Here is a 72,089-nt window from a genome sequence, read left to right as displayed (position 1 = left end):
GGGAAGAGTCCTATGCACCGATCACTAGACGCGCCAGACCAGCATGCATGCCGAGGCGCTGGCGAAAATGGCGCTCAGCCGCAAGGCCGTGATAGAGCTCCTTCTAACATAGTTAGAAGTCAGAGCGTGTCACGGTCCACGCAGCTTTCACCGCCACCCACGCCAGCAGAAGCTTTACCGCGCGCGCAGTTGCTCCTCGACTTCCCTCCTGCTACGGAAAAGCTCGACGAGTGGAGAGCCACTATCCGGAGCCTCGTCGGCGTCGCCAACAAGGATGAGCCATGGCCAGCGGGGTCCTCAGGCCAACGCTCTGTCGAGCCGCCGCATCCCAGTGGTGGAAGGACCGGGGGTGCTACAGCCACGGTGCACTCTCCTCCTCCACGCCAACTACCGCGGGCGCCGGTCCGTCGGGACGACGCTTGTGATAAAGTTTCCATAGCATCATCCGACCCACGGACCTGCCACGATCAACGCCAAGTTCTTTGGGAGCGAGCCCATGAAGATGCTCGAACCACCATCGAGCGACGGTGCGAAGCGCGCCACCAGTCAGATAGGTGGGCGGGACCCGCTATGGACCACCCAGCACCGAGAGGCTTTGGGCTTTTACCCGTGAGCTGCGGTGGTTCCAGTGGCCCACTCACTACACGTTCAAGCCTGATGTCAGCGAGAAGTACAACGGCAAGACCCACCCGTCGGAGTTCCTCAGCATCTACACCATCGCGATGCAGGCAGCCGGATCTCGCGATGACAAGGTGCTTGCCAATTACTTCCCATTGGCACTCAAACCCAACATCATGTCGTGGTTGATGCACTTGCCAGCGGATTCCATTTCTTCTTGGTCGGATCTGCGCCATGAGTTTGTTGGTGCCTTTACGGGAGGCCACCAAGCTCATGGCCAGGCAAGCGAATTGCATGTCATCCCCTAGAAAGAAGGTGAAAATCTGCGCAAGTACATACAGAGATTCATCCGAGTGCAATACAACATCCCGGATGTTCATCCCTCTGCTGTCATCAGCGCATTCCATCAGAATGTGCGTAACCGTAAGATGTGTGAAGAGCTGGCAATGAACAAGGTCAAGGATGTGGCCGAACTTTACTTTCTGGCTGATAGATGTGCTCGAGCTGAAGAGGGGAGGAAGTACCCCGGCGAAGATGCCGGTGCGGAAACCGACTCCACAGACGAAGATGCCGCCGCCCCAACGAAGAAGGGCCGACGCCGCAACAGGAAGCGCAAGGGCAACGCCGTGCTTGCTGTTGAGGGATCCAACGATGCCGGCGCTGCCAAGAAGACCAAGGCTGACGACCCCGGCAAGGAGGTTGCCGGGTGCACCGCCTGCCGGGCCTTGGCGGCCGCCGACAAGCCAGGAGGCTCCGACAAGAAGTACTGCAAGATCCATCGCACCAAGGGCCATGACCTCCAGAGCTGCCGACAAGTCGAGCAACTCGCAGAGAAGCAGAAAGCCGAATATGAAAGGCGGGACAAGGAGAAGGGCCAGGATGGTGCTGAAGGATCCGGCAAGAAGCGTGGCGGCCAAGTTGGTCGCCACGGTAAAGTTAATCAAGAAGAAAGGCCCGCTCGGGGCCATGACAAGAAGCAGGAAGACGACGACCATGACAAGGACGACGAGTCCGGCGAGCATGAGTTCCAGAAAGCTACAGAGGCTATGTGCGTTGACGGTGGCGCCTCGCTGCACACCTCTCACCGCCAGCTCAAGCAGTGGGCGCGTGAGATCACGGCGGCGGAACCATCGTTCGATGCTCAAAAGCCACGGAAGTGGTCCAGCACGCCTATCATTTTTTACACCGAGGATCACCCTGATCGCACAACTGCGGTCGGGTGTTTGCCGTTGTTGGTTTCACCAACAATACGCAACCTCAAGGTGACAAAAATGCTAGTAGACGGCGGGGCCGGTCTGAACTTGATCTCCCCTGCTGTGATCGAAAGGCTGCAGATTCCTGACCGAGACCTCGAAGAGACGGGCACTTTCAAGGGGTCAATCAAGGAAGAAGTCAGCCAAAAGGTAAAGTCACGCTGCCCATTACATTTGGAGGCAAGCTGAACTATAGGACAGATAGGATTGTTTTTTACGCTGCCGAGATCCCCTTGCCCTACAACGGGTCCTCGGCCGCCCAGCACTAGCCAAGTTTATGGCGGCCTCACATTACGCCTACAACACGATGAAGATGCCTGGGCCGATGACCATCATCACCGTCCCCTCCGACAAGAAAGACGCGTTGATATGCGCCGACCAACTCTACTGGGAAGCAGTTGCAGCAACTGCCGCCAAGGCACTTGCTCCTGCCGCCGAAGCCCTGGGAGGGAAGAAGACCGGCAAGACCTCTCGCACCTGCTCCGGCAAGCGCACCTCTTCGAAGTGTTGTGCTCCCGTCGAGGACATGCCAGAGAGCTCCACCGGTAAGAGCAAGAAATCCAGGGCTGCACCGCCAGAGACCAAGAAGGTATCCGTCAAGGAGGATGGCACGGGAGGGGCTTTCCCCATAAGCTCCACCCTTGACAGCAAATAGGAAAGCGCGCTCATCACCTTCCTGCGGGCGAATGTCGATGTGTTTGCATGGCAAGCATCTGACATCCTCGGTGTTCCCAGGGAGGTGATTGAGCACCATCTTGTTGTATGCCCTCATGCGCGACCCGTCAAGCAGAAGGTCAGGAAGCAAGCTTTGGAACGACAAGAGTTCATCACAGAGGAAATCAGGAATTGGAGGCTGTAGGCTTGGTCAGAGGAGTGCTCCACCCAACATGTTTGGCCAATCCGGTAGTGGTGCGCAAGGCAAATGGGAAGTGGAGGCTATGTATTGATTACACAAACATCAATAAAGCTTGTCCAAAGGATCCCTTCCCTTTACCGCGTATCGACCAGATTGTGGACTCCACGGCCGGGTGTGACTTGCTGTCATTCCTTGACGCTTATTCAGGGTACCACCAGATCTTCATGACAAGAGAAGATGAAGAGAAGACCGCATTTATCACCCCATGTGGTACGTATTGTTTTATACGAATGCCTTTCGGGTTGAAGAGCGCCGGTTCAACATTCGCAAGAGCAGTCCAAATTGGTTTTGAGCCTCAGCTACATAGAAATATGGAAGCCTATATGGATGACATAGTGGTCAAAACCAAGGACAGGGCAACACTCATACAAGACTTAGAAGAAACATTTGCCAATCTGCGCAAGATCAACCTCAAGTTGAACCCTAAGAAGTGCGTCTTTGGTGTTCCATCCGGCAAGCTTCTCGGATTCTTTGTGTCACAGCGCGGGATCAAGGCGAACCCCGACAAGATCAAAGCGATTGAGCAGATTGAGGTGCCAAGGCGAGTCAAGGATGTGCATCGCCTTGCTGGCTGTGTCGCTGCCTTGAGCAGGTTCATCTCCAAATCCGCTGAGCGCGCCCTTCCCTTTTTCAAAATCTTGAAAAAGGCGGGCTCAATGGAGTGGACCCCAGAGGCCGAAGCAGTGCTGCAAGATTTGAAGAAATACCTCTCCTCTATGCCAATACTGGTTGCACCTAAACCACAAGAGCGGTTGCTACTATATCTAGCGGCAACAAATCAAGTGGTCAGTGCTGCGCTAGTGGTGCAGAGGGAGGTCGATGCGGAAGTGGTAGCAACGGCAGAGCCGACAGAATCTAACGCCACTAGGCAGAGGCGGCGCAACCAAATGAATTTGTGCAGAAGAAGAAGATGATGCAGCAACCAGTTTACTTTGTCAGCTCCCTCTTGCGGAGGTCTAGGTGTGATTGATCTCAGAATTCAAGGAGATGCCCTACTGCTCAAATACTTACACAAATTTTATAATGCTTGGGATGTACCCTGGGTTCAGCTCATTTGGGAAACATATTACGCAAACCAAATACCACATGCTTCGGATACGTGTGGTTCATTTTGGTGGAGTGATGTCGCAAAGTTAATGCCCATATATAGGGGAATCTCCAAGGTCCAAGTGGCAAACGGCAGGAATGTACTTTTCTGGAAAGATTTATGGGCCGATAACATTATTGCGGACAAAAATCCAAGAGCGTTCTCTTACACCATCAATGAAGACATCTCAGTCAGGGATTTCTTGTCCATCACGTCACTCCGAGAGGCACTCCACCTCCCACTCTCGGAGCAAGCACACGCTGAGGTTCGCCAACTTCAGTCTGACATGGCCACGATAACTTTATCTGATGAGCAAAACATTTGGTCATATGCATGGGGATCAGCGCAATTCACTGCGCACAAATACTACACGTTCTACTTCCGAGATATTTGGGCACATGAAGCTTTTCGATGGATATGGAAATCAAGATCCACAATGAAAATTAAAGTCTTTGGTTGGTTGCTGCTCTCCGACCGCCTCAACACCAGGAATATGCTCAAACGAAGACATTACAATATTGGAGAGGATCACAACTGTATTCTACAAATTGAGGAAACCTTGGAGCACTTGTTCTTTGAATGCCACTTCAGTGCTGATTGCTGGACTAGTCTTGGTCTTTCTTGGGCGCAAGGAGCTTCAAGGCTACAACAGTCACTATGGCCAAAAACAGTTGGGACCGACCTCTCTTTATGGAGATGTTCTTACTTGCGGCGTGGAGCATATGGAAGGAACACAATAATAAACACTTCAGGGGGATTGCACCAACAAAAACATCTTGGTTGGACAGACTTAAAAAAGATTTCTCTCTCCTTACCTATAGGGTCAAGGAAAAGCATAAACATCTCATCCCTCTCATACTTTCTTCAATAGCTTAGTACTCTCTCCACCCCCCAAAAATGGGGGGTTGACACAAGTAAAGATACCATGTAAAAAAAATCTTAATACAAATATAACAGTAGGAGGTTCTCCTACTATTCACGGTTCAAAAAAAGGTACTCCGGCGTGCAAAAATTGCTCTTCGGCCTCCTTATGGCCTCGAGCAAGCTGCGTCATTACTTCCAAGCACACGAGATTACCGTCGTCACCCGCCTCCTGTTGCAACGGATCTTGCATAATTCAGATGCAACCGGGAGGATTGTGGAATGGGCCTTGGAACTGTCGAGCTTTGGTTTGAAGTTTGAAAGTACTTCGACAATCCAGAGTAGAGTCTTGGCAGAGTTCATTGCAGAATGGACCTCAACACCCGACGAAGAGATTCAAGAGACTACTCTCCCCGGCAAGGAAACAAGTCGCAACTGGATTATGTACTTTGATGGGGCCTTCTCGCTGCAAGGCGCCAGTGCCGGTGTGCTACTTGTCCCACCCACTGGAGAGCACCTCAAGTATGTAGTCCAGATGCGGTTTCCCTGGGAGAGATCAACAAATAACACTGCAAAGTACGAGGGATTGCTTGCCGGTCTCAGGATTGCGGCAGACCTCGGAATCAAGAAGCTCATCGTCAGGGGTGATTCACAGCTTGTCACCAAGCAAGTCAACAAGGATTACCAAAGCCCGTTGATGGAGGCATACGTAGATGAAGTGAGGAAGTTGGAGGAGCGTTTTGACGGTATACAAACAGAGTATGTTCCCCGTGCGGAGAACGGCATCACCGACTACTTGTCAAAACGCACTGCCCTCAAACTGCCTATGGAACCAGGTACCTTTGTGCTTCGATTAACTCAACCATCCATTGAACCATCGACAGAGCAGAACAAGCAGAGGAAATCAGGCCCCGGCAAGTACTTTCCCGCCGAGCTCCCAGGAGCCGCCGACAAAGATGTTGTCGAGGACACTGAGCCTGCCATGGGGCAACAGACTCCGGTAGGGCGTCAAGCCCTGGCAGTGGAGACAGCCGCTCCCATGGCAGAAGAGGTGCCTTTAGTCCTTGTCGTCAAGCCTCAGGCTCCGGCATGGGCACAACATACCGTTCAATTTCTCCAAACAGGGGAGCTCCCTGAGGAGCAGGAAGAAGCGGAGAAAGTAGCCGGTCGGTCTGCCATATATCAGTTTGTCGACGAAGTTATGTACAGAAAAGACCAAATGGTGCAAAATTGAAGTGCATTCCCCGGGAGGAAGGACTGGAGCGGTTGGCAGAGATACACGGAGGCATATGTGGCTCCCACATAGGGTCGAGGGCCCTTGCCGGCAAGGCATTCCGGCAAGGTTTCTTCTGGCCCACTACCCTCCAGGATGCAACGGCACTAGTAACCAAGTGTGAAGCGTGTCAGTTCCATTCAAAGAAGCTTCATCAACCAGCTCAAGCTCTCCAAACAATCCCTCTTTCCTGGCCATTCTCGGTATGGGGGCTCGACATACTGGGCCCCTTCCCCCGTGCTGTCAGGGGCTTTGAGTACTTGTACATTGCAATCGACAAGTTCACAATGTGGCTAGAGGTGGAAGCAATGAGATAGGTGACAGCACAATCAACCGTCAAGTTCTTCAAGGGGCTAGTCTGCCGTTTTGGTGTACCAAACAGAGTCATCACCAACAACGGCACGCAGCTCACAAGCCGCACCTTTATGCAATACATTCAAGACCTCGGCAGCAAGGTCTGTTTTGCTTCTGCTGCACATCCACGGAGCAACGGCCAGGCAGAGAGGGCAAATGCGGAAGTACTGCGAGGCCTCCGGACAAAGACTTTTGACAGGCTACACAAGTGCGGAAGACGCTGGATTGATGAATTGCCGGCGGTTCTTTGGTCAATCAGAATGACACCAAATCGAGCCACCGGCCAGACACCCTTCTCCCTCGTTTACGGGGCAGAAGCAGTTCTCCCCACAGAACTCACATACGGGTCACCCCGAGTGCTTGCTTATGATGAGCTTGATCAATAGCAATTGCGGCAAGATGACGCAATGCTCCTCGAGGAAGATCGTCTTCGGGCAGCTGTGCGAGCAGCAGCGCTACCAGCAAGCCTTGCGCCACTACCATAGCCACAAGGTTCATGCCCGAAGCTTTGAGGAAGGCGACCTTGTTCTTTGGCACGTTTAGTCGGCCAAGAATTCCAACGAGTCACCAGGCCTGGTGCAGTCCGCCTGTAGACTGAAGATGGTATTCCAGTGAGCAACTCCTGGAACATCGAACATCTTCACAAGTTTTACCCATAAGGCGCGGTTGCCGGGCTCCACGGCAGACCACTTTTTGTACAAGCTTTGCCGGCAAGGCATGTAACCCTTTGTACAAAGCCAGGCGCAGACCCTGAGCATAAATAAATGAAGCGCTGGCGCCCTAAGTTTTAGCATGCATGCTAGGTTGAGTGTCTCTCTCGGTTAGGGTTGATAGTGCTTAGCGGCGACTAACCCCTAGCATAGAGGTTGAGTGTGCGTCTCTCTATTCCTTCCCGTCCTTTTTGGTTCACAGGGTGCATGGACATTTCTGCTGAGCTGTTTGGAGGAAAGAGAACAGGCCGGCGCCCCGACCTCGGCAAGCCAAGGTTGCCGGGGGCTGCAGATCCAAAGACCCGACCACGGCAAGCCAAGATTGCCGGGAGCTGCAAAATCAGATAAGTCTTTCATCCCCCACTCCTTACTTCCGTATGAAACTTGAACGAACGAGACTTCACTCACTCTTATACCATCATGTTCCCTCTTTCCCGTGTCCAAAAACCTTACTTTGGGCCGGAACTTGGTCATAGCGCGGTGGGAAGGGAACGGGCGAAGGGCCCAATCCTACTTTGCCCCTACCTCCGCCAAGGGCGTGAGTGTAGTCGAGCTATAGAGCAGGAGGACGGCAAGGTCTGTTGCCGGGTTACAATGTTTATCTTAAGATAACGAGGACTCGTTCCTTGGTACGGGCCTGGCCCACGCGCAAAAGAAACCCGGCAAACACCCTTCTCTTCATTAATACGTAGTTAACAAGTACAATTCATACGGAATGCATACGTGAGTAAGGGGGTTACAAGGTTTAAATCTTACAAAGGCCCGTAGGCTTAAAAACTGAAAAGAGATAAGGTGCCCGTAATCCCTTTCTTGTCCCTTCCCTCAGGAAATAGAACAAGAAGGCAAAAGGGCAAAAGGAGTGCCTAGGCGAGGTACGAGCGGCAGAAGACACCAAGAGAACATCCCGGCGGCCGTCCCGAAGAGGGCTGGTGATGATGGTGCCGGAAGAAGAGCCGAAAGATGAGGCAGCGGACCGGCAATACGCGATGAAGGTGTCGTTGCCCGCGTACTTCGACTTGACGGCCCGCCACCCGCCTTCTTCGTCTTCTCCGGCCTTCCCACGCCAGCCGCCCAAGGAGGCAACCCCAAGAAGTTCAAGGAGCTGGTGATGCAGATGATGGTGCTGTCGGCGTCGCCCAGGGACGGTGTGTCTGATGCCTAGGACCCGTCATCCTCCCGCCCGCTACCCTTGTCGCCGCTGTCGCTGTCCTCCCCATCACTTTCGCTCGAGGAGGAGCTTTCGTCATCGGTCGAGCTCTCCGTGCAGCACCCTAGCCTATGTCCCGAGCGCCCGAAGACTTCAACGGAGAGCAGGTCGCTCTCCGCTAACTTGAAGCAGAGGACGTGCCCCTCCATCAAGCAGTGGGCACGTGCGAAGGTTTTCCAGCCCCGACGGAGGAGCATTACATGAGGGGCGGGGAACCTTGTGTTCGCCCACATGGCGCCATGGCAACACCCCTTCATGCGAAGCCTCAACCTCGGTGGCTGTTCGACCTCCAGCACCCTCGCAAACGCTTCAGGAAGACGGAGGCGGCTGCGTGGCGGTTCGCGCAGTTGCAGAATGAACTCCAATGCCGTATCCCTGACGTGGCCGCTTGATGAAGCAGGAGGGGACAGCGGAGGAGATGGAGACGGAGATGATGACGACGCGGGTGTCCCCCGTCCACGCCCGCCTCTGCCTCGACCACCTCACCGACCGCGGCCCCGGCCGGCGCCTCTGCCTCCAGCGTGGCCTTCATCTTGGGCGTCTGGCTCTTCTCTGACCACCGCCGCCCTTTGGCGGGAGGAAGACCTGGTCGCCTCCGCAGGGGCACGGCCCGGACCACGCCCTCTCGCCATGACGAAGGGAAAAAAAGGGATCAGACTGAGAGAAGATGGTTGCGAGAAGTCGCTGTCCCTCTCCCCTTATATAGAGGGACGAGGCTGAACGAGCCTCAACGCGACCGCCCCAATCGACTAATCCAACCGCCGGAGGCACAAGGGGACGGGGCCGACCCGCTGCCCCAATCAGCAGCGCCCGCCCCCCGCCCCGGTATCAAAGCCCACGCCTTCTGTGTCCACCGCCTGCCCTTCCCAACGCAAGGAGGACACGTGGCGGGCGAGCCAGGACCCAGATGGTAAGAGGAACGGCCGTTTCATGCCCCGTGATCGTGGGGCGCTGGTGCCATAATGGCCACGACCTGAGTCCACTTAGTAAATGAGTCGCGCCCCTGCGGCTTCCTCTATTCTTCCATGGGGAAGGCGCGAACCACCTCCTCACCATTTACTATGATGTGACGCATGTCGGTGTTCTGGGAACGGGGGTCCCCAGACATTCCTGCCTGCGGCCCACGGCGTGGCTGACCTAGCAGGCCTGTGCGGCCCATCTTCGTCAACAAGGCATTCAAGACCCTCGCGAGGGGCCAAGCCTCGCGAGGCGTGTGACGCAAGACCTCCTCAGGAGCGGCCTCGCCAGGCAGGCTCACGAGGGGCGGAGAGATCAAGGCAAGGCAAACCTCGCGAGGTCCTCGTGACGTAAGCCATGACGACCGAGACCAAACGAGCACTAGCGCGCGCAACGTCCTTGTTTCCTCTTTCGTGCCAAGGGGGCAAGCACAGGCGCGGAGTACCAAGGCATCAAGCAAAGGTTTCCATATCGGTGCAACGAGACCAAGACCAGCGGGATGGCAAGATGGAGGTCACCATGGAGCCCAAGACGGCGTCACCACCAGAGCCTTTTGCAGGCGAAGACCGCTTTTGTCAGGATAAGCTGTACTAGCTGTCCCCTTTCAAATTGGCCATTGTTGGCTCCCTTCCCGCTCAATATGTGGGGAGAGGACCAGGGCCTATATAAGTAGAACTAGCCACCACAGTAGGGGGACGGGTCAAGAACTCATTAAGAGGCATCTCCCCCACACAAGTTTGTCAAGCACAAGAACACCTCAACCTCAGGAGGCTGTTCTTCCCCTTGTACTGTTCATCATCAGCCCAAGTGGCAATCCACCACCACCACACTGGAGTAGGGTATTACACCACAACGGTGGCCCGAACCAGTATAAATCTTGTGTCTTTGTCTTGTGAGTTCGTCGAGTTCGTCCGCGAGATCTTAGAGAGTTAGGGCGTGGATCGGTAGGGAGGAGATCTTTGCGTGCACCCCAGTGTTCGAACCTTGAGGGTTTTGCCGGAACCCGTGATCCGACATTTGGCGCGCCAGGCAGGGGTGCGCCGTAGCTTCTCTTCCGTCGATCTGCGCTCCGCCCACATGGCAGGCGCCCTGCCACCGACTTCGACGGCCGGTGTTGACGACGGGGCCAGGGGGCTCTGAGCCCTGGCCCCCGCCCTGCGGCGGGTGCGGTGGCCACCCAAGTTCAAGCCGGAGATGCCGCCGCGCTACGACGGCGCGGCAGACCCGTCGGCTTTCCTGCTGGCGTACGAGGAGGCCGTCCTCGAGGCCGGGGTGATGACAAGGTCATGGCCAACTGGCTTCCCATGGCCCTCACCGATGAGCCGCGCGCCTGGCTGCTCAACCTTCCCGGATCCACGGTGGCGTCTTGGGAGGAGTTGCGCGACCTCTTCATTGCGCGCTACGCGGCACCGGTGCACCACGCGGTCGCGGCCCTGCTAGGTCGCTCTCAGGCGCCGCCTTCAGATCGCCACATCAAGCCGTTCCTCCGCCAGATTGGTGCCGCTTCCAAGCGCTCGGGGGCTCCGCCCGGCTGGGCCGCGCCTGAGGCCGACCTCACCTTCAGCTCAGAAGACCACCCCGTCACCACCGCCGGCTCAGGCATGCTTCCGATGCTCTGCACGCCCACCATCTGCAACGTGGCCGTCACCAAGACCCTCATCGATGGCGGCGCTGGCCTCAACTTGCTCTTCGTGGAAGCCTTCAGCCTTCTTCACGTGCCGCTCGAGCGGCTCAGCCTCAGCAAGCCTTTCTCAAGAGTTGGTGGCGGCGCTGCCCGCTCCCTGGGGCAGATCCGCCTTCCCGTCACCTTCGGCACGCGCGAAAACTACCGAACCGAGCTGGTCGACTTCGACATCGCCCGCATCGGCCTCCCGTACAACGCCATCCTCAGGTACCCAGCTATGGCCCAGTTCATGGCGGCAACTCATCCAGCCTACAACCTCATGAAGATGCCTGGAAGCAAAGGTGTCCTCACCGTCAAGGGGGACACCAAGGAGGCCGTGACGGCGCTCAAACTTTCCTTCAAGACCGATGCGGCGGCGCAACCCGTCGGCACCGGTGCCCCTGAGGCCAAGGAGGCCGCGCCAACCAAGAAGCAGCTGTTCACCCAAGACAAGGCAGAAACCAAGCAGGTGCCGGTCGACGAGGACGGGTCCTCAGGAGCCACCTTCACCATAGGTGCCGGCCTCAAGCCAGCCAAGAGGAAGCATTGGTGAAGTTCTTGCGCACGAACAAGGATATATTCGCATGGGAGCCCAATCAGCTGGTGGGGGTCCCGAGAGAGGTGATTCAGCACCACTTAAGGGTATGCCCCAATGTGCACCCTGTGAAGCAGCGAGCAAGGCGGCAGTCCATGGAGAAGCAAGCCTTCATCGTCCAAGAGACCCGCAAGTTGGAGGCGGCAGGCGCCATTCGTGAGGTCAGGTACCCCGAATGGCTGGCGAACCCCATCGTGGTGCCGAAGAAAGGCGGGAAGGAGTGAATGTGCGTCGAATTCACCAACCTCAACAAGGCGTGCCCTCAAGATCCGTTCCCTCTCCCGCGCATCGACCAGATCGTCGACTCCACCGTCGAGTGCGACCTGCTGTGCTTCCTGGATGCGTTCTCAGGGTATCACCAAATCAAGATGGCGGTGGAAGACATAGAGAAGACAGCCTTCCTGACCCCGTGTGGGGTGTACTGCTACACCTGCATGCCCTTCGGACTGCGCAAGACGGGTTCGACCTTTCAGCGGCTGATGCACATCGCCTTAGGGCAGCAGCTCGGGAGAAACACGGAGGCCTACATCGACGATATTGTGGTGAAGTCTCGGGAGGCGAGAACCTTGATCCATGACATGGAGGAGACCTTCGAGAGCCTGGGCCAGGTGAACTTGCGGCTTAACCCGGAAAAGTGTGTGTTCGGTGTCCCTTCCGGCAAGCTGCTGGGATTCCTCGTGTCCCACAGAGGGATCGAGGCGAACCCGGAGAAGATCAAGGCCATTGAGGACATGAGCCCACCGCAGACCCTCAAGGAAATGCAGAAGCTGGCTGGTCGGGTGACTGCGTTGGGGCGCTTCATCTCCAAGCTGGGAGAGCGCGCCTTACCCTTCTTCAAGCTGATGAAGAAGAAGGGCCCGTTCGAGTGGACCCCGAAGGCTGACCGAGCCTTCCAAAACCTCAAGAGATACCTGACCAGCCCTCCGGTGATGGTGGCGCCACGGCCTCTCGAGCCTCTAGTACTTTATCTTGCCACCACCCATACTCTGCCAGCACCGTGCTAGTGGCGGTCCGAGAGGAGCACCAAGCCAAGAGCGTGCCGCACCAAGCTACGCCGCCAGCCGAGATGACGCAAGATCAGGAAGGCGCAGCAAGAGCCGAAGCGGCAACAACAGAAGACCAAGCTTAGCAGGACAACGCCGTAGAGATTCCCGCGAGCGATCAGGCACCAGGGGTCCCACCACCTCAGGAGGCACCCCAACCTTCACAAGACGCGAGCCTCACCAGCACACGTGTCCTTGTCGAGCACCCGGTGTACTTCGTCAGCACGGTGTTATGGGACGCGAGGGCACGATATCCCATGCCTCAAAAGCTCCTGCTCGTGCTCCTGGTGGCCTCGCGCAAGTTGCGGCACTACTTCCAGGGCCACCCCATCAAAGCCGTCTTGGCCTACCCGTTGGAGAGGGTGCTCAGGAGCCCCAACTCTGCCGGAAGGGTCGCCGAGTGGAACATCGAGCTGCAGGCGTTCCAGTTGGAGTTCAGCACCACCAGGGTCATCAAGGGAGCCGCGCTCGCTGATTTCGTGGCAGAATGGACGGATGCCCCGACGCTGGAAGTAGGCGAGGACCGGTCCACCTCGCCAGGAAGTGAGGCGCCCGATGGATGGGTCATGTATTTTGATGGTGCCTTCGCGCACCAGGGCGCGGGGGCTGGAGCAGTGCTCATCTCGCCCACGCAGGACAAGTTGTACTACGCTGTGCAGCTCTGCCTTCAGCAGGGAGAGAAGGTCTCCAACAACATCACATAATACGAAGGCCTCATAGCTGGCCTGAAGGCTGCGGAAGCTCTAGGGGTGAAGCGCCTCACCATTAGGGGCGACTCACAGCTCCTCGTCAACTTCTGCAACAAAGTGTACGAGCCAAAGGACAAGCACATGGAGGCGTACCTCGCAGAAGTACGTAAGATGGAAAAGCAGTTCCTAGGCCTGGAGGTGCAGCATGTTCCCCGTGGCACCAACAAGGAAGCTGACGACATCGCCAGGAGGGCATCCAAGCGGCAGCCCCAAGAGCCTGGCGTCTTTGAGGAGCGGCTCTTCAAGCCGTCAGCGACGCCACCACTTTCAAGCACAGCGCGGCCTCGAGAAGAGCTCCCACAACCGCCTGCCACGGGAGCCCCAGCTTGTGGCCCGACCTCAGGAGCTCGCCTGCTCTTGGCGCTCGAGCCCCAAGAGGGATGTTGGACCAAGGAATTCAAGGAATATCTGATGCAAGGGGCGCTACCGGAGAAGGAAGAGGATGCAGAGCACGTGGCCCGGCAAGCCACGGCATACTGCATCCAGGACGGTGAGTTGTACGGGAAGCGACCAGATGATGTTTCGCTGCGTTGCATTTCCAGGGACCAGGGGAAGGAGTTTCTGATTGACATACACGGCGGGGACTGCGGACACCACTCGTCGTCATGGACTCTCGTCGGCAAGGTATTATGCAGTGGATTCTACTGGCCCACGGCGCTCAACGACGCAGCTGAGCTGGTGAAGTCCTGCGAAGCTTGCCAGTTCCACGCCAAGCAGATCCATCAGCCAGCTCAGGGCCTCCAGACTATACCGCTCACATGCCCGTTCGTGGTCTGGGGGCTGGATATCTTGGGCCCATTCCCTCGAGCGCCAGGGGGCTACCGCTACCTCTACGTCGCCATTGACAAGTTCACCAAGTGGGCGGAAGTGGAAGCCGTCCGCACCATCCCAGCCGGTTCCGCGGTCAAGTTCATCAAGGGCCTCGTGAGCCGTTTGGGGGTCCCCATCCGCATCATCACCGACAACGGCTCGCAGTTCACCAGTAACCTCTTCAAAACATACTGTGCTAACCTTGGAACGCAGATCTGCTATGCTTCGGTGGTGCACCCCAGGAGCAATGGCCAGGCTGAACGTGCCAACGCGGAGGTCCTGAGAGGCCTCAAGACCAGGACCTTCAAGAAGAAGCTCGAGGCCTGCGGCAGGGGCTGGCACGACAAGCTCCAGTCCGTGCTGTGGTCCATCCGCACTACAGCCACTAAGCCGACGGGCGAGACCCCATTCTTCCTTGTCTACGGAGCCGAAGCGGTCCTCCTCACGAGGTCAAGCATCGTTCCGCACGGGTCCTGGCGTTCGATGAAACGCAACAGGACGCCACACGGGGGATGGACCTCGTACTGGGGGAGGAGCATCGCCGCGAAGCTGCACTGAGGGCGACAAGGTACCAGTAGGCGCTGCGGCGATACCACTACCGCAACATCCGCTCCAGGACGCTTGAGGCGGGCGACCTCGTCCTGAGACGGGTCCTCTCCAGGGAAGGGTTGCACAAGCTCTCACCCATGTGGGAGGGCCCGTTCATGGTCGTCCATGTCTCCAGGCCTGGCGCCACACGCCTGGAGACGCAGGACGGGGTACCCATCCAGAACGCCTGGAACATCCAGCACCTCCGAAAGTTCTACCCATGAAGCAAGGCCCAGTGCCTGTGAAGAAAGGCCCAGTGCCTATGAAGAAGGCCCGGTGCCTATGAAGAATCGCCGCCCGTGACACTCTCACATAATAATGAGTGGGGCTGTACACGCCCGGAGTCTCAGGAGTGCCGCCCTCGGGCCTCGGGGGCTCCCTCCCATGCCTAGTGGCAATACTTATCTCCGCGCTGGTGAGAAGACTTGAAGACTAGACTAGGTGCCAGACGCGGCTTTTCATTTGCTTTCCGTACTTGGCTCACCTTCTCTTAATCGAAATTTGCTTTTGGTGTTCCTTGCTGGTTTGGTTCCGTCGCCCTTGCCGCCTTTCCCGACTCTAGTTCACTTGTGTTCTCTCTCTCTCTCGCATACCTCGCGAGGGGGCTAGGCAGGTGCCCTCGCGAGGGTTTCTTCCTCTTCTCTCTGCCTTCGGTCTGCTTTCTCGCGAGGCACCCTCGTTCGGGCCCACAAGCCGGCACATCTCTCCTAATCCGTGCCCCTTGGGTACCGTGATATGAAGCGCTGGGTCAAGGCTCGGGTGAATGATAAGTATCGTAGCGAGGCTCCTAACGAATTTTTTGCAGTTCCTGAGCAACCACTAAGCCAAGACGGGCACGAGGAAACAAGTGCCTCCTGAAGAAGAGGCCGCCCCGAACGCGCCAGGCTAAGTTATCTCCACACAAAGTAACGACACAGCACGGAAATAGCAAACATAGAATAATGATTGAGGAACCACAGTTCGATACACGCCCCTTCGGGCCCATACTGGTTTCATTTTGATGCAGGAAAGAAAAGAGGAACAAGACCAAAGCGGCGTTGTAGCAATCCACGGGGGCAGGTCTCTGGCGACGTCCCGAGCTTAGACGGATCCCTCCTCGCGCTTCACAGAGGCACGGCGACGAGACGACCCGCTACCACCTTCGAAGCGGGCGTGGCGGCGTGGCAGCTGGTCGTAGCCGCCGCTGCTAGAGCTTTCGCCAAGAGAAGAGGCACCGTAGCTGGACGAGGCACAGCCGGCGGGCTCGCCCTCGCCCATGTCGCGGCCATCGCCGAGACCAAGCACCTCCTCGCCATCGTTCGTCTCGGGGCAGCACCCGGCGCGGCGACCATCTTCCCCAAACACCCTCACGTAGAGGGTCGCATCACCATCATACTTGAAATGGAGGGTGCACCGCCTGCCCAGGCCGCGCGCGTGGGCGAACGTCTGCCAACCGCGGGCCAGAGCTATGTTGCCCGCAGGGGACACCTCAACCGCGACCCAGGAGGCCCTGCTGTAGCAGTCGTCTGCCTGCATCCAGAGCCCGCCGGGACCATAGGCCGGCAGCTCGTCGACGAAGAAGCGCGGAAGCTGAAGCCAGTTGCCGGCCGGATCCTCCGACCAGACAACAAACTCTGGTAGCACCTCTGCCGAGTGGAAGCGTGGCTGGGGAGGCCGCGCAACCACGGCACGTCTCACCTCATCGACGGGGCTGCCGCAACCGGAGCGGCCCCCCGCCATGCGGAGCGGCGCCACCCCAGGAGCGGGGGGCCACGGCGGGAGTCGTGGTGTGCTTACGGGGACGACCGCGTCCCCGCTTGGGCGCCGGGCCCCTCGCGGGGGGCCTTTCCCTTCTCCGTGGCGGAGAACCTCTTTGACGGCGCCATTGGAGTTGGTGGTGGAGCAGAGGAGGAAGAAGCAGGCGGAAGGGGAAGAAGTGGGGGACGGGGGCTCCACCCCTCCCTCATTTATAGCAGAAGAAGGCCAACCAGCGCCCACCACGATCACAGGTAATGATGGTTTTCCTTGCATGTCGCAGGGACTTGTCAAATCGGGCAGTTGTCGAGGCAGCGTGGGGAAGCGGAGACGCCCACGTCCAATCAACCGCCACGCGTCAACCGAGGCCGCAGGCTTTTGGGGCCCGCGGCGCTCCGCGCTTGACCTTTGGCTTCGCCTTGAAGCCAAGCCCGAGTGCACCTTGGGCCTGGGGGCTACTGTCAGTGTTCTGGAAACGGGGTCCCCAGACTTGCCTGCCTGCGGCCCATGGCATGGCTGAGCTAGCGGGCCCGTGCGGCCCATCTTCATCAACAAGGCATTCAAGACCCTCGCGAGGGGCCAAGCCTCACGAGGCAGGCGACGCAAGACCTCCTCAGGAGCGGCCTCGCCAGGCAGGCTCACGAGGGGCGGAGATATCAAGGCAAGGCAAACCTCGCGAGGTCCTCGTGACGTGAGCCATGACGACCGAGACCAGGCGGGCGCCAGCGCGCGCAGCGTCCTTGTTTCCTCTTTTGTGCCAAGGGGGCAAGCGCAGGCGCGGAGTACCGAGGAATCAAGCAAAGGATTCCATATCGGTGCAACGAGACCAAGACCAGCGGGACGGCAAGATGAAGGTCGCCATGGAGCCCAAGGCGGCGTCACCACCAGAGCCTTTTGCAGGCGAAGACCGCTTTTGTCAGGATAAGCTGTACTAGCTGTCCCCTTTCAAATTGGCCATTGTTGGCTCCCTTCCCGCTCAATATTTGGGGAGAGGACCAGGGCCTATATAAGTAGAACTAGCCACCACAGTAGGGGGACAGGTCAATAACTCATTCAGAGGCATCTCCCCCACACAAGTTCGTCAAGCACAAGAACACCTCAACCTCAGGAGGCTGTTCTTCCCCTTGTACTGTTCATCATCAGCCCAAGAGGCAATCCACCACCACCACACTGGAGTAGGGTATTACACCACAATGGTGGCCCGAACTAGTATAAATCTTGTGTCCTTGTCTTGTGAGTTCGTCGAGTTCGTCCGCGAGATCTTAGAGAGTTAGGGCGTGGATCGGTAGGGAGGAGATCTTCGCGCGCATCCCAGTGTTCGAACCTTTAGGGTTTTGCCGGAACCCGTGATCCGACAACGCATGAGGGCAGCAACCGCCCCATGCATGACCCCCACATCACGCACGACCCCCACATCACGCATTCAACAGAGGTCGTGGGGAAGCACAACTCGCAAGGGAGTTACTGCGGTAAAAACTCAGCCCCGCGTGCCCGCGCACCATTCTGGGCCTAGCCCAACAACCCGTCGCGCTTATGTGTGGCCCAGGCCCGGGGGCTCCTGTCGATGTACGAAAGTAGGGGCTCTCCTTTGTACCCCTTTACTTGTGCACGGGCAATCAGAGCCACGCCTGCGACCACACTTAGTAGGGCAGAGGAGGGAAGCAGAGGTGCAAGGCTACCAGAGCAGCGCTCCAACCAAGGGCGTAGAAGACAGAGCGATTAGATGGGCTTTCCCCCAGCAAGACCCTTGCCGGGGTGGCCTACACAGCCCCGGCAAGAGCCTTGCTGGGGCAGCTCACCCAACGCCAACATCGCAGCCACCCTTGAGCCTGAGAGTTCCGACACCATCGACAGCGTTAGAACCAAGGCTCGGGAAGTGCCTGCATGGTGGCATGCAGATCTTTGTGAAGACAGAGAGCCTACAAAGCCTAGATGAGAACCAGAAGGCAAGACAACCGCGAGGCTTCTCGCCGAGGATGCCCACGAGGCCCCGGCAAGGCTCCTTGCCGAAGACACCCACAAGGCCTCGGCAAGACCCTTGCCGGGGATATACGCAAGACCGCGGCAAGACCTTGCCTCCCCATCGCCGCCCCAGCTCAGCGGCCGACCCATCAACTAAAGCAAGTACCCACGTGGCAATACGTGGCTGCTAATCCAACTACTCAAGCACCTGCGTGGTGGCATGCAGATCTTCGTGAAGACCCTACCACCATGCCAGCTCAGCAGCCTGCCAGCCTACATGGCGCTGCATGCCTCGTCGGTCTGGACGCGTGTCGGAGCAAGGCGGAGCGGCGACGGACGGGACGGGCCTCGTTACCGCCCCCGATAAAGCAAGTGGACACCTAAGTAGCGCATTTAATGCGCTTTGTCCTGTAATGACAGGCGATAAGCTTCAGAGTGACACTTCCGTAGGATTTGTTCCTGTTCATGCTCAGGTACACAACGTCTAATAATACCATCTACTCTTTCTTCATAAAGATGTGGGTCATCCCAAAAGTAATGTCTTAAATCATAGAAGAATTTTTCCTTTTGTTGGTATGTGAAACTGGGTGGTATAAATTTAGCAACAATGTAATTAGTATAGTCAGCATACCAAGGAGTATTATGAGAAGCATTTATTTATAGCTAGTTGTTCATAAGGGAAGCTATCATCAATAGGTAGTGGGTCATCAAGAATATTTTCTAACCTAGACAAGTTATCAGCTACGGGGTTCTTAGCTCCTTTCCTATCAGTGATATGTAAGTCAAATTCTTGTGTAATAGAACCCACCTAATGAGTCTAGGTTTAGCATCTTTATTTTCCATAAATAGAAGCATGATTAGTGTGAACAATTACTTTGGAATCAACAATGTAAGATCTGAATTTATCACAAGCAAACACAACTGCTAAAAAATCTCTCTCAGTAGTAGCATAATTTCTTTGGGCACTGTCTAGAGTTTTGCTAAAAAATGGATAACATTTAATTTCTAACCAACTCTTTGTCCTAGAACAGCACCAATAGCATAATCACTAGCATCACACATAATTTCAAAAGGAAAGTTCCAATTAGGTGGTTGAACAATCGGTCCAGAAGTTAAGGCTTTCTTAAGTGTTTCAAAGTCTTCTACACAATCATCATCAAAAACAAATGGAACATCCTTTTGTAAAAGATTAGTAAGAGGCCTAGAAATTTTAGAAAAGTCTTTAATAAACCTCCTATAGAAACCAACATCACCAATGAAACTACGAATAGCTTTGATATCCTTAGGACATGGCATTTTCCCAATTGCATCCGCTTTAGCTTTATCCACCTCCATACCTCGTTCAGAAATTTTATGGCCCAAGACAATGCCTTCATTAACCATAAAGTGGCACTTCTCCCAATTCAAGACAAGATTATTTTGTTCACATCTCTGCAGAACTCGGTCAAGGTTGCTTAAGTAATCATCAAAAGAAGTTCCGTAAACGAAACAATCATCCATGAAAACCACAACAATCTTTTCACAAAAATCAAAGAATATAGCAGTTATACATCTTTGAAAGGTAGCAGGTGCATTGCATAAACCTTAGCATGTTCCTTTATCCTAACAGGGGAAGGTGGTTTTTTAATATAAGTGGTAGGCACAACTGGATCAACACTATAAATAATAGTTTCATCTTTAGCTTTTATCGGTTCTTTAATTTCTTCTTTAATAGGGGGATGATATTTAAACCACTTCTTCTTAGGGAGATCAACATGAGTAGCAAACGATTCACAAAAAGAGGCTACTATCTCAGAGTCAAGTCCATATTTAGTGCTAAACTTGTGAAAAGCATCAGTATTCATATAAAATATTTAACACAATCAAACTCAAGCTTAATACCTGACGATTTACCTTCATCGAGTTCCCAATCTTCAGAGTTGCGATTAATTCTTTCTAAAAGATCCCATCTAAATACAATAGTCTTCTTCATAAAAGTACCACCACAAGAAGTATCGAGCATGGATTGATCATTACGAGAAATCCGAGCATAAAAATTATGAATGATAATTTCCCTTGATAGCTCATTATTGGGGCATGAATATAACATTGACTTAAGCCTCCCCCAAGCTAGAGCGATACTTTCTCCTTCACGAGGCCAAAAATTATATCTATAGTTTTGATCATGATGAACTAGATGCATAGGATTACTTTTTTGGTGAAATTCCAATTTCAATCGATTCTAGTTCCAAGATCCAATATCATCACATAGCCTATACCATGTCAATGCTTTTACCTTCAAAGATAAAGGGAAAACCTTCTTATTAAATTCATCTCTGGGTAAACCTGCAAGCTTAGACAATCCACAAATTTCATCCGCATATATCAAATGCATATCAGGATGTTTAGTTCCGTCTCCTACATAAGGATTAGCTAGCAGTTGCTCCATCGTACCCGAAGGAATTTCATAACCAATATTTTCAGTTGGTGCAGTAGGTTGAGGGGCAACTCTTTGTGTTTCTGGATGAGGTGAAGATACCCCAAACAAATCCCTCAAAGGATTGTCTTCCATAGTAATAAGTGACAATAAATTTTAGAACGTAATATAAAGTTTTCCTCACTGATTTCCACTTACCAAGAGCGCTTCACCACCCGGTAACGGCGCCAGAAAAGAGTCTTGATGACCCACAACTATAGCGGATCAATCATAGTCCTTTCGATAAGTAAGAGTGTCGAACCCAACGAGGAGCAGAAGGAAATGACAAGTGATTTTCAGCAAGGTAATTTTTGCAAGCACTGAAATTGTCGGTAACAGGTAGTTTGATAGCAAGATAATTTGCAGCGGACAAGTAACAATAAAGGTAAATAAAGTGCAGCAAGGTAGCCCAATCCTTTTTGTAGCAAAGGACGGGCCAAAATGGTCTCTGCAAAGCGTTCTTGAGTGCACACGAGAATTTCATCTAGTCACTTTCATCATGTTGGTTTGATTCGCGTTCGCTACTTTGATAATCTAATATGTGGGTGGACCGGTGCTTGGGTGTTGTTCTTACTTGAACAAGCCTCCCACTTATGATTAACCCCCTCACAAGCATCCGCAACTACGAGAAAAGTACTAAGATAAAATCTAACCATAGCATTAAACATATGGATCCAAATCAGTCCCTTACGAAATAGCGCATAAACTAGGGTTTAAGCTTCTGTCACTCTAGCAACCTATCATCTAATAACTACTCCACAATGCATTCCCTTAGGCCCAAAGATGGTGAAGTGTCATGTAGTCGACGTTCACATAACACCACTAAGGGAATCACAACATACATATCATCAAAATATCGAACACATTTCAAATTCACATGATTACTTGCAACATGACTTCTCCCGTGACCTCAAGAACAAAAGTAACTACTCACAAATGATGTTCACGCTCAAGATCAGCGGAGTACTAAATAGCATAATCGATCTGAACATATAATTTTCCACCAAATAAACCATGTAGTAATCAACTATAAGATGTAATCAACACTACTAGTCACCCATAGGTACCAATCTGAGGTTCCGGTACAAAGGTTGAACACAAGAGATGAACTACGGTTTGAGATGAGATGGTGCTATTGAAGATGATGATGTAGATTGGCCTCCCAAAGATGAGAGGGTTGTTGGTGATGACGATGGCTTCGATTTCCCCCTCTGGGAGGGAAGTTCCGCCGGCGGAATCGCTCCGTCGGAGGGAAAACGTGTTCCTGCCCAAGTTCCACCTCGAGACGGCGGCGCTCCGTCCCGAAAGTCCTCTCCTCATTTTTCCAGGTCAAAAGACCTCATATACCAGAAGATGGGCACTGGGGCGCCTTGGGGGCCTGGTGCGCCCTGGTGTCTTGTGGGCACCAGGCAGCCCCTCTTTGGTAGTTATTTGCTCCAATATTTATTATATATTCAAAAATAATTCTCCGTAAATTTTCAGCTCATTTGGAGATGTGCAGAATAAGTATCTCTGACGTAGCTTTTCAGGTCCAAAATTCCAGCTGCCGGTATTCTTCCTCTTTGTGTAAACCTTGCATATTATGAGAGAAAAGACATTAGTATTACTCCATAAAGCATTATTATGCATAAAAACATTATAAATAACAGTAGGAAAACATGATGCAAAATGGACGTATCATGTGTCGAAGGGGAAATTGAACCTAGCCGCCGCGCCGTGGTAGCGGACCTGCCAGCGGTCGTACTCCATGGCCGCTAACTCGGCCGTGTGGAAGCTACAGAGCCACTGGCGGGTGTGGGTCTCCTGATCCATAATCTCGGCGACCCATGTCCCCCACCGCTGCTGTCGGACCCCGAGGTAGGACCTCGTAATCAGCCGGGCCCGAGGGAGGACGGTGAAGTCCTCGAACTGGCGTAGGGTGCGGCGGCGGGTGGATCGGGCGACCGGTGACGGCGGCTCGATAAGGAGTCTCTGGAGGACGACGAGGACACCTCGGCGGCCACCTCGTCGACGTCGGGCGAAGAGGCCGTGATAAACCTCTTTTGCGCAATTCGCTCCTTGAGCTCCCCGGCAGACATGTAGAGGTTGACGATGGAGGCAGCAGCGGTGGTGGCGGCGACCTACCAATGGTTTCGAGTGAGGGAGAGGTGGTGTGTGTCTGTGTGAGCGGAGGTTTTGGAGGTGTGTGTGTGGAGGGGGGCCAAGGTGGTGTTTGAGGAAATACCGCAACTACTGAAAATTTTACTAGGCAGGAGTAAAATGCTGGGGCTGCTCAAAGTTTGGATCAAGAGATTGAAGCAGAGCGGGAGTAACAGAAATCGCACACGGTCAAAACATGTAATAAGCGTGTGCTATCTGATACGTCTCCAACGTATATATAATTTATGAAGTATTCATGCCATGTTTACAACAATTTTGTATGGTTTTGGTATGATTTGATTAGAACTAACCGGACTGACGTTGTTTTCAGCAGAACTACCATGGTGTCATTTTTGTGTAGAAATAAAATTTCTTGGAATAAGCTGAAAATTTACGATGATTATTTGTGGACCAAAATAGACCCACGAAGCTTCAAGAAAGGACCAGAAGCCTCACAAGGAAGCCACAAGCTCGCTAGGCGCGCCCTACCCCCAGGGCGCCTGGGGCGAGCCTGTCGCTGCCTCGTGGGCCCCCTTGACGTGAGACCGACGCCAAAAATTCCTATAAATACCCAAACCCTCAGAAAGAACCCTAGATGAGAAGTTCCACCGCTGCAAGCCTCTGCATCTATGAAAACTCAGTTGGGACCCCGTTCCGGCACCCTGTCGGAGGGGTAAATCATCACTGGAGGCCAGCTTCATCATCCCGACGTCCACCATGATGAGGAGGGAGTAGTTCACCCTCGGGGCTGAGGGTATGTACTAGTAGCTATGTGTTTGATCTCTCTCTCTCTCATGTTCTTGATTTGGCATGATCTTGATGTACCGCGAGCTTTGTTAATATATATGGATCTTATGGTGTTCTTCCCTCTCTACCTTCTTGTGATGAATTGAACCTTTTCCTTTGAGGTTTTGTTATGTCTGATTGAATCTTTTGGATGTGAGAGCACTTGATGTCTTGCGGTGGGATATCTGTGGTGATAATGGAAGGTTCTATTAATTCACTTGATGTATGTTGCCATTATCAACTTGCGGATTCCCGTGCTGACATTGGGGTAATCTATGCATAGGGTTTGATACGCGTTTTCATATTCCTTTCTCCGATAGAAATCTTGGGGGTACTCTTTGAAGTTCTTTGTGTTGGATTGAATATTATGAATCTGAAATTGTGTGATGCGCATAGTATAATTAACCCATGGATAGTTGTGGTGACATTGGAGTATCCAAGTGACATTAGGTTTGATTGATGCATGTCATATGGTGTTATTTTAGTATGAACTCTAGGGCTGTTTGTGACACTTATATGAATAGATCAATAGATTTATCAGAAAGAATAACTTTGAGGTGGTTTTGTACCCTACAAACAATTTCATCTTATGTTCTCCATGATAGGAACTTTGGAGTGATTCTTTGTTGCATGTCGAGGGATTGTTATATGATCCAATTATGTTATCATTGTTGAGAGAGCACTAGTGAAAGTATGAACCCTAGGCCTTGTTTTCAAGCATTGCAATACCGTTTTTGCTCACTTTTGTTACTAGTTACCTTGTTGTTTTTATTTATTCAGATTATAAAAATATAGTTCTACCATCCATACTACACTTCTATCACCATCTCTTCAACGAACTAGTGCACCTATACAATTTACCATTGTATTGGGTGTGTTGGGGACACAAGAGACTCTTTGTTATTTGGTTGTAGGGTTGTTTGAGAGAGACCATCTTCATCCTATGCATCCCACGGATTGATAAACCTTAGGTCATCCACTTGAGGGAAATTTGCTACTGTCCTACAAAACTCTGCACTTGGAGGCCCAACACGAGTCTACAAGAACAAAGGTTGAGTAGTAGACATCAAGCTCTTTTCTGGCGCCGTTGCCGGGGACGTGAGTGCTTGAAGGTGTATCTTTAGATCTTGCAATTGAATCTTTTAGTTTATTATTTTATCACTAGTTTGTTTTATAAAAGAAAACTACAAAAAATGGAATTGAGATTGCCTCATATTTTTCATCTTTATAATGTCTTTCTTGAAAATGATGGACCGGAAAATTGTGCTCAATTGATAGAAGAAGAATTCAATAAAATGTTTGGCATAAAATCTTTGAATGATGAGCATGATTGCAATGTTGTTAGTATGAATTCTTTGAATATCCATGATGTTAATGATATGCAAAGCCATAAGCTTGGGGATGCTATGTTTGATGAAGATGATATTTTTAGTCCCCCAAGCTTTGAACACTATTTTGGAAGAAGTTTCAATTGATTATTATGAGAACAAAGTTGCTATATATGATGATTATTGTGACAATATGTATGCTATAAAGAGTAATGATATCCAAAAAACTTGTCATCATGATTTTAATGCTCTAATTGATTATGTGAATCAAGTATCGTGTGATAGTTATTTTGTTGAGTTTGCTCCTACTACTATTGATGAAAATAAATTTGCTTATGTGGAGAGTAATAAATTTTTCATGCATGTGGATCATGAAAAGAATGCTTTATGTGACAGCTATATTGTTGAATTCATTCATGATGCTACTGAAAATTATTATGAGAGGGGAACATATGCTTTTACATATCTCACTAATATCAAGTTTCCTCTCTATGTGTTGAAAGTTTTGAAGTCATGCTTGTTTTGCCCTCCTATGCTAGTTGATTCTTGCTCCCATAAATTGTTTGCTCACAAAATCCCTATGCATAGGAAGTGGGTTAGACTTAAATGTGCTTGCCATGTGATTCATGATGCTCGAGACAACTCAATACTTATATCTACTAATTTTGCATATCCACATGATTAAGCTACTGTAGTAATCATGTTTTATATCTTTTGTTTCAATAAAGTGCCAAGTAAAGCCTTTGGGATAGTGTGGATGATAGTTGACTTGATTCTGTGCAAAAACAGAAACTTTTGCGTCCAGTCCAAAAAATTCTGTAAACTACTAGAACGTGATAAAATTCTGAATTTTTTACACATGATTTATATACAAATTGTCTATGTTGTCCTAATGTTTTAGAATTTTCAGAGTTACATAAGTATGGTCATTGTTCAGATCATTACAAACAGTTCTGTTTTTGACAGATTCTGTTTTCAATGCATAGTTTGCTTGTTTTTAGTGTTTCCATAGCTTATATTAAGTGATATAAATTGTGGAAATGATAATGCATAGTAGGCATTGTGTGAGAACAATTATGAATCTTGTCTTTGACAGTATCCAAGTGAATGACTTGCTCTTTATCATACTAACGCATCTCACGAAGTTCCGTTAAGTTTTGTGTGATTGAAGTTTTCAAGTTTTGGGTGATATATCGATGTGAGGAGCATAAAGAGTCGCAAGACCCTATGCTTGGGGATGCCCAAGGCACCCAAGGTAATATTCAAGGAATACCCAAGCAACTAAGCTTGGCGATGCCCCGGATGGCATCCCCTCTTTCGTCTCCAACATTATCGGTAACCTTAGTTGGAGCTATATTTTTCTTCGTCACCTGATATGTGTTTTGCTTGGAGCGTCATTTTCTTTTGTTGAGATTTTCTTTCTGCTATTTAGAATAATGTTTTGTGTCTTTTATTTTAATAAAAATGTCAAGTATAGCCTTTACCATGCTTATTTTGCAAGTCTATATGTTGTTGTTTGAAAACACAAAGTTTTCCAATATTGTCTGAATTTCTCAGAAAATTCAGAACGCGATAAAATCTTGAAAGTTTTACAGAGTAAGGTACAACAAATTTTCTACAGTGTTGTAAATTTTCAGAATTTTTGGAGTTAAAGAAGTATGAATCCCCTTGCACCCATTATAGATTGTTCTGTTTAGACAGATTGCTGTTATGTTTGCATTGTTTGCATATGTTTGCTTGTTTAATGATTCTATTTGAGGATAGGAGTGTTAAATATGCAGAGGCATTTAGTATGCAATGTTAAATAATAATTTTAGTGATTTGCTACAGTAGAGAATGATAAGGTTATTGCATTGATTTATAATAACTTATCTCACGAGTTCTTGTTGAGTTACGTGTGGATGAAGTTTTTCAGATTTAGGGAAACCGTGATATAAAAGGAATTAAGGAGACACAAAATCTCAAGCTTGGGGATGCCCAAGGCATCCCAAGATAATATTCCAAGAAGTCTCAAGCATCTATGATTGGGGATCCCCCGGTAGACATCCCACGTTTCTTCATCAACAATGATCGGTCAGTTTTGGTTGAGCCTAAGTTTTTTGCTTCTTCACATGATATGTGCTATCCTTGGAATGTCATTTTATTTTGTTTTGCTTGCTGTTTGAATAAAATACTTAATATATAATTATTTTATGAGAGTGAGTCTTCACATAGCTACTTAATTATTTGACTACTGATTGATCTTCACTTATATCTTTTTGGAGTAGTTTGTCATTTACTCTCACTTACATCCTATGAGTAAATGGATGCATGAATTGAATATCATAAATCTGAAATTATATATGTTTCATATGCTTATCCCATGGGGAGTAATGACTTCACATATAAGAAGTATAAGTGGTAAAATTTATTGAAAGTTAGCAAACACAGCATTGGTCACTTGAACAATTCTTGAAAGAATATTGAAGGAAGAGAGATTTCACATATAAATATACTATCTTGGACATCTTATATGATTCTGAGCCCCATTAATTATTTTCGAACTTGAGCAAATTAGTTGAAGTTGGACAAGGAAGAAAACGTAATGAGTTATGTTTGGGTATATTTGTATAGAAGTTATATTGTTATGGATCCTCCAACATGTGGTGCTTGCTTAGGATCTTTTACTAGCCAAAAAATCATACTGAGTAGAGATACTACTTGTGCATCTAAAAACCCTTAAACCCAGTTTCTTGCCATAAGTGTCCACCATATCCACCTATGGATTGAATTAGATCCTTCAAGTAAGTTGTCATCGGTGCAAAAAGCAATAAAAATTGCTCCTAAATATGTATGATCTTTTATTATAAGAGAAAATAAGCGTTGTACAAACTTGTGATGGTAAATAAATAAAAGCGATGGACTACATAATAAAGGTTGCTATCACAAAGGGCAATATAACGTGACGTTCCTTTGCATTAAGGGCTTGCACATCCAAAAATGAAAAGCGCATGAAAACCTCTGCTTCCCTCTGCAAAGGGCCTATCTTTTACTTTTATGTATTTACTTTTATGCAAGAGTCAATAGTATTCCTTCCCATTTCAACCTCAATTCTTCTCTAGTTGACAAGTATCATGTGGTGGGGAAAGATCCAATAATATATGGTCATTCAAATATATTTGATAATGAATTATTATTGTTGACAATTATCTATATGATAAATAAGTTGGGAGGCAAAACATTAAGCCCCTATATTTCTCTGTGTTTGATGGATGCTATTTGTTCTAAAAATATGCTTTGAGTGTTAGCAATCATGGAAGACTATATGGTAGTTGAGTATGCGGAATTTGCTAAATCAAAGCTCTTACATAGACCCTTCCTGAAAATAAGATGAATTGCAATTGTTTGATGAATAAGAACATAGTGTGTTAGTTTTCAAGAAAGTTTGTGGTGTATACTTTAACATGTGAATAGCTTGCGACTTGATCATGAGAAGTTTTATGAGATGAGCTACTGTTTATGATATATAATGATGCTAGAAAAAGTGTTTGCAACTATCATTGATCAAACTTATGCACTATGCTAGCATTCACACTTCATAAATTATTTCTTTTATTATTACCTACTCGAGGGCAAGCAGGAATTAAGCTTGGGGATGCTGATACGTCTCCAATGTATCTATAATATATGAAGTATTCATGCCATGTTTACAACAATTTTATATGGTTTTGGTATGATTTGATTAGAACTAACCCGGACTGACGCTGTTTTTAGCAGAACTACCGTGGTGTCGTTTTTTGTGCAGAAATAAAAGTTCTCGAAATTAGCTGAAAATTCAGTGGACCAAAATAGACCCCTGATGCTTCGAGGAAGGACCAGAAGCCTCACGAGGAAGCCACAAGCTCGCTAGGCATGCCCTACCCCCTAGGGCACTTGGGGCGAGCTTGTCGCTGCCTCGTGGCCCCCCTTGATGTGAGACCGACGCCAAAAATTCCTATAAATACCCAAACCCTCAGAAAGAACCCTAGATGAGAAGTTCCACTACCGCAAGCCTCTGTATCCATGAAAAATCAATCAGCACCCCGTTCCGGCACCCTGTCGGAGGGGGAAATCATCAATGGAGGCCATCTTCATCATCCCGGCGTCCACCGTGATGAGGAGGGAGTAGTTCACCCTCAGGGCTGAGGGTATGTACCAGTAGCTATGTGTTTGATCTATCTCTTTCTCTCGTGTTCTTGATTGGGCACGATCTTGATGTACCACGAGCTTTGTTATTATATTTGGATCTTATGGTGTTCTTCCCTCTCTACCTTCTTGTGAGTGAAGGGATTGAGCAGAGCGGGAGTAATAGACATCGCACACGGTCCACACATACTAATCGTGTGCTATCAAACAGAAAAACCTTCCAGGCGGTAGATATTTTCAATATTGCCAGGTAGTAGATATTTTTGAGAGCGGGAGGGAAGCCTCGTGGAGCCCAATCTACTGTGCTGATGTGAGTGACATCGGCACGGGCATGGCACACAGGTAGTCTAAGCGAATCATGTCTGTTGGGTCCCCAATCATAGACGGTTGTTGCATTAAACTCGTCTGTTGTTTATAAATTTGGCCAAAAAATAACGTGGGAAAGGGTCGGAACACGAACACACTTGCATGTGGACAAAATATATCTATGGAAACGGTGGTTTGATGTTCAAATAACCAATGCACAACTTTGACACAAAGCGCACGGTATTGCTAGTCGGCCACCCCCTACGAACCCCACTTCGTGTCGGCGGTAAGGGAATCCTACCTATGAACGCATGCCCCCAAATAGCTAGGTATGAAATCTCACCCTACCATAACACAAAACCTATATGAGTCCACCATGGTCAGACCGCCCCCCCCCCCTTCGCTTCCAAACAAAGGTGGACCGTGTGCCGGCCCACAAATGTGTGCTTGTGGCGCGAGACGGGTGAGGCCACATACGAAACACCTACGGTTGGCCCTAGCTACTATATGTATGAAAAGGGTGTGGTGTGATATTTAAATACCCAATTCACAATTTTGATGTGGCACATATGCCTCGCAAATTAACCGGACTTCCCCGACCCAACGGAGGTCGCAGGAAGTGTGAAGTAGTCCCCCCCCCCCACACACACACACATTGAGTCGGAGGGTGAAAGTGCAACTATCCCTGGGTGGTTTTGGTAATTATTAACAACATATAGCTCATTGAGCTAATGCTATTTCAAGATAAATATTTCAGGAAAGCTCAATGTATGCATAGCATGGATTAGGAATGTGTACCCCTCAAAATGCTAAGGACAAAAGATTGGCTCAAGCTCTAAAGCTCAAGACTCTACATTTTACTTTAGTGGTCCAAGGTCACATTGAGTCCATAGGAAAAGCCAATACTATTAAAAGGGGATGAGGTTTTGCTTAATGGCTTGCTTGCTCAAAATGCTTAGTGATATGCTCCAGTACCCTCAACCACTTTCTCATATCCACATATGTCCCAAACCAAAAGTCAAACTTGGCCCCACCGAAACTTCCTATCCGGCGCCACCGAGTTCAGTTGACATAGCCACTACTACAAAACCCTAGTCACTTCGGTCTTACCGATAGGGATCTCGATCTCACCGAGATGGGATTGCAAACTCTCTGTTTCCCTTCATAACGTTTCGGTCCAACCGAGATGAGCGATCGGTCCCACCAAGTTCGCAATGCAAACTCTTTGTTTCCCTTTCGTAACATTTCAGTCTCATCGAGATGAGTGAATCGGTCCCATCGAGTTTTCCTGACCAACTCTCTATTAGCTTGTTACCAAAATTGGTCTCACCGAGTTTGTGTAATCGGTCTCACCGAGATTACGTTATGCCCTAACCCTAATGAAATCGGTCTCACAGAGTTGACATGTCAGTCTCACCGAAAAGCCTAATGTTCACATTTTGAACTAAATCGGTCTAACCGAGTTTCATTATTCGGTCCCACCGAGTTTGGTGATTTGTGTGTAACGGTTAGATTTTGTGTGGAGGCTATATATACCCCTCCACCCACTCTTCACTCGTGGAGAGAGCCATCAGAACATGCCTACACTTCCATCATACATTTTCTGAGAGGGAACCACCTACTCATGTGTTGAGGTCAAGATATTCCATTCCAACCATATGAATCTTCATCTCTAGCCTTCTCCAAGTGGCTTTCCACTCAAATCATCTTTCCACCAAATCCAAATATGTGAGAGAGAGTTGAGTGTTGGGGAGACTATCATTTGAAGTACAAGAGCAAGGAGTTCATCATCAACACACCATCTATTACCTTTTGGAGAGTGGTGTCTCCTAGATTGGTTAGGTGTCACTTGGGAGCCTCCGTCAAGATTGTGGAATTAAACCAAGGAGTTTGTACGGGCAAGGAGATTGCCTACTTCGTGAAGATCTACCCTAGTGAGGCAAGTCCTTCGTGGGCGATGGCCATGGTGGGATAGACAAGGTTGCTTCTTCGTGGACCCTTCGTGGGTGGAGCCCTCCGTGGACTCGCGCAACCGTTACCTTTCGTGGGTTGAAGTCTCCATCAACGTGGATGTACGATAGCACCACCTATCGGAACCACGCCAAAAATCTCCGTGTCTACATTGCGTTTGCTCCCTCCAAACTCCTCCCTTTACCTTCATGTGCAATGTTTTACATTCCGCTGCTATACTCTAAGACTTGCATGTGTAGGTTGTTTACTTGACTTGTGGTAAGATGCTAAAATCTACCAAGACATAAAATTGGGAAAAGGCTAGATTTTTATTTGGTCAAGTAGTCTAATCACCCCCCCTCTAGACATAGTTTTGATCCTACAAGTGGTATAAGAGCTTTGGTCTCCATTTGCCTTTATTTCCATAGCTTTTGGTGATCATAGCCTTGGTTTCACAACCTAGGAGAGTATGGCGTCTAGCGAGGGAAATTACCACCGTAGAGGTCACTTTGATGGTACTAATTTTGCTAGTTGGAAGCATAAGATGAAAATGCATATTCTTGGACATAACCCCGCCGTTTGGGCTATTGTGTGTATTGGCTTGCAAGGTGAATTATTTGATGGGAGAGAACCGAACCGTGAAGCTACCGCGGAAGAGTTGAAGATGCTGCAATACAATGCTCAAGCTTGTGATATTCTCTTCAACGGATTGTGCCCTGAAGAATTCAACAAAATCAACCGTCTTGAGAATGCAAAGGAAATTTGGGACACTTTGATTGATATGCACAAAGGTACCGACTCCGTCAAGGAATCCAAATTGGATGTGCTTCAAAGTCAACTTGACAAGTTCAAAATGAAGGATGGTGAAGGTGTCGCTGAAATGTACTCTAGGCTTGCTCTCGTCACAAATGAGATTGCCGGCTTAGGAAGTGAAGAGATGACCGATAGATTCATCATCAAGAAGATCCTAAGAGCCTTGGATGGAAAATATGATACCGTGTGCACATTGATCCAAATGATGCCCAATTACAAAGATCTCAAGCCAACGGAAGTCATTGGAAGAATTGTTGCTCATGAGATGTCACTTAAGGATAAGGAAGAGCTTCACAACAAGTCAAGTGGTGCTTACAAAGCCTCATGTGATGCTCCCACATCATCAAGTGAGAAACAAACCTTCAATGAAGAATTGAGCCTAATGGTGAAGAATTTCAAAAAGTTCTACAAGAGTAGAAGCAAGGAAAGAAGTTCCAAGTCAAGGTCCTACAATGACAAAAGACCTTCAAGTCGTGAACGAAATTGCTACAATTGTGGAAGACCCGGACACTACTCCAATGAGTGTACGGCTCCCTACAAAAGAAGAGAAGATTCTCCTAAAAGAAGAAGTAGAAGAGAAGAATCACCACCAAGAGAGAGAAGGAGTAGAGATGATCGTTACGAATGTAGAACCTCTCGGAGAAGCAAGGATTCGGAAAGGAAGGACAAATCATCAAGGAGCTACACAAAGAGAAGACATCAAGCTCATGTTGGTGAATGGGTATCCAGCTCCGACTCCGACCATCACTCCGAAAGAAGTTATCACTCCGACTCTGAATATACTCAAGATGAAGGTGTTGCCGGTCTAGCACTTGTGTCAACCAACTCCTACAACATATTTGAATCACCAAATGAAGGAATTGGAAGATGCTTCATGGCTAAAGGCCCAAAGGTATCACACCCCGAGTATGTTGATTTCAATAGTGACGAAGATGATTTGCTAGGAGATGATGATTTACTTGTTGATAACTCTGGTTATGAAAACTATGATGAAAGTGCTATTAATCATGCTAATCAAGATAAAATGAATGATGATGATAAGAAGAAGATTGAGCATCTAACTAAAGAACTAAACACTCTTAATTTAGCTCATGAAACTACCTTGGAAGATCATCGAGAACTTTTAAAGACTCATGAGAAGCTACGCTTTGAAAAGCTCAACCTTGAGCAAGAGCATGAGTTCTTAAAAGCAATCAATGATGATCTTCGCAAGAAAAGTTCTTCTTACATTGCCAAGCGTTTACTCTTGTCTACTTACATGCCTCAAGTAAGATCTAGCAACAAGAGTAAGAAAGATTCTTCACCTAGTAGTAACAATAATCATGTTAAATCCAATGTTGTTGCTTCTAGTAGTTCTCTTGATTCCACTAATGATTCTCTTAGCCAAGTCACACTTGAGCAAGAAAATAGCTTATTGGAGGGAATTATAGAGAGAGGTGTTTACAAGAGCCTTTCCAGAAGTAAGCAATTTGAGGAAATTCTACGCAAGCAAGGAATACAACGGAAGAATCAAGGTGTTGGTTTTGAACGAAAGTTCAATGCCAATGAACTTGAGTGGGAAGAAGATCAATACCCCAAGACGAAGTTTGTTCCTCAACAATAGAAGTATGATCGTACTTCTTTCCAAGGAACACAAGCTCAAGATGATCTTCCACCACAAGACCACAAGCAAAAAGGCAAGGACAAGCTTCAAGAGGAGATTGATGCATTTGAAGAAGCTCCCAAGGCCTTGGTCAAGTGGGTTCCCAAGACTACATTAAGTTCTATTTCATCAAGTACGACTGCAACTCCAAGGATTCCCATCAAGATGGTGTGGATCCCGAAGAACAAGGACTAGAGAGTTCTTGAGGGTGACTCCGCCAACATACATCACTCATATCTTTTGGCAAGGACGTGTGCAAACAACTTCCATATCTTGCACAAGTTCAAGGAGTCACAAACCCTCTTGTTGGTAAGACAAGGGACAAGGTAACCTAATGCTTTCATGGACATCATCTATGTGTACATCACTCTATGTCTATGGATATCCTTGTTTGTTCCTTGTGGGACTAACCCGTGTAGGTATTGAAAGTGCAACTCACTCCAATGGATTGCTCCAAACGATCTACATCAACATTGAGCATCCACATCTTCAACACCTACATGAAGTCATCATCGACAAAACCCAAGGTTAGTTCATCCCTCTTAGGGGGGATATCACATATAGGGGGAGCTTTACTCTAATCAATTGAGCTAAAGCAACTCTAATGATGTGAACACAACAATGCTTTATGTAAAAGTGGTAACCCCACTTGTGCTTAAACGATGAGTATGACCTATGATCAAATGTTCTCATTTGACTCCTAAGTCAATATACTCATATATAGATGACCTAGTCATCGCCAATTGCTTGATAGATGCTAGAGTGCTTGTGCATGCTTTGTCACGTATTTCATTTGCCATTTTATTGTGTGAGCATGTTGGATGCATATTTTACTCATTCGAGGACATCCATTTGTTGCTTTGAATGTTTGGCTTTTTCTCTTTTGCCAAATGGATGGACAAGAATGCCTAAGAACTCCCTCTAGCTATCTAAGCTTTTCTCGTCTCAAACTCTATTCCTGCTACATCACAAAGTTTGATCAAGTCAGATTCAAACCACTCTGTCTGAGGAGCACCCGGAGTCCCCGATTCATCATAGACTTAAACTTCCAACCTCTTTGTGCATTTCGGTATGACCGAGTCATCCACTTTGGTCACACCGAGTTCACTAAGTTGATCTAGGTTTTCAATCTCGGTGCAACCGATTTGAACCTTTTGGTCACACCGAGTTGCAGTAACCGCTTGCGATTCTGCATCTCAGTGCCACCGAGTTGTTCCACTCGGTCACACCGAAAGGGTCGGGATATATAAACCCACGGGTGAGATTTTGGAAATTTCTTCAAACTCCTCAGCCCGTGCGTGTGTCCTGCTCTGCCTCTTCGGGTCTCCGGATCATCTCCTTGTCACCAGTGACCTCCCGCCGCTGGTTTCCATCGCCGTCAACAGAAATCTACTCCGCCGTTCCCGCAGTAGCGAACCTCCGCAGAACTAGGGTATGGGTTCGACTCTATGTGCTAATTCCTTAACTCTGATTCATAGCACATTGCTTTGCCATGATCTTTACCACGTATGCAAACATTCTATCCACAGAAAACATCCTTTAGGTTAGATTTGATTTGAAAATTTAGGGTTAGGTCTCCGCCGAACTCATCTCGGACTGACCGAGTTGGAGAAATCGGTTTCACCGATTTGGCTTAGGCCATAGCACATGCATTTTCGGCCTGACCGAAAACTGCACATCGGCGTGACCGAGTTCGATTCTCTATGAAACCTTAGCAGTATTGGTGCCACCAAACTGTGACTCGGTCTGACCGAGTTCACTAGTTTAGGCTCCAAAAATTGCTTCGGTATCACCGAGTTTATCAAATCGGTAGCTCCGAAATGCTTTCTGTGGAGAACTAAAACTAAGTTTTTGAGTCATCTGTTTTGCAAAACCTCTGCACTTTGTGATGCTCATCCACTCTACCTCATCTACATGTATTCACAGGGTCTGCTGTCAGTGAGATTGCCAAGATGTCTGACCAGAGTGACAGTTAGAACAGATCTGAGGAACAAGTACAATTGAGTGAGGGTTCAGATCCCTCAAGTAGCTATGATGAGGGCAGCAGGAGCACACCTAGTAACTTGCCCAAGGCATCCACTAGAGTAAGGAAGAAGAGAACCTCGGACTCTGAGGATGAGGATTATGTGGCTGTTGAGGATGAAGCCACCTCAAGGAAGAAAGTCTTGAAGAAAGAGTATGGCACAACTGCTGCAACAAAGCCAGGCTTGAACAAGAAGGCACCTGCCAGAAGAATCCTAATGTCAAAGCCAAGGAAGGTTGCAACAGGAGAGACAATGAAATTCACCATAGAATCTGATGATGGTGAAGCAGCAGGAGATGACAAGAAAAAGATGAGGGAAAGAACCACAGCTGCAAAAGTTCTTGGAAAATCAACTATCGTAAGAGAGTCAGAAGAGGAAGAGGAAGAGGATGCTGCACCAGCACCCAAAGCTCAGAAGCTTATGGGAGATGCTATCAATCAGGGGCTGCTCCATCAAAGCCCAAGACTGCTCCCAAAGCTCAAGCTCAGAAGCCCCCAAAGCCCAAGAGGAACACCAGGAGCATTCCTGCAGAAGAGAAGAACAAGGCCCCAGTGCCTCAAGCTGAAGAAGAGGATGATGAGTCTCTTGTTTTGAAAAAGCTGAAATTCAAGATTCCAGACCACAATGATGCTCATCCAGTGGCTGAGGACATGCACATCAGAAAGGATGCTGAACTGAGATTGTGGAGACAGTCTGATCCTTATGTTGTAAGGAGGAGGACTGCAGTTGACTAAAGGTTTCATACAAAAGAACAGCAAGACTTCTATGAGACAATTTTGCTTGACAAGAAGCCAAATGTATGTGACATGAGATGGGTTGATTGGGAATACATCAAGGAGAAAGAAGACCACTTCCCAGGAGTATATAACAGCTTCAAGGCATGTGGAGTTGACAAATTTGTTGGGAAGAAGCTCACAAAATGGAATGATGAGCTGATCATGCAGTTTTACTCCACTGCTCACTTTTACCCAGATGGGAAGATCATATGGATGTCTGAAGGTACAAGGTACCAATCTACTGTTGAAGAATGGGCTGAATTGATCAATGCTCCAGAAGAACATGAGGATGACTTAGATGTGTATGCAAAGAAGAAGAAAGACCACAACTTCATGGCAAACATGTACAAAGAGGTCCCTGATAAAGCTTTGGAGACACACAAGCTTGGATCTGTACATTATTTGTTGTCTGGTCTGCCTACCATCAACACCATCCTAAGGCACACTTTGCTACCCAAGTCAGGAGATCACAAGATGATCAGAGGACATTCTATCAACCTGCTACAACTTTTTGATGTCCCTCAGCAGTTCAAGGTCATGAGTCTGATTGTAGAGACAATCAAGAGGACAGCTGCTGACCAGAAGAGAAGTTGTGGATATGCTCCACATATTCAAGAGCTCATCAATGCTAAGATGGGCACAGGAACATACTTGTTGGACAAGGAGCATCTACCTCTATATCCTGAATTTGAAGACAACAAAGTTGTGATGAATGAGGATAAACCTTCATCAGCTCAAGCACAAGAGAAGAGAGCTAAAGCTAAGGCAGAGAAAGCTGCCAAGATGCCAAGTGTTGAGGAAGCATCTCAAGTTTTCCTGAAGAGCAAGCAAGATCAGCTGGCATATCTAATCCAATCTACTTTGAGGATTGAGAAGGGCTTGGCCACCCTGGCTCAAAAACACGAGAGTCTAGAGAGGATCATAGAGACAAAAATTTATGATCTTGATCTGAAGGTAACTGAGATCCAAACAACAGTTGAGCAGCTCCAGGAGGAAGCAGAAGAGAGGAAAGGGAAAGCAACTACTGATGCTTTTCAGCGAGTGCCTAGAGGTCAGAGGTCTGCTGCAGTGCCAGTACCAGATACTAAGTCTACAGCGTCAACACTAGCAGCTACAGCTTCAGTGCCACCTCCAACAGCCACTCCACCAGCTCCAACTACATCAACGGATGCCTTTGTCCTTAGAGTTCTCTCTACACCACCTCCCGAAGACCAAGCCTGAGAGACGCATAGCACTATGCATTTTCCAACTTTTTGGTAACTTGTTGCCAAAGGGGGAGAAATGCATAGATCATAGGCTTCGAGAGAGAGTGTTTTGCCTTTTATCTCTCTTGCTTTTGGTTGAACTTTTTGTGTGCTTGGTTGATACTCTATGTCTGCGTGAGATACTTGTTTGATCATGTGTTTGATCATATGCTACTTTAATGCTTGCTTGGATGATATTATCTCTTATATCTCTTATATGATCAGTCACTTTGCTTGGTGATGAGTGCATGCTTTTAATTTTCTATCATTTTGAGCGCTCCACCAAGATGTATGTGACATGAAAGAGTGACCCATGATCCTAATCGATTGTGCATTTGCATTCAAACGCAAATCTTAAATAATGCACAAATTTAGGGGGAGCTCTTGCTTATCACATACTTCTCAAAGCGACGATGTATTTCAATCTTATTATCATTTGTCGAAGCTTTGATCTATATGTTGTCATCAATTACCAAAAAGGGGGAGATTGAAAGTGCAACTATCCCTGGGTGGTTTTGGTAATTACTAACAACATATAGCTCATTGAGCTAATACTATTTCAAGATAAATATTTCAGGAAAGCTCATTGATTGGCATGGCATGGATTAGGAATGTGGACCCCTTAAAATGCTAAGGACAAAAGATTGGCTCAAGCTCTAAAGCTCAAGACTCTACATTTTACTTTTAGTGATCCAATATCACATTGAGTCCATAGGAAAAGCCAATACTATTAAAAGGGGATGAGGTGTTGCTTAATGGCTTGCTTGCTAAAAAATGCTTAGTGATATGCTCCAGAACCCTCAACCAGTTTCTCATATCCACATATGTCCCAAACCAAAACTCAAACTCGGCCCCACCGAAACTTTCTATCCGGCGCCACCGAGTTCAGTTGACATAGCCACGCCCACAAAACCCGAGTCACTTCGGTCTTACCGATAGGGATCTCGATCTCACCGAGATGGGATTGCAAACTCTCTGTTACCCTTCGTAATGTTTCGGTCCAACCGATCGGTCCCACCGAGTTCGCAATGCAAACTCTCTGTTTCCCTTTCGTAACGTTTTGGTCTCACCGAGATGAGCTAATCGGTCCCACCGAGTTTGCCTGACCAACTCTCTGTTAGCTTGTTACCAAAATTGGTCTCACCGAGTTTGTGTAATCGGTCTCACCGAGATTACGTTATGCCCTAACCCTAATGAACTCGGTCTCACCAAGTTGACATGTCGGTCCCACCGAAAAGCCTAATGTTCACATTTTGAACTAAATCGGTCTGACCGAGTTTCATTATTCGGTCCCACCGGGTTTGGTGATTTGTGTGTAACGATTAGATTTTGTGTGGAGGCTATATATACCCCTCCACCCACTCTTCACTCATGGAGAGAGCCATCAGAACATGCCTACACTTCCATCATACATTTTCTGAGAGGGAACCACCTACTCATGTGTTGAGGTCAAGATATTCCATTCCAACCATATGAATCTTGATCTCTAGCCTTCTCCAAGTTGCTTTCCACTCAAATCATCTTTCCACCAAATCCAAATATGTGAGAGAGAGTTGAGTGTTGGGGAGAATATCATTTGAAGTACAAGAGCAAGGAGTTCATCATCAACACACCATCTATTACCTTTTGGAGAGTGGTGTCTCCTAGATTGGTTAGGTGTCACTTGGGAGCCTCCGTCAAGATTGTGGAGTTAAACCAAGGAGTTTGTACGGGCAAGGAGATTGCCTACTTCGTGAAGATCTACCCTAGTGAGGCAAGTCCTTCGTGGGCGATGGCCATGGTGGGATAGACAAGGTTGCTTCTTCGTGGACCCTTCGTGGGTGGAGCCCTCTGTGGACTCGCGCAACCGTTACCCTTCGTGGGTTGAAGTCTCCATCAACGTGGATGTACGATAGCACCACCTATCGGAACCACGCCAAAAATCTCCGTGTCTACATTGCGTTTGCTCCCTCCAAACTCCTCCCTTTACCTTCATGTGCAATGTTTTACATTCCGCTGCTATACTCTTAGACTTGCATGTGTAGGTTGTTTACTTGACTTGTGCTAAGTTGCTAAAATCTGCCAAGACTTAAAATTGGGAAAAGGCTTGATTTTTATTTGGTCAAGTAGTCTAATCACCCCCCCTCTAGACATACTTTCGATCCTACGGTGGGAGAGGGCATCTCACCAAGACGTACTGTAACACGGACCAAGCAGAATCCAACTTGGTCGTCTAACCTCTCTCACTCGTTGTTGGTCAAAGTGATGGACGTCCACATGGCCCCGTAAAATGGGCTAGCTTGTCGATGCTAACCGTGCGAGGTTGTGCGTGCATACAAGACCAGTGTGTGCATGTGGCCCAAACACATGAATATGGAAGTGGTGTGTGGTTATTGAGTACCCAATGCGCAACTTTGTTGTGGCACCATGCTTTGGAACCGTAAAATCCCCACACTGAGGGAGGATTCACGACGCGTAGCATGCACTCAAACTTAATTAGGTCTGGAATCTCACCATGATCGACCTTTATATGGTAACACAAACCAAAGAAGAAGAATCCACCGTGGTCCTTTCTCATTGTTGGTCGAAATGATGGACGTCCATGCGGGCCCACTAATATATAGGCTTGCCGCCAATAACCAAGCGAGTGAGAGTGTCAAAAAAGACAAGCATTGCATGCATGTGTCCCGAATATATTTATGGATGTGCGTGATGCATGCATACGTGTTGAATACCCAATGCACAACATTGATGTGTGGTGCATGCATTGAAAATCGCACAGTCCCCACACCGAGCAAGAGGTTCCATGACATGTCGTGTGCTCGCCCGCCCTCGCCCCCCTCCCCACTTTGATCCAGCGGGATGGATTCATGTGTACACATGTGCTATTATGTAATCTCACATCATGACCTATACCGTGAGACAAACAAAAAAATTAATCCTCTCCTAAGTCAAATTAACCTCTCTTGCTGTCGGTGAAAGTGATGGACCAAGCGGGCCCACAGATGGAAGCATCGCTGATAACTGCATGAGTGAGTGCTAGAGGACAACCACCATTGTTTGCATGTGTGCCAAACATATGTATGGAGAGGTGTGTGGTTGTGATGTTTTGAATACCCAATGCACAACTTTGATGTGGCATCTACCTCGAAATCCATAAAGTCCCACACGGAGAGACGTTCATGACGCCTAGTATATGCTGGTCCCATCCCCCTTTCGAGCGTACTGTATACTCCTACCGTAATGCAGCCCTAAAAGAATTAATCCTCCTTGTTCATCAAACTAACCTCTCTCTCGTTGGGTCAAAATGATGGACGACGACCTCGCGGGCCCACGGGAGCGAAGCGTATGTCGCACGCGAGTGAGCGTCCTATATTTGGTCAAATGCCTCTCGTAGTCATTGGAAACTGATAACCTTCGCGGGGTAACAAATGGGCAAATCGCAGATAACCACACAAGGGAGTGTCCGAGGACCACCAATGCATGCATGTAGCCCAGACATGTATGTATGAAAGGGTTGTGTAATGTTTTAAATAACCAATTCATGACTTTGATGTGGAATATATGACTCACAAAACAATCAATCCCACACGGAGGCTCACGACTCATAGTGTACTACCGGACCCCCCCCCCCCCACACACACATACACATCCCGCACCACCACCGCCACTTGAGGCATGTCAAACTTTTTCTGCAGTGAACAAGTAACCAAAGGAATGTCGTGTTAACATTTGAAAAAAAATCCAGAGATCATTCGATCGTTTTTATACACTGATTGATTTCATAGGGATATAATGTGCAAAAATCAAATTTGAGCTACATGTGCACCAAAATGGATTGGAAAATCATATGTGTGTTTGTGCGTGCATGTTTCCACGTGCAAGAAATATAAAAACATTGAGAATCTTGATTCTTAAAATTCAGTAAATAATCCAAAACTTAGTTGAAATTCATGAAACCTATCAAGGTGTCATATGGACACCAGTAGACTGTGATATTGTATTTTTTCGTCAAATTTGAGACAAGTTTTGATATAATCTTCTTACAAACGGGAAATTATTAATAATTGGCAACCAATATCGCAAACGGGTTATTTATTCGAACCGTGGGTGTTAGTCCAACAATGTATGCATGCCATGCTTCGTTTAAGCAATAAAGCGGCAGAATTAATCATCAAAAAAGAAAAACAATACATGTGCATCCACGCGCCCAGTGTGCCATGCGAGCAGGCATGAGTTGACGGTACGCATGCGAGCAGTCTCCCGCGCAGGCAGACCGAGAGGTGTGCGTGCAAGTATGTGAATTGACGGGAGGCGTTTTCACTGCGCTGTGTCACCGAGAGGCGTGCGAGTAGTTGTGTGAAATGATGGTAGGCATGCCAGAAGTGCACTGCGCAAGCTCACCGGGAGGCAAGCCAGCCTTTGACCGCCGCCTGCATCGCTCCCACTACTCCATATTAATGGCACGCCCGAGACGCTAGTCATAATAGGCGGCTGCACCCCTCGTCCACACTGGTCACCGTCGTCTGGAGTGTGTGAGGATGTCGCCGAAGTGCACCATCGGAGGGAGTGGCGACGCCGGGGCTGGTGCAGCACCCGCGCAACACGTGGAGATGGGCACAGAGGTTGCCGTCGCCGTCGACGAGGTCTCGCGCAGGCAGCAACACGACTTTGACTTCGTCGGCGCCATCGTGCCTCCCTAGCCGGAGCCGGAGGTCCACAGCAACTCCGGCAACGACTCCGACTCCGATGGAAAACCAATTAGTCATCTATACCCACCCCCTCTCATTTTTTTGAATACAAATCATATGGTTATGTGCTCTCGGTCCATGGAATCAGAGTAATATCCTTTAGATGCGTGTAGTGTATTGATTGTTTGAATTGTATCCGTATAGGGTTAGTGATTAATTGTTTGTTCTGTACAAATGATATTTTCTAATAATCGACGAGGGTTAGCGTGCGTGCTAATAATTCATAGCCAGATCTTGAGAATTTATTTTTAATTTCCTACATATATGTTTTTGCCTTTTTTCTACCAGATCTTGATAATTGATTTTGAATGCCCTACATGTATGTTTCTGCCATTTTTTCAAATTGCTATGTAAACAGATGAGGCTCCGGCCAGCGGCGCTGCCGGTTGTAGATCCTGCACCCAGTAGCGCGGGCAGAAGCGGCCACGCCCCCTGGATTTGAGGAACCCATAGAATCTCAGGCGGACCGCATCAATGATCAATCGGACACCATCCTTGGGAAGATCATCTCCCTTCTCCCCAGCAAGGATGGCTGCCGCACACAAGTCCTCGCATCTCGGTGGCGCACTCAGTGGCGCGCCTCGCCTCTTAATTTCGACTGTCGTCAGCTATCTGTCGATGATGATTCTGAACTCCCCGGAGCCATCATCTCCTCCCATCAGGGCTCCGTTCCACGTATTTGCATCCCTGCGTGCTACCTGCTGGACATACCCTGCACGGTGGCCGCCTGGCTGACATCCCCTCAATTCAAAAAACAATAGCGGCTTGAGTTCTACCATGACTATGTACGTAACATACCACGAACCGATATATCTGTGCCCTCACCACTGATGTCCATATCATGGTTTTCCTCCTCTCTCCACACCGCCACCTTTGCCCGGTGCCATCTAGCAGACAATCTGGTACAAATGCTTCGACTCCCACTGCTAAAAAAACGTGTGCTTGTGGTGGTTGATCTGTCGGAGGCCGCACTGCACAATATCATCCACTCCAGCTGCCCTGCCCTGGAGCGATGGGAAATTGTTTTTTGGACAGGAGCTCATCATCAAAGATGCCCCTTCATTTCAAAGGTTGCTCCTTGATTCTTGTATAGCACCTTCGCAAATAAATGTGGTCACTGCGCCTAAACTGGAAACCTTGGGTGCAATTCGTGATCCGTTTACATGGTTCAAGATGGTGTTTGGCTCCACACTTATTCAGGTACTGTATATTATTCACATACACTTTTGTAATCTGCATTTTTTATTTGTGCGCATAAGTTAAGTATCATCTTGGAGTACACTTTTGGTACTAATATTATGTTATATGCTCAATGAAGAGCTTGTCCATCCTATTAGTGGTGGTGGATTTGGTCAAGACCTTATATATCAGTATGTGGTTTTTTGATCTGAACATGATTATTGGTTTGCTGCAATGCTTTTCATGTCAGGAGAATTTGTATATAAAGGTGATGATTTCACGCATATTGAAAGCCCATAAATAATGTACTATAATTAATCGTTCAGCTATCGCTCTTTCAACATACTCTTTTTTAGACATTAACTGTTTCAATCTTCATTTCTATGTAGGGACTAATACATGGAGAAAAAGGTATAACCAATCGATGGCTCAAGAAGCACCGGGATTTTCTCAGATCTGATGACATTCGTTTGACAAGAGTAACGCTGGAAGCATATGCATCCAACCATGCAAACAGTAGCTTTGTCACATTCTTCATGTTGAATGCGAGGGCACTTTTGTCCGTGAGGATTATGTTTCGTAACAAAAAAATTCTCATGGCTGCGAGTGTTTCACAACGTAAAAAGAAGTTTCAGGTGGACAAAAGGGCTTCTGAACGTGCCCGGCTTCTATGTACAACAACTTGCCCTCATGTACCAGTAGAATTTCTGGCCCATGATCTTGATTTTATGGATCAGACCGATCCATTTGATTGTGACTACCCAAAACTTTGCTGTAGTTAGATGTTATTGCCCTTTTTAAACTGGGTTTTGTCTAAACCTAATGAACAATTAATCCTCGTGCTTTTGTACCGTTTGTAAGCTGGAGTTAGAAATTGTTGCCATTTTCAACTCGGCTTTGACCCGTATTTTCTTTCATTCTGGTCCAATGGCTTGCCATTTCTTTAATTAAGATGGAAATATTATAAGCAAGCACAATTAGGTCCAACAAGAATCAGGGTCATTCACGCACCAAAATTGACAGTGTTGGGCTATTCGTGTGTTGAATTCAACGAACTTGTTACTGGATCATTATCCGTTCAGGTACAACAGTCTTCTTCTTCTCCTTCTTATTATTGGACAACACGTTTTAGCTAATTTTTGTTGATCTATGTTCGCCTGTCGTCCAGAAAATGATTCCCACAAGGTTGACCCCATCTCTGCGCACTGTGAAGATCTTGGCACTACAATCTTCGGCCCCAATCTGGATGAAGTTGTTAGATTCCTTAGATGCTTTCCGTGCATGGAGAAGCTATACATCGAGGTGACGCTTGCACAATTCGTCTTATTTGCCATGTATCACTGTGCCGGCCTCGGCTCGCGTCCCTCGGTGCGCTCTGCCCGCCATTAGGCGCCGCGGCGCGCTCTGCTCGCGGCCCTCCGCGCGCTCGGCTTGTGGATGGCTTTTCCCTGCGTGTTCAACTGCTATATGCATATGCTTGCTCGTTGTTGAGGCAGCCGCGGAGCACTAAGATCGCATCCCTCCGCGCGCTCTGACAATGGTTGGGGCCGGCGCACGATCACGTTGGGGCCCACATATGCATGCGCTTGCACCACGCGCGTCGCCATGATGCAGTTACGTGCGGCACGATGGAGTTACGCGCTGGAAATTAAAACTGCCATCCAGGCATGCCGATATTCCAGACCGTCCGGCTTCCCCATTAATTCCTTCGGCCATTATAACCTTAGTCTCTTCAACCTTTCGATTGCACCCCACAACACAACAAGCACACCCACGACGACACATACAGAGAGGATATCTAGCGGCGCTCCAATGCAGTTCGGCGAGCATAAAGTGGAGACCCATGCGAGGGAGACGGATCTCTCGGTGGTGTACGCCATCAACACGGCCGTGGTGGAGGACTACATCAACACCGTGGAGCAGTTGCTTGCTCGAGACAAGTACAAGGTGGTCGGCATCGACCTCCAGTACACCGGTGGTCATCCCGACATAGATCATAAGGTTGTCGTTGCCCAATGGTGTGTGCCCATCATTTCCTCATCTACCACTACTGCATGGCCATAGAGCCTTGCGGCCGTTTCGCGAGGTTTGTCCACATCACCGACTACAAGTTCGCTACGGTCGAAACCTCAATGATGTAAAAGCGCTCAGGGTTACGGGCTTGGCCTGCTAGAACCTTGTCAAAATTCGTGACCACTACAAGGTCTGGGGCAGCACGAAGGACTCCCTGGTTGAACTCACCTCGGCTATCATCAATCCTTACTACGAAAAGATGAAGCATGATGCCAAGAGAATAAATCCCGTATCCTGGCACGGGGCTTGGATGCGGAAACTGGATGAAGCTCACCTCAAGTTCCCGGCCAAGAACGTGTACACATGCTACGAGATGCACATGCGGATTGTTGACATGAGGAAGTGCCTCCTTCCCGTAATCAACGAGACCGGATCGAGCCACTGGCAAAGCAGTGGCTGCAAGTGTCACAACAAGAAGTAGATGATGATGAGATGATCATTTATCCTAGTTAAATATGCATGTAATAGTTTAATTTGATGTGTGCAAATGTCATGTGTGTGCTAGCCACCTATGTAATTGAAAGTTTAATTTAGTTATGCAATCATGTCCTTATAATTAAGTACATATGTTGTTTTTCTGTATGCAATCACATCGCACACGGACTAACCTAGGGAACCCGTCGATGATGATTTCATCAATCCCTGACAGTTGTATACCAAACGTTTGCCCACAACACAGACGGCTTATTAGCAGCAAACGTCTATCTCATTATTGGTCTTCGCACACATTTCTGATTACGGGCCTATTTGTCGTGTCGCACACGCATCTTGTTAAGTTGAAACGTTTCTATTCTCTTGGCTCAACGCAAACAGTTCATCCGAGTGAACTGTATGCGCTCTATCTCACACACATTGATTTGGCTGACCGTTTCTGTTGTGTTGCCTAATCACAAATAGTTCATCTGGATGAACTGTATGCCGTATATTGCACACACCTTCATCTGCCTGCCGCTTCTGTTGTTATGCTCATCGCAAATAACTACCGCTGACGGATATAGGAAATGTGTCTGTTGGGAAGTCCCATGCTCCCCTCGGCCCCGTCTGCGGGCGCGGCCGCCTTGCCAGCGCCCCGTCCACCCCTGACCGCCACGCTGCCCCCTCCCTCCATTACGGCTGATCCGTCTCGCCCCTGGGGTCCCGTGGTTCTTCTCCGAGGAGCAGCGGCTGCGTCTGCGGTCTTCTGCGCTGGTCTCGGCTCCGGATCTGAGCCAGGCCCCCGGCCTGCATTCTCTGCTGCCTCTGCATCGGATCCGGTCACTGTGGCCGTGCCTGCATCCTCCTCTGCTATGCGTCTGCCGCCTGTCCGGGGATCTGGGCGAGATGGTGCCAGATTCGCTGCCCCCCTCCCCGGGCCTTGATGGCGCTCTGACCCCCTCTGCCAGCATTCAAGGCGCCGAACGCATTCAAGGTGAGGTGTCCTCGCGTCCACCGGCAACTGTGGCGACCGGTGCCTTCAATGCGGCCTCTCACCTCCGCTCAGCCATTATCATCCCGCCCGACTGCGACCAGGCCGTCTTCGTGCCTCCAGGCCGTCCACGGGTGCCGGACGACGTCCCATCCTCGCCTCGGGAGGAGCCCGGATGGACTGCTGCGCGCCGCCCGCACCGTCCTCAACGGGACGCGCCTTCAAGCCGGCCTGCTGCATCCCCTGCCCATCTCGCGTCTCTTCGCCTCGAGGAGCAGCGTCGGGCGAGCCAGCTCCGCTTCAAAAGGTGCACGGAGGGCCTCTGCTCTCATTGCCTTGCTCCGCAGCATCACAGCTCCGTCGCTTGCAGGGATCCCATCCGCTGCCTGGCCTGCAAGCTCTCCGGGCATACCGAGCTCAAGTGACCGCTGTGCTCCAAGCCAAGGCCTCCCCCACCCAGGCTCGCCCCTTCCACGGTTGCTCACCCTCATTCATCGCCAACTTCACCGGGCGCGAGTCCTGGGCTGCCGTCATTGCCACTCCTCCCGCGCCAGGCCCTTCCTCCTCCTCCACGCCAGCCCGCGATGGCCCGCGCCTCTGCTGGTATTGGGGCGCCGGATGCTCGCCCGGAGGAGGACTCCTGCAACATCCTGTCCTCCTTCGACATGGACCATGACATGCTCGACTGGGAGCAGACTGTCGCCATCGCCTGGTCCGTCAACTCGTCACGGTGCCTTGAGGCGCTTGACGTCGACCGCACCATCCGAAAGCAGTTCCGTTTGAGCCACGCGGACGTGGCCGTCACTCCGTACCACCCCATCGAGTTCCTCGTCAAGTTCAACCACAAGGCACATTGTGACGAGACCCTCGCTGCGGGGCGGGTGCGCGCTGGCGGTGGCATCGTCCACATCCGCCCCTGGCGGCCGCTGGAGTGGGCGGTTGGCGCGGCTTTCAACTACAGAGTGCTTCTCTGCCTTGAGAATGTGCCAGACTACGCCTAGACTCCGTTCGTCACCGAACGCATCATCGGCCGACGTTGCTCCCTCGACCGTCTCGAAGACCACTCCGCGCTCAGGACGAACTCGGAGACGCTCGACCTTTGGGCGTGGACGGCGGACCCAAACCTAATCCCGAATATCATTTGGCTCACTTTCACCATGAGGCCGTCCGGCGGTCTGCAAGTGTTTGCCAATGAGGCCAGGCCGTCCGGTTGCAAGAGAGGCGCCACCTTCCACGTGCTGGTCCATCTCGATGCGGTGGAAGACCATGCCAACGCCCCACTGGACTGCTACGTCACCGACAGCTACGCCGCCCCGTTCAGCCCGCCTCGGACGGACCTGGTGTGGAACCGGGGATCTGTTGATGGCATTCCCCCGCCGCTCGGGGCGACGCTGGCCGCGCCTGCTCCGATCATCACCTCACAGCCGCTGCGCCTCGCCGTCGTGGCCAGGGGACCGACAACCACCCACGCCAGCTGCCCCGGCGCCGCAACGTCGGCGACGACTGGCACGGGGCAGTGGAAGAGATGGGCGCGGGCGCGATGGCCGTGCCAGGGAGACCTGCATGGAGGTGCACAAATAGTGCACCCGTTCACCCCGTCGTCGGGACGGGGCGGATGGACGACACGGACGACACCGGGCGGGGTCTCCTGCCACTGCGGCGCCGGTCTCTCCGGCGTCGGGGTTGGGCACGGGTGCCTTCAGTCAGCTTCGCCCGGTGGCCTCTGACGGCGGGCTGCAGTTCGAAGGGCATGCTCGGGCGCTCCAGGACGAGATGGCCTTGGCGCTCGACGCGGCTCTCGCTCCGCTACGCTCCGAGTTCTCTGCCATGCGTCGTACGCTCGTCAGGCTCGTCAACAAGGCAGAGGGGCTCTTCTCCAAGTTGGGCTCGCCAGTGCGTGTCGTCAGCCTACCCCCTCCGGCGGTGTATGGAGGCTTTGGGGTAGACGTGGATGTGGTTCTTCCCCTCGCTGCCAGCCTGGCGGGACTGGCGCTCACCTCGGCTCGGGTGTCGGTGTCAAAACCAGCAGATCTTGGATAGGGGGTCTCGAACTGTGCATTTAAGGTCGATAGTAACAGGAGACTGGGGACACAATTTTTACCCAAGTTCGGGCCCTCTTGATAGAGGTAATACCTTACTTCCTGCTTGATTAATCTTGATGAATATGAGGATTGCAAGAGTTGATCTACCACGAAATCGTAATGACTAAACCCTAAATGTCTAGCCTGTATGATTATGATTGCCTCTACGGACTAAACCCTCCGGTTTATAGACACCGGAGGGGCCTAGGGTTGTACAGAGTCGGTTTACAGAGGAAGGAATCTTCATATCCGAACGTCAAGCCTGCCTTCCACGCAAAGGAGAGTCCCATCCGGACACGGGAGGAACTCTTCTATCTTGTATCTTCATGGCCCATCACTCCGACCCACGTCACATAGCCCGGACGCCCGAGGACCCCTTAATCCAGGACTCCCTCAGTAGCCCCTGAACCAGGCTTCAATAACGATGTGTTCGGCATGCAGATTGTCTTCGGCATTGCAAGGCTCCTCCTCCGAATACTTCAAAGTAGTCCTCGAACACAGAAAATGTGTCCGGCTCTGCAAAACAAGCTCCACATACAGCCACAAAGAGTATAATATTTAACAAGTCCCATCTACTAATATTTTTTGTACTGAGACGCCACGTCTCTGCACGGTCATTATTTCGAACCGTTTTTTAGCCTCCCGCTCCGTGTTTCAAGATGCGGTTTCCATTGGCACGTCTTGTCGAAGCAGAGATCGTGTCCCCTTATCACGGGATCCTCATCAATATGGCGTGGGTAATCCAACCGTGTTGTTAGCGATCCCTTGGGAATAGGCGAGCTTTAAGGCCCGTGAGGAGGCATTTGATATTCTTTCGCCCTTATAAAGGGGTACAGATCCGTCTTTCTCCCCCCACGCCTACCTCTTCCTCAACCTTCCCAATCCCAGGCTCCAACGCCTAGGATTCGATTTCTTCCATTGTTACCAGGCCCTTTAGTTATGTCCGGATCCATCTCCCAAGGTAGGTGGACAGCCTCCTCGGTCACCGAGGAGGCTATCGTGAAGCTTCGGAAGGTGAGGTACCTGACTGCGGAAATCCCCCACAGGCTCCCTACTAAAGGGCGGGTCATCCCCGCACCAAAATTCACCGAGAGGGTTGTATTCATCTCCCACTTCCTCCGCGGGCTAGGGTTCGCTCTTCACCCCTTCGTTCGCGGCCTCATGTTCTATTATGGGCTAGATTTTCATGATCTAGCTTCGGACTCTTTTCTCCACATCTCGATGTTTGTCGTCGTGTGCGAAGCCTTTCTCCGCATCCCCCCACTTCGGCCTATGGCTTAAGACTATCAATGTGAAGCCGAAGCTAGCCAACGGGGAACAAGCGGAGTGCGGCGGTGCTATGGTGAGCAAGCTTGCCAACACTATCTGGCCAAAAGGCACCTTCATGGAAACCTCCAACTCACGGCAACAGGAGTGGTTCTATATCACCAAACCCCGCGGCACCAAATGGACAGCCGCACCTGTGTTCCGATCTGGCCCTCCATTGCGGCTCGCATCATGGATAAATAAGGGGCTAGAGTGGGGATCAGCTGATGAAGTACAGACGCTGCAAAGTCGTATCCGGAGTATCCCCGAAAAGGATGTTGGCCTTATCAATGTGATCCAAGTGATGCTAGTCCGCCAGATCCTCCCGTGCCAGCGACGACCTCTCCGTATGTGGGAGTTCAATCCGGAAGGACCGCGGACCCTTCAGCAATTCTTCGGCACAACGCACGAAGGGATGTGGAAACTATTCTTCGAGACTCAAAAGCAGTGGCCTGACACATCAGAGGACATCGGTCTCGACTGCAACCATCCAGATACCTCGGTAAGCGCCTAATTTCTGACCGCAACGCGTTTGATTATCCCATAGCGATGTACTGAGAGTTCTATCTTTGACCAGGGATGGATAAAGAAGGCAGAACGAATTAGGTGTTCAGCTCCACTTCCCGAAGACTCGGCCGATCCGGTGTTGACGAGGATGCTGGTCCTGGCGCCGTATCAAGTGCCAGCGCAAGAGGGCAAGAAGAAGAGCGAAGACGCTGAAAGCGGCCTCCACTCTGCAGGTACGTCGGACACTATGTCCGGGGAGATTGAAGCTCCCTCTTCGAAAGACGAAGGGGAAGGAGAAGGTGATATCCCTTCCCCTCATGGGAGGAAAAGGACTGCATCCGAAGACTTGGAGGTGGAAGCACCCAAGAGAGGGAAGGTATCCCTTCCATATGGTTCGGGTTCCGAAGCTGATGCCGTCGCAAGGCACCTCTCTAGGGACAAGCCCCTTGCCGAATCGTAAGTGAACAAGGATGCTCTAAACATATCTCGTTCTTTTTGGGTTGCAGGGGTAACATTTAAACTACATGCTTGCAGTTCGGCCACAGTCCACCCCGATAGTCCTCCTCATCAGGGGACTTAACTCCGGGGATGATGGAAAGCGAGACGCCCTCTCATGCTTCCTCGCCTCTTAGGGTGGATGACTTCGAGGTGTCCTCAGAGAATCTCCCCTGACCATCAAGCAGCGCGGGGGACGATGAAAACAACGCCCGAGGGTGGTATTTCGATCATCAAGGGTCCAGGGGGCGCAGCCCCTACGGGGGCCAGCAATGAAGGCCCCGAACTATCCGGCTTACAGCCGAAGACAACTCTAGGGTCGAGCCAATGTACCCTTTGAAGGGAATGCGTACTCCCACAGCAGCCTCCAGGAATCTGGAGGTGCCGGATACTCTGATGAGCACATCACAAAGTGTATCCATTTCAGAGGAACATCGTACCTTAATGGGTACGGTAGTTGAAAGGGTTCTGTCCGCGAGCGGCGGATTGAATGAAGCCTTCATGGGCGTGTTGAGAGGCTTCGAGGTATGCGACGTAATAGCTTAACTATTTTTACGTGTACAATGCGCCCGTGTACAGATAGTAGCCCCTGAGGCTCTGGTCGGCTTCCACAGGGAGGCGATCAGAGGATCAAAAAGATATGCTCAGGAAGTAACCTAATTAATTCGAACACAGGCTGTTACGTCCATGGCGACCGCCCAAGCTATGGAAGTTGCAGATCTAAAGCAGAAACTTGAGTTGGCGGATGAGGACATCACTCTTCTTAATAGGCGGCTCGACGAGGTATGCATGTATACTAGTATGAGCACGAGGCTGAAAATCATATACTGTGACATGCATAACTGTAGATGGTGCTGCTGCGGTTGAGACCCTTCGGGCTGAACTTGCCCGGCCAAGGAGCAGGCCAGAGTGAGCGATGCAGCTGCCAAGAAGGCGGCTGCGGATTTAAAGGCCGAACAAGACGCTCAATGCCAGTGCCAGGAGAGAATATCTACCATGGAGCGGGAGCTGAAGGATGCCACTAGCAGGTGCAAATCTCTCGAGGAGGATAGCAAAGCCAAGGCAACCAAACTCGACAAGGCCTTACTAGAGGCGAAAGAAGCGCGATCCGAATTTAGAGCAGCTCGGGAGGAGATCCGACAAGCTGGGGAGATAGCGGCTGGTAAGCCCTTTCTTTTACAGACTAAGTTCGGCGACCCAAAGTATGCTCTGCTTAACCAAATGTGGAGTTCTCCAGACGTGTTCTTGGATCTGCCAAAGAGTGTTTCCGATGCGGCGTAGTTCTTCCAAGCACAGCAAGGATGTGCTGCGGAGAGGCTTTTCTGGTCCCAATTCAACGTGGCAAAGCGTCCAGCGCTGCTGAACGAAAAGATGCCCCAGTGGGCCGAGCTACACAAGATGTCCGAAGCTACCATGAAGGACGTCGTGGTTCGGCTATGGCCAGCCGAACCCGTTCCAAGCAGCTATTTTGGTTTGGTGCAGCGGCTTATCGATGCAGTGCCGCGTATTGACGCTGGCAAGCGGTCACTGTGCATAGAAGGTGCCCGGATGGCCTTCGCCCGCATCAAGATGTACTATGCAAAGATGAAGGCCACCGATGTTGCAACCAAGGATCCGCCTGGAGGCAAGGACCATCGCACGCCGGAGCATTATTTGGAGGACGTCCTAGAGGGTGCCCGCTTGATAGAGGACCAGTGCTCGAAGAATATTATATTTGAATAAATGTAACAAAATTGTGAAAACAATATTATGATACGTTAAAGCTGTGTTATATACCTTTGCCATTATTTCCTCCTGTGCGGTCGTTTCTTATAACCTGAAAGTTTGCCAGTCGTCGGCTTCGGCCCCCTCGCATATAATATGGGGGTGTTCGGAATAGCACATGATCACTCTTAACCCAACGTCTTGGTCCGGAACAGAGGTGCCAGTGCGGCAAACTAGGCAATCAGACTATAGGGCTTTAACACCTTCACTTAGCCATAGGAGTTTTACGGTGGGTCTATGATGTAGCCCCTGGTATGTACGCAGTTATCCGAATACGGTTGCGTTACATAGGTGACCAGAAAAAACGGTCATTCATGTAATACGGAAGAAATCGCAAAAGATTCTGATAAGTCACCGAGTGGTTGACCAGCTCTCGCCGCATCATGACAGTTAGTTTTCGGCTTTCTCTACTGAGGTGTTTGACCAGGTGAACCGGAAACACAATCGCAGTAGTTCTCCCTTTAATACCCTAGCCGATAAGACGGAACGTAGGGTAGCAAGCACAGGAGCCCGGCAACCCAACTATTGACCAAAGACATGATTCAGAGCTGTTGCATATAATGCCAAACTCGTGACGCCGAAGTATGCTATAGAGCTGTTCGGACCTTTTCGGCAATCCATATGTTGCCGTATCAAGCCCCTGGCGATTTGTGCCGAGGTGTCTGCGTGAAACAACCGAAGAAGCAAGGTATGTTTTGTGACGCCCCCGATTTGACCGTACACTAATCATGCACGCAAATGTGTGCGACCAAGTTCAGGGACTCACGGGAAGATATCACAACACAACTCTAAAACATAAATAAGTCATACAAGCATCATAATACAAGCCAGGGGCCTCGAGGGCTCGAATACAAATGCTCGATCACAGACGAGTCAGCGGAAGCAACAATATCTGAGTACAGACATAAGTTAAACAAGTTTGCCTTAAGAAGGCTAGCACCAACTGGGATACAGATCGAATGAGGCGCAGGCCTCCTGCCTGGGATCCTCCTAACTACTCCTGGTCGTCGTCAGCGGGCTGCACATAGTAGTAGGCACCTCCAGTGTCGTAGGTGTCGTCGTCGACGGTGGCGTCTGGCTCCTGGACTCCAGCATCTGGTTGTGACCACCAGATAGAAAAGAAAAAGGGGGAAAAGAGGGAGAGAAGCAACCGTGAGTACTCATCCAAAGTACTCGCAAGCAAGGAGCTACACTACATATGCATGGGTATATGTGTGAAGGGGCATATCAGTGGACTGAACTGCAGAATGCCAGAATAAAAGGGGGATAGCTAGTCCTGTCGAAGACTACGCTTCTGGCCATCTCCATCTTGCAGCATGTAGAAGAGAGTAGATTGAAGTCCTCCCAGTAGTATCGCATAGCATATCCTCCTAACTACTCCTGGTCGTCGTCAGCGGGCTGCACATAGTAGTAGGCACCTCCAGTGTCGTAGGTGTCGTCGTCGACGGTGGCGTCTGGCTCCTGGACTCCAGCATCTGGTTGTGACCACCAGATAGAAAAGAAAAAGGGGGAAAAGAGGGAGAGAAGCAACCGTGAGTACTCATCCAAAGTACTCGCAAGCAAGGAGCTACACTACATATGCATGGGTATATGTGTGAAGGGGCATATCAGTGGACTGAACTGCAGAATGCCAGAATAAAAGGGGGATAGCTAGTCCTGTCGAAGACTACGCTTCTGGCCATCTCCATCTTGCAGCATGTAGAAGAGAGTAGATTGAAGTCCTCCCAGTAGTATCGCATAGCATATCCTCCTAACTACTCCTGGTCGTCGTCAGCGGGCTGCACATAGTAGTAGGCACCTCCAGTGTCGTAGGTGTCGTCGTCGACGGTGGCGTCTGGCTCCTGGACTCCAGCATCTGGTTGTGACCACCAGATAGAAAAGAAAAAGGGGGAAAAGAGGGAGAGAAGCAACCGTGAGTACTCATCCAAAGTACTCGCAAGCAAGGAGCTACACTACATATGCATGGGTATATGTGTGAAGGGGCATATCAGTGGACTGAACTGCAGAATGCCAGAATAAAAGGGGGATAGCTAGTCCTGTCGAAGACTACGCTTCTGGCCATCTCCATCTTGCAGCATGTAGAAGAGAGTAGATTGAAGTCCTCCCAGTAGTATCGCATAGCATAATCCTACCCGGCGATCCCCTCCTCGTCGCCCTGTTAGAGAGCGATCACCGGGTTGTATCTGGCACTTGGAAGGGTGTATTTTATTCAGTATCCAGTTCTAGTTGTCATAAGGTCAAGGTACAACTCCGGGTCATCCTTTTACCGAGGGACACGGCTATTCGAATAGATAAACTTCCCTGCAGGGGTGCACCACATAACCCAACACGCTCGATCCCATTTGGCCGGACACACTTTTCTGGGTCATGCCCGGCCTCGTAAGATCAACGCGTCGCAGCCCCACCTAAGCACAACAGAGCGGTCAGCACGCCGGTCTAACCCTATGCGCGCAGGGGTCTGGGCCCATCGCCCTATGCACACCTGCACGTTGCGTACGCGGCCGGAAGCAGACCTAGCCTAGTGGCGTTCCAGTCCAATCCGGCGCGCGCCACTCAGTCGTTGACGTCAAGAAGGCTTCGGCTGATACCACGACGCCGGGATACCCATAACTACTCCCGCGTAGATGGTTAGTGCGTATAGACCAAATGGCCAGACTCAGATCAAATACCAAGATTTCGTTAAGCGTGTTAAGTATCCGCGAACGCCGACCAGGGCCAGGCCCACCTCTCTCCCGGGTGGTCTCAACCTGCCCTGTCGCTCCGCCATAAAGCAACAGTCGGGGGCCGTCAGGAACCCAGGCCCACCTCTACCGGGGTGGAGCCACCTGTCCTTTCAGCCCCCTCATCAGAATCACTTGCGGGTACTCCTTGAGCCGACCCTACTTTAATCACCACATGTGTCATGTATATAAAGTATATAGTATATACCCGTGATCACCTCCCGAAGTGATCACGGCCCAGTAGTATAGCATGGCAGACGGACAAGAGTGTAGGGCCACTGATGGAACACTAGCATCCTATACTAAACAGTAGGATTGCAGGTAAAGGTATCAACAGTAGAAGCAAGGGCAGGCTATGCATCAGTATAGGATTAACGGAAAGCAGTAACATGCTACACTACTCTAATGCAAGCAGTATAGAGAAGAATAGGCGATATCTGGTGATCAAGGGGGGGCTTGCCTGGTTGCTCTGGCAAGGAGGGGGTTGTCGTCGACGTAGTCGATCACAGGGGCAGCATCGGTCTCGGGGTCTACCGGAGAGAAGAGGGGGAAGAAACAGTAAATATAAAGCAAACATAGCATCACAAAGCATAACGTGGTAATACGACGTGTCGGGTGTGACCTAACGTATGTCTACACGAATAGGTGAAGGGGGAAATTCAACCGGGAATGTTTTCCCGGTTCCGGACTTGTGCCAGACAAATGACCGGAGGGGGAAAGTTCCATGTTCAGCATGCTAGAGGCATGTGACAAACGAACGGACCGCGTATTCGGATTCGTTGGATTTTTCTGAGCAACTTTCATATAGAAAACATTTTCATCCGAGCTACGGATTATTTTATATGATTTTTGAAAGATTTAACAATATTCTGGAATTATTTATATTAACTGAAAAGGAATATGACGTCAGCATTGCGTGGGGATGACGTCAGCAGTCAACAGACTCGTTGACCAGGGTCAAACCAGACAGGTGGGTCCAGTGGGACCCACATGTCAGCCTCTGTTAATCTAACAGTAATTTAAACTAAACTAACAGTCTAATTAGAGGGGTGGGCCCCATATGTCAGTGAGTGATTAGTTAATCTAATTATTTTTATTTATAAACCAATTGTTAGACTAATTAACAGAAGGGGGGCCCGCATGTCAGTGGCTGGGGGCCGCCCAGTCAGCGCGTTGATCGTGGTCAACAAGTCAAGTGGGGCCCTGGGGCCCGTGTTTAGTGGCTGTGAGATGGGGCCCGAAGGGCCACGTCGGCGGGCGGCGCCGGAGACACGTCGGCGACCATCTCCGCGGCGGAGCATCGCCGGACTTCGCCGGAAAAACGCTACGGGGCACGGGGAGAGGTGCGGCTAGGCGCGTTCGATCGAGCGTCCGACGCCGCATCGATCTACGTCGGTCCCGTGGGCTAACTCGACCGGAGTGGCGCACTACATCGACGGCGGTGTCGACCATGGCGGACGCCGGTGTTCTGGTGTCATCGCGAACAACGACAGATGCCGCGACATGCCCAAAAGAGGGGTCCGACGGGGTCCTAGAGGTGCCCGGAGCACGACTACGAGCTCGGTTGAGCACTTTATCGTCGGTAGCGACGACGACGAGCACCGCGGCAGAGTAAAGCTCGGGTGAAAAATGGAAGTGGCGGCTACGGGCATCTACGAGCAGCGCTGAGAGAGGGGAAAGGAGAGACTGCTCACCGGGGAGGCACACGGAGGCCACGGTGGTGGCTTAGGAGCCGCAGGGCGTCGGCAATCGGCGGAGGAGCGCCGGCGACCGTAGGCGCGGAAGAGCTCGATTCCGGGGCTGTGGTGGCGCCGAGCTCGAACCCTTGGTCAGAGATGGAGTAGAGGAAGCAGGCGGAGCTGTTGGACTCCTCGGCGAGGCGCGGGGAGCATGGTGGTCGCGTTAATGGCGAACAACGGCGATGATGGTGTTCGGGCGAGATGGAAAAGCGAGGGAGAGGAGCAGGCGGGGGAGAAAGATCTCGAGGGTTGTCGACGAGGCCTAGGGGACTCGTCCTTATCCCCTCGGCGATGTGGCGGCGTGGGGCGGCGAGCAGGTCAGGCGGGGGCGGCGAGGGGCGTGCGCCCTCGGTCGGTTGAACAGAAGAGGAGGGGGAAGACGACAAGGGGAGGGGGGAGGTGCTGGGCCGCGGGACCGATTCGGCCGGGTAGGGTGGGTCGACGGCCAGCTGGGCCGAGGCCCAGTGGGGAGGGGGGTTTCTTTTCCTTTTCTTTTCTTTTTTTTATTTGTAGTTTCTTTTATTTTCTTGTTTTACAAAAAATTACCACTAGTGCCTAAATTTGTATTTATCAACAAACTACTGTGAGATTAATCCTTAACCCATAATAAAATAGTTTTAGCATTTTATAAATTCAATAGGCATTTGTTTAATTGTTTTCACTATTGTTTTAATTGTTTTAGAGCCTTTAAACATTTTGTCAAAGCTTGGTTTCTCCACCATAATTGCTTACGATTTATTTGTCACTTTTAGAACATTTTAGTTTTGACATTTGAAAAGTTTTATTGTTTGCTATATTTTGAATTGATTTTTGAATCGGTTTTGAACTAACGAAGGATTAGAAACAGTAACGGAGGTGACGTGGCATCATTAGCAGAGTTTTACTGTAGCTTGATTATCCGGGCGTCACAATTCTCCTCCACTACAAGAAATCTCGTCCCGAGATTTAAGTGGGGAGTAAGGGGGGATGGTTTGGTAACGAATCTAGCGGGTCTTCTCATCCTGGCTTGCTCTTCTCGAAGAGGCTGGTCCAATACATTGATGTCTTCATTCTGCTGTTTCAGGTCATCATGATAAAGTTGTCGTCCTTTCTTCGGGAACTCCATCGTACTTACGACAGAGTAAGGGGGTATTCTGGAAGAACGGACTTCTGCAGGGTTTACTATCTGGTCAATATCATCGGGGAAGGTGGCGGAAAGTATCTCTCGAATTGCAACTTAAGAAATTATCGAGAGCAAAGTAAGAAGGTACAAAAATAGAAGTTTTCAAGCGCATAGGCAATCGTTCGTTGCCTGAAACAAAGTGTTGAAGGGGTTTAGAGCAATGTGAATAAGCATTGCATCTAATACGAGTATAGATCACTAGGCAGGTGGCCCGTGAATTACATACAAAGTCAAGAGCGAGGAATAACTCGTACAACACGGTGTACAGGAGAGTCAGTTTTCGATCCTGTGGAACTGTGGGTTATGGGCCCACCATGTGGGTTAAAAGTAGGAAGGGCGGTGACATCTTGCACGATCATGATAGCAAGGCATGTCAGAGGGTAGCCTGTCAGTTATATGTCAGCAACATCGTCGGTACCAAGGGTGAGGGACGAAGAGAACCATTTTCCTGCTCGTTGAAACGAGGCGGACCATTAGGCAAAGTTCTCGTCCATCTGTGGTTACCGAAATGTCACCAACAATAATAACAGGGTCTTACTGACAGAGTTGTACACCGAGGTGTTTACATAAGCAGGAGAATATTACTGCTTAGATCATATAGATCACCAGAAAGGTTAAACCAAACAATGGAAAGGAAAATATGATTATTAGATTAAACAGAAGAATGGAAAGGAAAATGTGTTTAAACACATATTTCAAGGTTATATCCTTCCCAAGGACAAGCTGAGCATGATATTCATGACAGGATATAATGTAGAAAACTCTTTAGGTAGGGGAGAGAAATTTCATGACATTACCCATACAACGGTGTTTGGATAATTGAGCAGGAACATTTAGCATTGGGCTTCAAATGTTCCTGTTTTAAAATCGGAGTACCATAGACATGCTTCGAGATAGCATTGACATGGTCAACAGGGGAAGATCAGACTTTGGAAACAAAAAGGATCCATCAGGAACAACTTATAGAATAAGTCTTACAATTTCCTCATGGAAGAACAGCTAACCTTGCTAAAAGGAAAACTTATAACAATAGGGCCTCCCGCCAGGTGTGCTGGGTATCATCACCTTACCGGGTCATAAATAGGCCAATGTTATAACTCTTGGAAATATGTTCCAACCATCATATCTGACCGAGATTCAGATCTGATTGGTGTCAGGATAACTCAGACTTAGGAGGCCTGAGAAGAAAGGTGCAACACAAATTGTCGAAACGACATCGAAGATTCTCGGGAGATGAACTATGGAAGCGAGTTCCGAACAAGGGTTCATAATCAAATCAAGGAGAGGTGAGGAGGTGACTGCTTGACTCAGCGACAATCCATTGAGATTTCCAAAAGATGGATTTCCACCACTATGTGAACAAGGAGATAACATTAACTAGATCGAATGACTTAATGATGTATGCTCGAGGAAAACATACACAGTTAAACATTGGTTGAAATGTGCACCCGAAATATGGGCTAGGTAGCACAATCAATGTTCGAATGATGATTCATTAAGCCATAGACGTAGAATGAAGCTATAGACCAATAACTTCAAAGCAATAGGGTTGCTAGAAGTTTAGAATTTACACATCACAGATCATTGGTCGGTATTCCTTTTAGAAACAACACGGGGACCAAGAAAGAATGGTGATGGGGAGAAGTATCACTGTACCGAGATGTCATACGAGGTGGTGAAATTCATACGACATACTTGACGTAAAACTTGGTAATACTCCAGGGTAGAACATATCATAAGCTAGATAGCAGGGAAATCAAGGTACAACACAAAACACGCACAAGTTTGTGTTGAATGGAAGGCAATAAAATGGTCGATGATAAAACAAATCATCGAGGGCAAGGATGGTATTTCTCATCCAGAATTCGATAGATATCTTGGAAGAGCTCATAATGTTGATGGTGATCACGACATTTTGTTGTCGAGGGGATCCACGAAGAAGAAATTGATCAGAGACTGCATCAAGAAAAAGGACTGATGCAACAAAAGATTATTGGAGCCACGGATACTACACAAACTCGGGGCAAGTTTGTTGTTCGAGGTGAAACGATATGACGAGGAAAATCGACGTAAGCTTAGCTCATCGTCGAAAGTGGTGCTCCGGGAATAAGGACCAGGTAGCACAGTTAAAATCATCAAGATAATGATATAGCCAAACAGGCTAGGAATGACGCGATCGGGTACAAACTCGTAGGTAAGGAACATTACTAAAAGTTGTTGAACCGTAGTGCGGATTCGATTCATTTATCGATGTCCTTGAGTGTTTAATAACTCGGAGCCCGTGAAAAATTGGAATAAATGAGAATGTAATACTTGATGGAGAACTCATAATAAGTTATGCAGTTCCGTGATAATCTCGAGATACCAGGGGGTAATACTCGACGACAAACCAAAGTAGAGGTTGGACTGGGGTATTGCTCTGCAGAAGACAAGTGCTTAAACTTGCAGGAGAAATGGTATTTAAAAGAGAACATGGTTGGAACCACGATTGCAAAATGTCAGATCCCATATATAAGACGAACTTATACCAAGGGAATAATTAATTTAAGAAAAGCTTTAATGATAAGATCTACACCGTGTCCATGGGCATGAACGCAAAGTTCAAGGTTGACTCCCACTTCTCCAATGCATAACCTTTCATTCACTTCTCATTTTTCAAAGAAGTTGTAGTGTTGAAATTTTATCTGGCAAAATACCAGAAGAGTATGACTCATGAAAATTTTCGAGTTCACACATATTATGAAAGGCATAGGTTCAACCCATCAAGGCATCTTAGGAACATATACCACAAACTTCGGAGTAAACATTACAAGCTCAAAAGAAGAGCATTGTTCAAAAACAGATGATACAATTTACCAAATGCATTATATACCCATGGAAAGGCTCACAAGGTTATTCAATATGAAGGACACTGTCGGATAAAATCCAACAAAGGAACCGATGGTCCACAAGGGATCTGATGTGAGCATCGGTACTCAACCAAAGGAAGAAGAATGCAAGGAGATCTGCTTATAGAAACAACTGACTAACTCAAAGTTCAAATGCAAAGGAATTATGATTTCCAAATCAAGGGATCAGAGGCAAACGCTCTGATTAAGGATGGATAAGTTGAATAGCCTTAGGGGTACAATCGATGGCAATTCGATTGGTCGATACCAGCTCATGTTAAAAATGATGTCTGAGCCGGAAGGATGAATTCTAGGATCTGATTGAGGATTGCGAGCATTCGCAACATATTGAATCAATGGACTCAAAAAGATAATGACAAAGGGTGCCATTAAGATTTCGAGACTTATGGGATTAATCATAATGCTAGTAAGCAAGAATTTCAAGAGCAATAGGCTCCTGAGGATTTTCGGAAGATCGAATGGTATTCTGAACACTTTTGTGATATTCTTGAATTCAACTGGGGATGAGCGGATACTCGGTAAGTGCTAGAAATTATCCGTAGTGGTATTCATGTGGCAAAGAACAGCAAGGCAGTAAGCTCAAAAGATTCTCGGAGCAGCAAAGAGAATTTCGGGGTATCTTGTAATAACAAGATCAACTGGGAAACATTGTATGAGTGGCGAGTATACGTGGTTATCCATAGGAGTTTATCGATGAAAGGGAATTGCAAAAGCGATAAACACAAGTTCTCGGGTTATCAGCGGAGAGTATCTTCAGGGTCTTCTCGGGCAGCAGACGATCATCAGTAATAAGGGGCTCTCCGGGTGAAAGTGAAAACGAGTTCCTAATGTTAGATTTAGCAAAATTCATTTAACCCGAGTAGAAAAGAGATCAGAGTCCCAGAGTATAGACAAGGAGTAAAAGATCCTAATACCACCCAATGGCGACGTGGGCCCGTAAGACACACAACCATGTTAGTAAAAGTTTTGTAATGTCTAGACTCGACTTCGGCCAAGGAGTTGGAAAGGGGATTCCTACAGGCAGTTGGCTCTGATACCAACTTGTGACGCCCCCGATTTGACCGTACACTAATCATGCACGCAAATGTGTACGACCAAGTTCAGGGACTCACGGGAAGATATCACAACACAACTCTAAAACATAAATAAGTCATACAAGCATCATAATACAAGCCAGGGGCCTCGAGGGCTCGAATACAAATGCTCGATCCCAGACGAGTCAGCGGAAGCAACAATATCTAAGTACAGACATAAGTTAAACAAGTTTGCCTTAAGAAGGCTAGCACCAACTGGGATACAGATCGAACGAGGCGCAGGCCTCCTGCCTGGGATCCTCCTAACTACTCCTGGTCGTCGTCAGCGGGCTGCACATAGTAGTAGGCACCTCCAGTGTCGTAGGTGTCGTCGTCGACGGTGGCGTCTGGCTCCTGGACTCCAGCATATGGTTGTGACCACCAGATAGAAAAGAAAAAGGGGGAAAAGAGGGAGAGAAGCAACCGTGAGTACTCATCCAAAGTACTCGCAAGCAAGGAGCTACACTACATATGCATGGGTATATGTGTGAAGGGGCATATCAGTGGACTGAACTGCAGAATGCCAGAATAAAAGGGGGATAGCTAGTCCTGTCGAAGACTACGCTTCTGGCCATCTCCATCTTGCAGCATGTAGAAGAGAGTAGATTGAAGTCCTCCCAGTAGTATCGCATAGCATATCCTCCTAACTACTCCTGGTCGTCGTCAGCGGGCTGCACATAGTAGTAGGCACCTCCAGTGTCGTAGGTGTCGTCGTCGACGGTGGCGTCTGGCTCCTGGACTCCAGCATCTGGTTGTGACCACCAGATAGAAAAGAAAAAGGGGGAAAAGAGGGAGAGAAGCAACCGTGAGTACTCATCCAAAGTACTCGCAAGCAAGGAGCTACACTACATATGCATGGGTATATGTGTGAAGGGGCATATCAGTGGACTGAACTGCAGAATGCCAGAATAAAAGGGGGATAGCTAGTCCTGTCGAAGACTACGCTTCTGGCCATCTCCATCTTGCAGCATGTAGAAGAGAGTAGATTGAAGTCCTCCCAGTAGTATCGCATAGCATATCCTCCTAACTACTCCTGGTCGTCGTCAGCGGGCTGCACATAGTAGTAGGCACCTCCAGTGTCGTAGGTGTCGTCGTCGACGGTGGCGTCTGGCTCCTGGACTCCAGCATCTGGTTGTGACCACCAGATAGAAAAGAAAAAGGGGGAAAAGAGGGAGAGAAGCAACCGTGAGTACTCATCCAAAGTACTCGCAAGCAAGGAGCTACACTACATATGCATGGGTATATGTGTGAAGGGGCATATCAGTGGACTGAACTGCAGAATGCCAGAATAAAAGGGGGATAGCTAGTCCTGTCGAAGACTACGCTTCTGGCCATCTCCATCTTGCAGCATGTAGAAGAGAGTAGATTGAAGTCCTCCCAGTAGTATCGCATAGCATAATCCTACCCGGCGATCCCCTCCTCGTCGCCCTGTTAGAGAGCGATCACCGGGTTGTATCTGGCACTTGGAAGGGTGTATTTTATTCAGTATCCAGTTCTAGTTGTCATAAGGTCAAGGTACAACTCCGGGTCGTCCTTTTACCGAGGGACACGGCTATTCGAATAGATAAACTTCCCTGCAGGGGTGCACCACATAACCCAACACGCTCGATCCCATTTGGCCGGACACACTTTTCTGGGTCATGCCCGGCCTCGTAAGATCAACGCGTCGCAGCCCCACCTAAGCACAACAGAGCGGTCAGCACGCCGGTCTAACCCTATGCGCGCAGGGGTCTGGGCCCATCGCCCTATGCACACCTGCACGTTGCGTACGCGGCCGGAAGCAGACCTAGCCTAGTGGCGTTCCAGTCCAATCCGGCGCGCGCCACTCAGTCGCTGACGTCAAGAAGGCTTCGGCTGATACCACGACGCCGGGATACCCATAACTACTCCCGCGTAGATGGTTAGTGCGTATAGACCAAATGGCCAGACTCAGATCAAATACCAAGATCTCGTTAAGCGTGTTAAGTATCCGCGAACGCCGACCAGGGCCAGGCCCACCTCTCTCCCGGGTGGTCTCAACCTGCCCTGTCGCTCCGCCATAAAGCAACAGTCGGGGGCCGTCAGGAACCCAGGCCCACATCTACCGGGGTGGAGCCACCTGTCCTTTCAGCCCCCTCATCAGAATCACTTGCGGGTACTCCTTGAGCCGACCCGACTTTAATCACCACATGTGTCATGTATATAAAGTATATAGTATATACCCGTGATCACCTCCCGAAGTGATCACGGCCCAGTAGTATAGCATGGCAGACGGACAAGAGTGTAGGGCCACTGATGGAACACTAGCATCCTATACTAAACAGTAGGATTGCAGGTAAAGGTATCAACAGTAGAAGCAAGGGCAGGCTATGCATCAGTATAGGATTAACGGAAAGCAGTAGCATGCTACACTACTCTAATGCAAGCAGTATAGAGAAGAATAGGCGATATCTGGTGATCAAGGGGGGGCTTGCCTGGTTGCTCTGGCAAGGAGGGGGTTGTCGTCGACGTAGTCGATCACAGGGGCAGCATCGGTCTCGGGGTCTACCGGAGAGAAGAGGGGGAAGAAACAGTAAATATAAAGCAAACATAGCATCACAAAGCATAACGTGGTAATACGACGTGTCGGGTGTGACCTAACGTATGTCTACACGAATAGGTGAAGGGGGAAATTCAACCGGGAATGTTTTCCCGGTTCCGGACCTGTGCCAGACAGATGACCGGAGGGGGAAAGTTCCATGTTCAGCATGCTAGAGGCATGTGACAAACGAACGGACAGCGTATTCGGATTCGTTGGATTTTTCTGAGCAACTTTCATATAGAAAACATTTTCATCCGAGCTACGGATTATTTTATATGATTTTTGAAAGATTTAACAATATTCTGGAATTATTTATATTAACAGAAAAGGAATATGACGTCAGCATTGCGTGGGGATGACGTCAGCAGTCAACAGACTCGTTGACCAGGGTCAAACCAGACAGGTGGGTCCAGTGGGACCCACATGTCAGCCTCTGTTAATCTAACAGTAATTTAAACTAAACTAACAGTCTAATTAGAGGGGTGGGCCCCATATGTCAGTGAGTGATTAGTTAATTTAATTATTTTTATTTATAAACCAATTGTTAGACTAATTAACAGAAGGGGGGCCCGCATGTCAGTGGCTGGGGGCCGCCCAGTCAGCGCGTTGACCGCGGTCAACAAGTCAAGTGGGGCCCTGGGGCCCGTGTTTAGTGGCTGTGAGATGGGGCCCGAAGGGCCACGTCGGCGGGCGGCGCCGGAGACACGCCGGCGACCATCTCCGCGGTGGAGCATCGCCGGACTTCACCGGAAAAACGCTACGGGGCACGGGGAGAGGTGCGGCTAGGCGCGTTCGATCGAGCGTCCGACGCCGCATCGATCTACGTCGGTCCCGTGGGCTAACTCGACCGGAGTGGCGCACTACATCGACGGCGGTGTCGACCGTGGCGGACGCCGGTGTTCTGGTGTCATCGCGAACAACGACAGAGGCCGCGACATGCCCAAAAGAGGGGTCCGACGGGGTCTTAGAGGTGCCTGGAGCACGACTACGAGCTCGGTTGAGCACTTTATCGTCGGTAGCGACGGCGACGAGCACCGCGGCGGAGTAAAGCTCGGGTGAAAAATGGAAGTGGCGGCTACGGGCATCTACGAGCAGCGTTGAGAGAGGGGAAAGGAGAGACTGCTCACCGGGGAGGCACACGGAGGCCACGGTGGTGGCTTAGGAGCCGCAGGGCGTCGGCAATCGGCGGAGGAGCGCCGGCGACCGTAGGCGCGGAAGAGCTCGATTTCGGGGCTGTGGTGGCGCCGAGCTCGAACCCTTGGTCAGAGATGGAGTAGAGGAAGCAGGCGGAGCTGTTGGACTCCTCGGCGAGGCGCGGGGAGCATGGTGGTCGCGTTAATGGCGAACGGCGGCGATGATGGTGTTCGGGCGAGATGGAAAAGCGAGGGAGAGGAGCAGGCGGGGGAGAAAGATCTCGAGGGTTGTCGACGAGGCCTAGGGGACTCGTCCTTATCCCCTCGGCGATGTGGCGGCGTGGGGCGGCGAGCAGGTCAGGCAGGGGCGGCGAGGGGCGTGCGCCCTCGGTCGGTTGAACAGAAGAGGAGGGGGAAGACGACAAGGGGAGGGGGGAGGTACTGGGCCGCTGGACCGATTCGGCCGGCTAGGGTGGGTCGATGGCCAGCTGGGCCGAGGCCCAGCGGGGAGGGGGGTTTCTTTTCCTTTTCTTTTCTTTTTTTTATTTGTAGTTTCTTTTATTTTCTTGTTTTACAAAAAATTACCACTAGTGCCTAAATTTGTATTTATCAACAAACTACTGTGAGATTAATCCTTAACCCATAATAAAATAGTTTTAGCATTTTATAAATTCAATAGGCATTTGTTTAATTGTTTTCACTATTGTTTTAATTGTTTTAGAGCCTTTAAACATTTTGTCAAAGCTTGGTTTCTCCACCATAATTGCTTACGATTTATTTGTCACTTTTAGAACATTTTAGTTTTGACATTTGAAAAGTTTTATTGTTTGCTATATTTTGAATTGATTTTTGAATCGGTTTTGAACTAACGAAGGATTAGAAACAGTAACGGAGGTGACGTGGCATCATTAGTAGAGTTTTACTGTAGCTTGATTATCCGGGCGTCACATGTTTGTATTCGGAAAAGCAAATACTGAAGACAGATTATGTTCAGTAAAATCTGATTGATACGTCGAACGTAATCTTACAGATTATGACACCACCACCCAGGCCATTTTATGTGCCAGGGGTCGAGGGCTGAGGAAAATAAGGCTTTGTACATGTTTCAAAATAGAGTTTTTGGTCTACAAAAAATCTTTTGGACCTGCTGTCGCATCTGCGCTGCCGGTGCTTCCGCGAAAAGACTTCCTTAGAGGGAGCAATCCCCAGTTATTTGTAGGAAAGCCAGGCTCATAAAGAGTCCTTTCAGGTCCATAGGATGGACAGGTATTCATTCACCTATGGCAAAAAGAAAAAGAAAAAAAGGTTAGAAAAGAGAAAAGGCTAAAGTCCGGACGAACCGCTTTGTAGGCATGTCCATATTGTGCCTCCGTCGATGACCAATGTATTTTGAGTGCATAATTATGTATGCGCGGCGCAAACTCCGCGGGTATAAGAGGCGAACGACGGAGGCGGAGCTGCTAATCCAGCTCTAAAATTGACCGGTCCTATGTAGTAGAGGTTGGCGGTTTAATGACCGATGAGATACACGGCTTGAGGAGGCCGCTTTGTACTTCGGCTGTGATTGCCACAGTGTGCCCCTCAGTGCGGAGGGAGCGTTCCTTGTTTCCGTTGATCGTTATGGTGCCGCGTGGACCGGGCATCTTAAGCTTTAGGTAGGCGTAGTTTGGGACTGCATTGAAATGAGCAAAAGAGGTCCGCCCGAGCAGTGCATGGTAGCCAATGCGGAATGGGACAATATCGAAGATCAAGTCCTCGCGTCGGAAGTTTTTCGGTGAACCGAAGATGACCTCCAGTGAAATTGAGCCTCTGCCGTGAGCTTCTATGCTGGGTTTTACTCCCTTTAAGGTAGTTGTGGTGGGCTTGATCCTTGAAGGGTCAATGCCCATTTTGCGGTAGTGTCTTGATAGAGTAAATTGAGGCTACTGCCGCCGTCCATGAGGACTCGCGTGAGATGGAATCCGCCGATAATTGGATTGAGGACCAGAGCTGCCAAACCTCCGTGACGGGTACTGGTTGGGTGGTCCTCGTGATCGAGCAGGCCACCCATGGGTTGAATTTTGGGGTGTCCAGCTTCATGGCGTGGTCGTCTCGTAGTTCGTTGTTGCGCTCCCTTTCATAGGTATGCGTCACGTATATCATGTTTACTGTTTTTACTTCGGGGGGAAATTGCTTCCGTTCCCCGGTGCTCGGTAGGCGAGCCTCCTCTTCTTCACTGTCACTGGGAGGCCTCTTCCCTTTGGGTTCGGCATTGAGCTTGCTGGCTTGTTTGAAAACCCAACAATTTATGTTGGTATGGTTAGCGGGTTTGTCGCGGCTGCCATGGATCTGACAGGGCCGATCCAGTATCTTGTCTAGACTGGATGGACCATCTCTATTTGCCTTGAATGGCTTCTTCCGTTGACCGGTTTTGGAGCCACTAAATCCGGCATTGACCATTATGTCTTGGGTTCCCGCATTATTGTTGCGACGCTTGTCTCTATTGCGTCGTGGCTTGCCATTGTCGTCCCTGATTTCGGAGGTGCCAGGATCGCCCGTGCAATTGCTTCTATGATTAGTGCGGTGAGAGCTGCCATGGACTTTGGCTTTTCTTGGCCGAGGTGCCGGGCGAGCCACTCGTCGCGGAAGCTATGTTTAAAGGCCGCGAGTGCTTCGGCATCCGGACAGTCGACAATTTGGTTCTTTTTAATTAGGAACCTAGTCCAGAGTTTCCTGGCTGATTCTCCAGGCTGCTGGACGATGTGACTGAGTTCATCGGCGTCCGGAGGCCGGACATATGTACCTTGGAAATTGTCGCGAAATGCGTCTTCCAAGTCTTCCCAGCTGCCAATGGAGTTTTCAGGCAGGCTGCTCAACCAGTGCCGAGCTGATCCCTTGAGTTTTACCGGGAGGTATTTGATGGCATGAAGATCGTCACCGCGGGCCATATGAATATGGAGAAGGAAGTCCTCAATCCATACCGCGGGGTCTGTTGTTCCATCATATAATTCGATATTCACGGGTTTAAACCCTTCTAGGAATTCGTGCTCCATTACTTCATCAGTGAAGCAGAGGAGGGGTGCGGCGCCTCTATATCGGGCCACGTCGCGACATAGCTTGGATGGAGTCCATCTGCAGTTTCCGGCCCAGACGTGGTTGTGCTTGTCGCGTCCGGCTAGATAGCCGTCGTCGCGCGCCGGGGCATGCCCCCGCGATCCGTAGATTGATCTGGCCTGACCTGCTCTATTTTCTAGGTCCTGCCGCAGGTCATATGTATATCCCCGAGTTGTTGTGTTTCTACCTTTACAGCAAGGTAGAATGGGCTGGTGTTCGGCTTGAGTTGCCATTTTTTCCCGGCCACATGGTGGCCGGTCAGCCGCGTTACGCGCTAATGGTACGGGATCAAGTGCCTCGTCATCGAATTGAGGTAGCAGTTTACGCTTCGGGTAACTTTTGGTTCGGCGCTCGAGGCCGTATTCCTCGGCTGCTAGGACATTAGTCCACCTGTCGTTGAGTAGGTCTTGATCAGCTTGAAGCTGCTGCTGCTTCTTTTTCAGGCTCCTTGCAGTGGCTATTAGCCGTCGCTTAAAGCGCTCCTGCTCGAAAGGTTCCTCAGGCATGATAAAGTCTTCGTCGCTGAGGCTCACCTCGTCCTTGGAGAGTGGAAGATAATTACTATCCTCCGAGTCTTCGTTTACGGCCTGTTCATCAGGGCTAACTTGCCCATCTTCCCGATCGTCCTGTTCAGAGGTTGGCTCGACGGGGTTTTCTTGGTCTTTGGCGTCGTCGAGAGTATTGTTATCTCTCGTGCCAGTATTGCTGTCTTTTGAGCGGCGCCGCTGATGTCGGTGCTTTGGTTGTATCTCAGTAGGTTTATCCTCGACTGCATTTTTCTCGTTATCGTCGTTACCCTCTTTGGGTGTATCCACCATGTACACGTCATACGAAGAGGTAGCCGTCCAGCCTCGGTAAACGGCGGGTTTTGGGCCTGCTCTTCTCCGGCATCGTCGTCCATACCGTCGATGTCTTCGGAGCCGTAATCGAGCATGTCAGTTATGTCCTCGATAGAGGCTATGAAGTGGGTGGTGGGTGGGACGTAAAATTCCCCGCTCTCAGCCCCTAGTCCGGGCTGGGCGTAGTTCGGACGTTGCTCCTCTGTAATGAAGGGGGATCGCATCAAGTCCAGAGCCTTGCTTAAAGGTGAGGTTTGGCCAGGGAGAAGAGAGTCCATGGAGTACGGCGGGAAGGAGACTCCTTGGCCGGGCTCACACGATGCTGACTCCGAAGGTTCGGAGCCTATGTCCGGAGAAGAGTGCGGCTTCATGATGGTTGCCAGCGACGCTATTTCCTCCGGCTCTCCCGTATTGGGATTAGTGGCCGCAGATAGTCCAGCGGCCTCAGGAATCCCGTCTTCGGACCTGGCAATGCGCTCCGGATCTAAGGCCAGAGCGGAGGTTGGGGTCGTGAACCCTTGGAAGATGAAGTCTCCTCGGATGTCAGCGACATAGTCCAGATTTCCAAAACTAATCTGGTGACCTGGGTCGTAGCTGTCGATCTGCTCTAGATGGCCAAGAGAGTTGGTCCGTAGTGCGAAGCCGCCGAACACGACCTCCCTCAGGGCAGTACTGTTGTAGATGATGGATGGAGCCATCGAACCTTCTGATGACGACACATCGGAACTCTCAATGAAAGCACCAATGTCGGTGTCAAAACCGGCGAATCTCGGGTAGGGGGTCCCGAACTGTGCGTCTAAGGTCAATAGTAACAGGAGACGGGGGACACAATGTTTATGCAGGTTCGGGCCCTCTTGATAGAGGTAATACCCTACTTCCTTCTTGATTGATCTTGATGAATATGAGGATTACAAGAGTTGATTTACCACGAGATCATAATGGCTAAACCCTAGATGTCTAGCCTGTATGATTATGATTGCCTCTACGGACTAAACCCTCCGGTTTATATAGACACCGGAGGGGCCTAGGGTTGTACAGAGTCGGTTTACAGAGGAAGGAATCTTCATATCCGAACGCCAAGCTTGCCTTCCACGCAAAGGAGAGTCCCATCCGGACACGGGAGGAAGTCTTCTATCTTGTATCTTCATGGCCCATCAGCCCGACCCACGTCACATAGCCCGGACGCCCGAGGACCCCTTAATCCAGGACTCCCTTATCGGGCGAGGCCGCGAATGAAGCATGGTCCGTCGCGGCCACGGACACGCTTCCACGTGCCGTCTGCTGCTGTTGTTCTGCTGCCCGGCGACTTCCACGC

General features: G+C 49.6%; 1 pseudogene; it reads left to right on the top strand.

The window, feature by feature from the left end:
• Positions 1-47,978: 47,978 nt before the first annotated feature.
• Positions 47,979-49,121, top strand: LOC123096986 (uncharacterized; annotated as a pseudogene).
• The last annotated feature ends 22,968 nt before the right edge of the window (positions 49,122-72,089 follow it).

The sequence above is a fragment of the Triticum aestivum genome, chromosome 4D, assembly GCF_018294505.1.
Source record: "Triticum aestivum cultivar Chinese Spring chromosome 4D, IWGSC CS RefSeq v2.1, whole genome shotgun sequence".
Classification (NCBI taxonomy): Eukaryota; Viridiplantae; Streptophyta; class Magnoliopsida; order Poales; family Poaceae; genus Triticum; species Triticum aestivum.
Note: the sequence above shows the minus strand (reverse complement) of the source record. Positions and strands in the feature narration are given on the sequence as shown.